The sequence below is a fragment of the Salvelinus alpinus genome, chromosome 12 (genome assembly GCF_045679555.1).
Source record: "Salvelinus alpinus chromosome 12, SLU_Salpinus.1, whole genome shotgun sequence".
In the NCBI taxonomy this organism is placed as follows: Eukaryota; Metazoa; Chordata; class Actinopteri; order Salmoniformes; family Salmonidae; genus Salvelinus; species Salvelinus alpinus.
Genome location: NC_092097.1, coordinates 20,278,692 through 20,350,780, shown reverse-complemented (window position 1 = coordinate 20,350,780; position 72,089 = coordinate 20,278,692). Strand labels below are relative to the sequence as shown.

At 43.2% G+C, this 72,089-nt stretch overlaps 1 protein-coding gene across 1 annotated transcript; it reads left to right on the top strand.

The window, feature by feature from the left end:
* The first annotated feature begins 15,684 nt into the window (after positions 1 to 15,684).
* LOC139535653 (uncharacterized) lies at positions 15,685 to 40,156 on the top strand. Its single transcript, XM_071335282.1, has 2 exons — positions 15,685 to 16,093; positions 39,269 to 40,156. The coding sequence occupies exon 2, from the start codon at positions 39,314 to 39,316 to the stop codon at positions 40,061 to 40,063; it is 750 nt and encodes a 249-aa protein (XP_071191383.1). The 5' UTR covers positions 15,685 to 16,093; positions 39,269 to 39,313; the 3' UTR covers positions 40,064 to 40,156.
* Positions 40,157 to 72,089: the final 31,933 nt, after the last annotated feature.

Here is a 72,089-nt window from a genome sequence, read left to right as displayed (position 1 = left end):
TGGGGACTGGAGTGTAGCTGCGATGTTCAGTAAGTCCAATTTGACAATAACTGCGGATGAGGCTAAGGGACCGATAATTACTGTACTAGGGGGCAGATGCAGTGGTCGAAAAAGTAACCAATACTTGTCATACTTGTCATTTTTTGGGGGGCAGAGGCAGTGATGGAAAAAAATATGAATAGTAAAGTAAAGTACAGACTGCAAAAAAAAGAATGAAGTAGTATTTTAAAGCATTATTACCTAAGTACTTTACACCACTGGGCAGGGAGGAAGGTAGTATGTTTTTTCCCCAATTTTCATTCGCCGTTTTACAGCTTTCCCTATATAATTTGTTCCATTCTAGCCAACTAATTTCATCTGCTTGAATGTGCCTCCCCTATTAATTAAACCTGTGGTTCAACCAATAGTGGCACACTGTCACGACTTCCACCGAAGTCGGTTCCTCTCCTTGTTCGGGTGGCATTTGGGCGGTCGGCGTTGCCGGTCTTCTAGCCATCGTCGATCCACTTTTCATTTTCCATTTGTTTTGTCTTGTTTTCCTACACACCTGGTTCTCATTTCCATCATTAAGTGTGTATTTAACCCTCTGTTCCCCCCATGTCTTTGTGTGGAATTGTTTGTTGTAAGTGCTTGTGCATATGGTTACCGGTGCGCGTCGAGTTTTTTACCCATGTTGGTATTTTCTTTATGCCATTGGTTTTGAAATTAACTTGTTATGGCTGCAGGGGTCGTATTGAAAAACTGGAAAATATGTGCAAATTTTCAAACGGCCTCTTAATCAATTTTTGTTCTTACAATATGCATATTATTATTACTATTGGATAGAAAACAGTCTCTAGTTTCTTAAACCGTTTTAATTATTTCTCTAAGTGGAACAGAACAATTTTTACAGCCCATTTCCTATCCGAAAGTGAGATTTCCAAAATCGATGTCGCTTTTCAAGCCCTTGTCTATAAAAGGGCATGTCACTTAGGACTGTAGAAACACGTCATACGCCTTCCTCTGGGTTTCATGCGGAAGTGAGAGAAGAAATCACTTGATTATCTCGGTCAGGGATTGTATACAACCTCTTGGAGTGAGAAGTGCGCACTTTATTTTTTTTGGAAGGCGCGAAGTTGGATCTGGAGTAGCCTCCTGGAAAACCGTCGTTATAGGTGAATATGATCTCTGGCTTCGATTTTATTTGATACATGTCACAATATCATCCTAAAGTATGTTTTTTCAATATACTTTAATTATATTATTGAAATGTATTCTGGACTTTAGACGTGATGCGACGCAATAATTTTTTCAAGATGGAGAGGTTAGCGTCGCACTGCCAGTGTGCTTGCTAATTCAAGAGGGAAATTGTTCGTTCTGGATCGAAATAAAGACATTTCTGAACAAAGGACCCCTTGGAGAACATTCTGATGGAAGATCAACAAAGATAAGGACCCAATTTGGGATGCTTTTTCATATATCTGTCGAACTGTGCTATGCTACCGTTTGACTAGAATCAATGCTGCTGTGTGCTAGCTATTGTAGTAAGCTAATATAACGATATATTGTGTTTTCGCTGTAAAACACTTGAAAAATCGGAAATATTGGCTCTATTCACAAGATCTTTGTCTTTCATTAGCTATCCACCATATATTGTTCTGAAATGTTTTATGATGTGTAATTAGTAGTTGACGTTGGTGTCTGTATTTTCTCTGGCTACTCCCGTGCGATTTCTGACTGTAGCTATGATGGTAGCAGTAATGTAAAACTGATTTATAGCTAAAATATGCAAATTGTTTGAACAAAACGTAGATTTATTGTGTAACATGTTATAGGACTGTCATCTGAGGTAGTTTTTTCTAGGTTATTTAGGTTGGTTCTAGGTTAGTTAGGTTGGCTTGTGCATGCTACTTGCATCCTACTTGTGCTGTGAAAAATGTCTGTCCTCTTTTTTATTTGGTGGTGAGCCAACATAAATATATGTGGTGTTTTCTCTGTAAAACATTTTAAAAATCGGACATATTGGCTGGATTGACAAGATGTTTATCTTTCAAATGCTGTATTGGACTTGTTAATGTGTGAAAGTTAAATATTAAAAAAAAATAGATTTTGAATTTCGCGCCGTGCACTTGAGCTGGATGTTGTCATAGGTGTACCGGCGTCGGGCTGCAGCCATAACAGGTTAAACTGCTCCGGCCATTACCTAGTTCTGCTCTCCTGCATCTGACTTTACTGCCACCAGTTACGCACCCCTTTACAGAATTCCACACCTCACCATGGAGTCAGCTGGAGCAGGTACCCCGGTTATAGGAGTCGAGGAGCGCGTCAGAGAACACGCGGTGATGCTACAACATCTTGGCGTTGCGATGGACCGCGTCGTTCAGACCACGGACCGCTGGGAGAGACAGGGAGTCCCTCCAGCACTTCCACCAGCACAACAGGGGTTCCTACTACTCGTCCCTCCTGTACCCGGTCCCAATGGGATGCGTCTCGCCCTTCCCAGGGAGTTTGATGGGACGGCGGCACAGTGCCAGGGGTTCCTACTACAGCTGGACCTATACCTGGGCACCGTTTACCCGGCTCCCTCGGGAAGGGAGAGGGTGTCCGCCCTCGTCTCGTGCCTCTCAGGGAGAGCTCTGGAGTGGGCTAACGCCGTGTGGGGAGAAGGAGATGCGGCGTTGGACGACTTCACGGAGTTCACCCGCCGCTTCCGGGCAGTCTTCGACCACCCGCCCGAGGGTAGAGCGGCGAGTGAACGTCTTTTCCACCTGATGCAGGGGACGAGGAGCGCCCAGGAGTTCGCCCTGGAATTTCACACCCTGTCTGCCGGAGCGGGATGGAACGACATCGACCACTACCGTTGCAGCCTGCGCAAGGATGTCCTTCGGGAGTTGGCCTGCAGGGATACCACCCTCACCTTCGACCAGCTGGTGGACCTGTCCATTCGGTTGGATAACTTGCTGGTCACCCGCGGACATCCAGAGAGGGCTCTGTCGATTCCCTCTCCCAGCACCACCGCTCCGGTGCCTATGGAGCTGGGAGGTGGTGCGCTCAGGGAGGCCGGATGAGGGGCTTTCACGTGTACCATCTGTGGCCGCAGAGGTCACACTGCTGGTCGGTGCCGGGTTGGTTCTTCTAGGGGTCGAGGCAGCAGGCAGAGCACTCTGGCATCGCCCCAGGTGAGCATGCACCACTCTCATCCAGAGCCCTCTGTTGTACACCTGTTTGTGCATGTTTACTTTCCTGAGTTTTCCCAACATTCCCAGCATAAGGCACTCGTCGATTCAGGCGCGGCTGGGAATTTTATCGACAGAGCATTCGCCCATAGGTTAGGGATCCCTATTGTTCCAGTGGTTAGGCCTTTCCCAGTTCACGCTCTGGACAGTCGACCATTTGGGTCCGGGGTAATTAGGGAAGCTACCATCCCCCTGGGCATGGTGATGCAGGGGGGTCACGAGGAGAGAATCAGTCTCTTCCTCATTGACTCTCCTGCGTTTCCCGTGATACAAGGCCTTCCCTGGTTAGCTCGTCATGACCCCACCATTTCATGGCAACAGAGGGCTCTCACGGGGTGGTCGCGAGAGTGCTCAGGGAGGTGTTTAGGGATTTCCGTTGGTGCTACTACAGTGGAAAGACCAGACCAGGTCTCCACTGTGCGCATTCCCCCCTAATATGCCGATTTGGCTCTCGCCTTCTCCAAAAAGGCGGCGACTCAATTACCACCCCATCGACGGGGGGATTGTGCGATAAATCTCCTGGTAGACGCTGCACTTCCCAGGAGTCACGTGTATCCCCTGTCACAAGCGGAGACGGAGGCTATGGAAACATATGTGTCCGAATCCCTGAGTCAGAGGTACATTCGGTCCTCCACTTCACCCGCCTCCTCGAGTTTTTTTTTGTGAAGAAGGAGGGAGGTCTGCGCCCGTGTATTGACTAACGAGGCCTAAATCAGATCACGGTGAGGTAAAGCTACCTCTTATCGCCATGGCGATTGACTCAATGCAAGGGGCACGCTTCTTCACCAAACTAGATCTCAGGAGCGCGTACAACCTGGTGCGTTTCCGGAACGGAGACGAGTGGAAGATGGCGTTCAGTACGACCTCAGGGCATTATGAATACCTCGTCATGCCGTACGGGTTGATGAATGCTCCATCAGTCTTCCAAGCCTTTGTAGACAAGATTTTCAGTGACCTGCATAGGCAGGGTGTAGTGGTGTATATTATGACATTCTGATATACTCCGCTACACGCGCCGAGCATGTGTCCCTGGTGCGCAGGGTGCTTGGTCGACTGTTGGAGCATGACCTGTACGTCAAGGCTGAGAAATCCAAAAGTCCGTCTCCTTCCTAGGGTACCGCATTTACACCTCAGGGGTGGAGATGGAGATTGACCGCATTTCAGCCGTGCGTAATTGGCCGACTCCCACCACGGAAAAGGAGGTGAAGCGGTTTCTTAGGTTTGCCAATTACTACCGGAGGTTTATCCGGTGTTTTGGTCAGGTAGCGGTTCCCATTACCTCACTGCTGAAGGGAGGACCGGTACGTTTGCAGTGGTCGGCTTAAGCGGACAGGGCTTTTGGTCACCTGAGGGCTCTGTTTACCTCGGCTCCCGTGCTGGCCCATCCGGATCCCTCTTTGGCGTTCATAGAGGAGGTGGACGTGTCCGAGGCTGGGATAGGAGCTGTACTCTTTCAGCGCTCGGGTACTCCACCGAAGCTCCTCCCCTGTGCCTTCTTCTCGAGGAAGCTCAGCCCGGCGTAGTGGGGGACCGGGAGCTGTTGGCTGTTGTCAAGGCTCGGAAGGCGTGGAGACATTGGCTTGAGGGGGCTAAACACCCTTTTCTCATCTGGACTGACCACCACAATCTGGAGTACCCCCGGGCAGCGAGGAGACTGAACCCTCGCCAGGCAAGGTGGGCCATGTTTTTCACCCGTTTTGTTTTCACACTTTCTTACAGACCAGGTTCCCAGAACGTGAAGGCAGACACACTGTCCTGGCTGTATGACACAGAGGAGCGGCCCATGGATCCCACCCCCATACTCCCGGCCTCCTGCCTGGTGGCACCAGTAGTGTGGGAGCTGAACGCGGACATTGAGTAGGCGTTATGTGCAGAGCCCGCTCCCCTCCAGTGTCCCGCTGGGCGTCTGTACATTCCGTCTGCTGTCCATGATTGGCTGATCTATTGGGCCCACACGTCACCTTCCTCTGGTCATCCAAGCATCGGTCGAACAGTGGGAAGTGGGAAGGACTGGTGGCCTACTTTGGCCAAGGACGTGAGGGTTTATGTTTCCTCTTTCTCGGTGTGTGCTCAGTTTAAGGCTCCTAGGCACCTGCCCAGAGGTAAGCTTACCTTACCCGTTCCACAACGGCCATGGTCGCACCTGTCGATCGATTTTCTGACCAATCTCCCCCCATCACAGGGAAACCACACTATCCTGGTTGTTGGGGATCGTTTCTCTAAGTCCTGCTGTCTCCTTCCTCTGCCCGGTCTCCCTACGGCCCTACAGACTGCGGAGGCCTTGTTTACGCACGTTTTCCGGCACTACGGGCTGCCTGAGGATATAGTGTCTGATCGGGGTCCCCAGTTCACTTCGAGGGTCTGGAGGGCGTTCATGGAACGTCTGGGGGTCTCGATCAGCCTTACCTCGGGTTTTCACCCCAAGAGTAACAGGCAGGTGGAGAGAGTTAACCAGGATGTGGGTAGGTTTCTGTGGTCGTATCGCCATAGTTCTGCTCTCCTGCGTCTGACTTTACTGCCACCAGTTACGCACCCCTTTACAGACATGTTCTGCTACTGACAGGCCGCAATGTAACAATTCATCACCACCAACCAATGTGATAACGTCACACAAGAGCTACCCACCATTCAAACTTCCCCGCCAGTTCATTGCCAACGACGTAGCCTATTTATATTAATCAGGCAAAAGTTATTCTTTACCTTGAATATTGTAAAAAAAAAAAAATGCTCATAATAAGTGATCAAACTATAGGCCTATTGCTAGATAGTTTGTCCTGGGAGATAAACATTGGGTTGTTATTTTACCTGATGTCACGAGTCCCGCCGAAGATGGTGCCTCTTCCTGTTCGGGCGGCGCTCGGCGGTCGTCGTCACCGGCCTACTAGCTGCCATCGATTTCTTTTCTTTTTGTTTCTGTTAGTTTGGGCTGATTGGGTGCACCTGTTTTGAGTTTAGTTTTGTGGGTTGGTTATTTAAGGGAAGTAAGCCCGCTGGGTTTTGTGCGGGCTTGTTATTCTGTTGTATGGTGGTGATTTTCCTATGTAGTGGATTCAGTTTTTTTTATGTTGGACTGTAATTTTGACGCGCCCTGTGTTGTGTGGCGTAGCCTTCTCATTAGAGTATTTCTGGGTGAAATAAATATTTCCACTTGCAAAGGAACTACCCTGCTCTCTGCACTTGACTCCTTCATTTCACCATTGAAGTTGTAACACCTGACATGCATATGGCCCTCTTTTTAGCTGTTTCTTTGTAGATTTTTCACCCGGAGTCATACAAGATCACGTGTTTCTCTACTCTGGGAGAGGCAGGACTTGCAGCTCGTTGAGCAACTCAAATAGAACCACATTCTGTTTCCATTGCCACTGCCTTCTCAAAAGCAAAAGAATGACCGCAGCAGCAGCATTTGTTACATGATGCAAATATTTCAGAAAAGTGTGTGTGTGGGGGGGGGGGGGGCATCGGAGATTATGTGAAAAGGCATTTACTGTGATCGTAATCATTATTGTGAATTATTTCAATGAAGGGTTAGGGTAGTGCAATTTTTTTCAAGTAAAGGGAAGGGTCATTTGAAAACGTTAGGAAGGTGGCTAAAACTTTTTTTTTTATTACACCTCGTGTTGGACCCCCCCATCCCCCTGTCGCCCAGTAATTATCAAATGGTCCCTAAGAATGCTCTTTTTAATCACAATGTCATTTTTGATAACATCCCTATTGGATTCCCCAGAGCTGAGAAGAACAGATGGATTAGTAGCTGAAATTGAGGAAATTAAGTGTGTGTGTGTGTGTGTGTGTGTGTGTGTGTGTGTGTGTGTGTGTGTGTGTGTACAACGCCAAGGCAGTTAATACATTTATCCAACCTTCCAAATTTGCCATAATGTGTGATTTAGATTGCCAGTATAATAGTGAAATGTAGATAACAAGAAGAGAAAATCCATTAAACTTATCTTGGTCTAGAGCTGCATCACAATATCTAGACTCGAAGAAAGTGATGCAAAATGAGACCATACACATTATAGATGAGTAATGTTCCCATTGGCTACTCAAACAGCCACCGCCATCACCCTGCCAGTCTCCCAAACACACACAGCTGCCGCTCCCCAGCCCCACAAAAGAGAAGGAAAACATCCACCACCACTAGTGATTCCATGATGGTGTTGCCATCTGCCACAGCTACAAATAGAGTGTGAGTTCTCTTTGACCGCAAGCAAGATGCTCTGCATTCACCTCCAGTGCCAGAACTCGTTAGAAAAACCATTGGCGATCACACGGACATAGAGCCTTCGCCTGTGATCTCTATCATAATGGGCATACAGCTCACCCTCACATTCAGCATCTGCATCTAGGACAGAACATATGGGCAGGGTTGGGGAGTAACTGATTACAGTGCTTTCAGAAAATATTCACACCACTTGACTTTTTCCACATGTTGCTGTGTTACAAAGTGTTATTTAAAACTTCTTGTCAATAGGGGGGTGTTATTTTCACTTTGGAAAAAATTGTGCCCAATTTAAACGGCCTCGTACTCTATTCTAGATCATACAATATGCATATTATTATTACTATTGGATAGAAAACACTCAAGTTTCTAAAACTGTTTGAATTATATCTGTGAGTAAAACAGAACTCATTTGGCAGCAAACCTCCAGACAGGAAGTGAAAATTCTGAAAATGGGGCTCTGTTTCAGGGCCTGCCTATTCAACTGGCTTATATTTATCGATATACATGCACTTCATACGCCTTCCACTAGATGTCAACAGGCAGTGGAAGGTGGAATGGGGTGTCTAGCTTGATCTGAGGTTGAACAAGAGCTTTTGGAGTGGCAGGTCAGGAATTTCCTTTCTCTACCAAGGCGCGAGGCGGAGCTCGACATTGGCTTCTGAAAAGCTTTCGGTTTACATGGCGAATATCTCCGGCTCTGATTTTATTTGATACATGTAATAAAAACATCGTAAAGTATGTTTTTTCAACCGAGTTTTATCAGATTATTCAACGTTTATTGGGACTTTTGGAGTTTTCCGTTCTTTGCGTCGAGAGAAAATGGGAACGTCATCAACATTGGCTAGCATTGTGGCGCGAATTCGACAGGAGAAAAGGACATTCTAAAACCAAACAACGATTTATTCTGGACCTAGGACTCCTTGTACAAGATTCTGATGGAAGCTCAACAAAAGTAAGAACAATTTATGATGTTATTTCTTATTTCTGTGGAAAATGTTGATTCCTATTCTCTGCCGTTTTGGCGAGCGCTGTCTCGCAATAACCCAAGCTGTTTGTTATGGTAAAGATATTTTTAAAAATCTAACACGTCGGTTGCATTAAGAACCAGTGTATCTTTCATTTGCCATACAACAAGTATTTTTTATGTAAAGTTTATGATGAGTTCTTTGGTCAGATTAGGTGAGTGTCCAAAATAGCTCCGGACATTCTGGTGAATCGATGCTACATATTCACAATGTATAACCACGGTTTGCAGCTCTAAATATGCACATTTTCGAACAAAACATAAGTGTATTGTATAACCTGATGTTATAAGACTGTCATCTGATGAAGTTGGTCAAGGTTAGTGATTAATTGTATATCTTTTGCTGGTTTTTGCGATAGCTACCTTTTGCGGTGAATAAATGCATTTGTGTGTTTGGCTATTGTGGTAAGCTAATATAATTCTATATTGTGTTTTCGCTGTAAAACACTTAAAAAATCGGAAATATTGGCTGGATTCACAAGATGTTTATCTTTCATTTGCTGTACACCATGTATTTTTCATAAATGTTTTATGATGAGTATTTATGTATTTCACGTTGCTCTCTGTAATTATTCTGGCTGCTTCGGTGCTATTTGTGATGGTAGCTGCAATGTAAAACTATGATTTATACCTCAAATATGCACATTTTTCGAACAAAACATGAAAGTATTGTATAACATGTTATAAGACTGTCATCTGATGAAGTTGTTTCTTGGTTAGTGACTAATTATATCTCCATTTGGTCGGTTTTGTGATAGCTACCTATGCGGTAGAAACATGGTGAAAATATGCGGTTGAGTCTTTGGCTATTGTGGTTAGCTAATAGAAATACATATTGTGTTTTCGCTGTAAAACTTAAAAAAAAATCAGAAATGATGGCTGGATTCACAAGATGTTTATCTTTCATTTGCTGTATTGGACTTGTGATTTCATGAAAATTATATTATATGATATCCCTGTCCCGTTAGGCTAGGCTATGCTAGTCAGCTTTTTTGATGAGGAGGATCCCGGATCCGGGATGGATATTAAGTAAAGGTTAAATGGATCTATACAAAATACTCTGCAATGTAAAAGTGGAACACAAATTCTAATATTTGTATGAAAAATAAATTAAAAAAGATGAAAAATACAACACTAATATAACACTAACACTATTTAACCTCCTTAGTTAATACATGTTAGAATAGCCATTACAGCGATTACAGCTGTGAGTCTTTCTGGGTAAGACTCAAAGAGCTGCTGTGAGTCTTTCTGGGTAAGTCTGTAAAAGCTATTCTCATCTAGATTCTGCATCATTTGCCCATTTATCCTTTTGAAAAACCTTCAAATTGGTTGTTGATTATTGGTTAACAACCATTTTAAGGTCTTGACATAGATTTTCAAGCAGTTTAGTCAAAACTGTAACTTAGCCACTCTGTTCTCTGTTTTCTAGTGTAGATTTGGCCTTGTGTTTTAGGTTATTGTCCTGCTGAAAGATAAATTCATCTCCCAGTGTCTAGTGGAAAGCAGACTGAACCAGGTTTTCCTCTAGGATTTTGCCTGTGCTTAGCTCCATTGCATTTTTTTTATCCTGAAAAACTCCCCAGTTCTTAACGATTAGAAGCATACCCATTAGGGACGAATCAAAATGTACATAATTGGTACCAGGAGGAAAATGGAGGAGGGTCATTATTTTTCAATTTCAGTCAATTTCAGTCAAGGGGAGGGTTTAGTATTGGTATGGTATTGGTATGGTATCAAATATATCAAACAGATGGTTTCCATGTGTTTGATGCCATTCTATTCGCTCTGTTCAAGCTATAATTATGAGCCGTCCTCCCCTCACCAGCCTCCACTGGCGTTTATAGGCTATTTAGTGGGGTCTCAATCAAATGATCCATAGCCTATAGGCTACGAAGTGCATGCTCGTAGAAACACAGATTAAAGTTATATTTCTAAGATGCTGGGATGGTGTACATAAAACTAGGCTGCATTGCACACTGCAATGGATATTCCAACCCTGAGCCCCGCCTGCGCCGATCTTGTGTGCTGCCTAACCAATGGCTGTGCCGGCCTACGGTGGCAGTTCAATATGAGAGTCAAAGGCTTCTTCTGAAAATGATTAGGCCTATTCTAAAAAAATGTACTATCTTGCGCACAGACTAACCTATAGCCTATGTTCTGTTCAGTTTGAGAAGGAGAGCGCAAAGATGAGAAAGAGGACCGGAGATCAACTTTGATAGATTGCTACAACTATAATTGATTTTATTTAAAACAATATGTTTCTTGTACAATATGTATTTATCAGAGTTATTGACCTGGTGCTGAAACTTGAAGCCGCACCGCATGGTGCTGAAAGTAGGTAAATTAGAGTAGTTATAATTTATTTTAACAACATCTGCATCTTTTCCCCATACTTTCTTAATTTTTTATTTATTAATTTGTTTTCTATTAAAAATCCAATGATTGCGGGGAAGTGTAATGGGAAGGTTGCAGCACTTCAGCGGAGCATTGCTGTATGCCAAAATGTGAGGCATGAGCGAAGTTCAACTGTGTGTTGAGCTTCCACACTTTTCCAACATTATAAGAGGCATGGAAGAGGTGGATAATACATTTTCTACGTGACAAGTTCACAGTGACAAATCACACCAGGGTCTGCAGCTGTTATTTCCAAGCTGAGGACTTGATCGAGCCTTTGACCAGCACTGGGCGCAGATTATTAAAGAAGGGAGCTCTGCCTGGCCTCTTCCAGTGGAAGGGCTACTCAATCCAAGCATTACGTCCTGCAGTATGTCATAGGAGATAGCGACCATCCTAGGTAGAGGATATTGAGGACGTTGCAGATGATGTGCCCATGGCGATGGAGCATGACTACTGTTCAGCCCCCGAACCCTCAGCCCTTGATATGTCACTGGGGAAAAACGAAGATCTCCACAAGGAGATACAGCGACTGAGGAGACATGTGGAAGAGTTGTCTGTCCACCAGCATTTCTGTTTGGAGAGATTTGCAGCCTCTGACAACAACATATGGTTCTACGCAAGGTAGGTTAATACCATACTATTAGGCATACACTTTATATACTTTTACAATGAGCATGGCAACTGCAGTTTACGTAAGTGACCTGACACAGGTTCCTTAGTTTTGTGTGTGTGTTACACTAATATTACAACTGTTGCCAGGGCCTTCAGTCTCTGTGGAAAGGACCAGAATGGAACACATGCAGGCCCTGATGTGGGCTTGTTTTTATCCATCTGTCCATCTCTCTCTCCCATTCTCTTTCTATCTTTCTCTCTTTCACTCGCTGGCTCTCTCTCTCTCCTCACTCTCTCTCTGTGTAGTCTCTCTCCCCTCTACCCCCCATTCTGCATCTCTCTCAATTCAATATTGTCCCATACAATAATATGTACTCTTAAGGCGCATGGTGCTGTGGTGCTGCATGGAGATCACAAGCTTTTCAACTGGGAAGCGGTGTCGGGATGGAGGGAATAGCCTATACAGAGACTACCTAAAACCACTGCAACAGAGTTATTGTAAAGTGTGGGAATAAGCTTATGCCAGACTTAGCCTACGTTTAACCTCTTCCTCGTTCATTTCAAAGTCATATAAATGCTTCTACACCTGCATTGCTTGCTGTTTGGGGTTTTAGGCTGGGTGTCTGTACAGCACTTCGAGATATTAGCTGATGTACGAAGGGCTATATAAAATAAACTTGATTTGATTTGATTTGATAAATCAAGTCAAATTATTTTAAATTCATATTTACCCCTCCTACATAATATGATTTGGCAAGATTTTGAGTGAAGAAATTGTGTTTTTATGCTGTACAATGTTTTATTTTTATTTGTTTGTTTGTGGAAAAAATAAAAAAATAAATACAACTTTAATAACAAAAAATATATAAAAACATATTATATAAAACATATTTTGAGTGGCAGACTCCAGTGGTCATACATCATTCAAAGATTCACCAAGCATCTATTATTATTCTATATTTCATTATTCCTGGTAGATACTACAGGTTATGATTCATTATTCCTGGTAGATACAACTGGTTATGATTCATTTTTCCTGGTAGATACTACTGGTTATGATTGCAGACACAGCCCAGAGAATGGGATGATGCAGTATTGAATTGGTCATATTTTGATAAGGTGCATGCATGGGGATGTCCATGTCACCCAGAGAAATGGCCATGCTGTAGAGATATACCTAGTGGACTGAAACTTCACTGTTGTAGGCATAATACAGCTAGTGCTATCTAGACTTGCGCTGGCAAACACATCCATTATATTAGCTACCTAAATGTGAAGTAAACTCAACTGTAATAGAGAATGTAGACTTTTAACTTGAAAATGTGCAGGATACCTCTTTCCTGTTTCCCTGACTTCCGTATTTTTTACACTGTGTTGTGCTTGTTTGCAAACCACTCCACACAGGCCGTTTTGTTGTACGTTTAAAAAAACAATTTGGTGAGATGCTGCCAAAACTCTCAAAGGTATTATTGTACGTCAGAATTGCAACACAAGATTTGTTCAAGCCTAAAATGTTAGTCCGTAATCGTAACATGGTGTTTATGTCCGCAGATGAAATTTCACATTTTCGTTTCATGTTTCATGCATGGCTTTTCTTATGATCCTAACAAATAATTAAAGAGCAGTGGTAAAAGTAATTAAAGAGCAGTGGTAAAAATAATTAAAGAGCAGTCTCCACCAGCTACACAGAGAGAGTAGATGCTGTATCTCTGTGCTGTGTCCTTCGCCTCAGGATTTCTGTTCACTTTAACCATATCTACATGTAAATACTACCTCAATCAGCCTGACTAACCGGTGTCTGTATGTAGCCTCGCTCACTTTTATAGCCTCGCTACTGTATATAGTTCCGGAGTTCCAAATTAAGCAGCAGCAGCTGAAAAGATGAGCTCCTACAAATATTGAAATTTAAATGTTTTTTTAGAGTAAAGTACATCGAAAAAAATCAAAAGAAAACTGCAAACTGAATAGGAGACCAAACAAGCAGCAAACAAAGAAGAAAGGCTTTTGAAAAAGTAAAAATTTTTCATAAAATTATACCGTTTTCTTAGCTAGCTAAGTTGTTTACCTGTTGCTAGGCAGTTGCTAGGGACATTCCTGGAAGAAGCTAGCTAGCTAACAAGGAGTGTCTAGTTGGCAGAAGAGAAGAAGGGACAAAGAAGGGACAAAGTGGGACAAAATAAGGACAGAAGAAAAGGGAAAGGGGACATTAAGGTGAAGCAGTCCTCTAAAGACACGAAAGACAATAATACAAGAAACAACACTTCTATTGCCTCTCCCTCTACGATACGTACTTCCGGGTTGGAGCGAGTAGTTGCATTCCGCTTTGCTCCACAGGTAGTATTACATTTCATTTCATTACAGTACAACAGTTTGATTTGTTTGATCTTAGCTGGCTACATAGCCGTCTTTGTATCCAAGATAATTGTGTAGTCTAGAGTAATTGTCGAGGTTACCTAGCCAGTTAGAGGTTACCTAGCCAGCTACACTTTCAAACAAAGTCAACAACGCAGCCACTGCTAGCTAGCCTATTTCACCAGCCAGCAGTACTATATCATTTTAGTCAATAAGATTTTTTGCAACGTAAGCTTAACTTTCTGAACATTCGAGACGTGTAGTCCACTTGTCATTCCAATCTCCTTTGCATTAGCGTAGCCTCTTCTGTAGCCTGTCAACTATGTGTCTGTCTATCCCTGTTCTCTCCTCTCTGCACAGACCATACAAACGCTTCACACCGCGTGGCCGCTGCTACTCTAACCTGGTGGTCCCAGCGCGCACGACCCACGTGGAGTTCCAGGTCTCAGGCAGCCTCTGGAACTGCCGATCTGCGGCCAACAAGGCAGAGTTCATCTCAGCCTATGCTTCCCTCCAGTCCCTCGACTTCTTGGCACTGACGGAAACATGGATTACCACTGATAACACTGCTACTCCTACTGCTCTCTCCTCGTCTGCCCACGTGTTCTCGCACACCCCGAGAGCTTCTGGTCAGCGGGGTGGTGGCACTGGGATCCTCATCTCTCCCAAGTGGACATTCTCTCTTTCTCCCCTGACCCATCTGTCTATCGCCTCCTTTGAATTCCATGCTGTCACAGTTACCAGCCCTTTCAAGCTTAACATCCTTATCATTTATCGCCCTCCAGGTTCCCTTGGAGAGTTCATCAATGAGCTTGACGCCCTGATAAGTTGCTTTCCTGAGGATGGCTCACCTCTCACAGTTCTGGGTGACTTTAACCTCCCCACGTCTACCTTTGACTCATTCCTCTCTGCCTCCTTCTTTCCACTCCTCTCCTCTTTTGACCTCACCCTCTCACCTTCCCCCCCTACTCACAAGGCAGGCAATACGCTTGACCTCATCTTTACTAGATGCTGTTCTTCCACTAATCTCATTGCAACTCCCCTCCAAGTCTCCGACCACTACCTTGTATCCTTTTCCCTCTCGCTCTCATCCAACACTTCCCACACTGCCCCTACTCGTATGGTATCGCGCCGTCCCAACCTTCGCTCTCTCTCCCCCGCTACTCTCTCCTCTTCCATCCTATCATCTCTTCCCTCTGCTCAAACCTTCTCCAACCTATCTCCTGATTCTGCCTCCTCAACCCTCCTCTCCTCCCTTTCTGCATCCTTTGACTCTCTATGTCCCCTATCCTCCAGGCCGGGTCGGTCCTCCCCTCCTGCTCCGTGGCTCGACGACTCATTGCGAGCTCACAGAACAGGGCTCCGGGCAGCCGAGCGGAAATGGAGGAAAACTCGCCTCCCTGCGGACCGGGCATCCTTTCACTCCCTCCTCTCTACATTCTCCTCTTCTGTCTCTGCTGCTAAAGCCACTTTCTACCACTCTAAATTCCAAGCATCTGCCTCTAACCCTAGGAAGCTCTTTGCCACCTTCTCCTCCCTCCTGAATCCTCCTCCCCCTCCCCCCCCTCCTCCCTCTCTGCGGATGACTTCGTCAACCATTTTGAAAAGAAGGTCGACGACATCCGATCATCGTTTGCTAAGTCAAACGACACCGCTGGTTCTGCTCACACTGCCCTACCCTGTGCTTTGACCTCTTTCTCCCCTCTCTCTCCAGATGAAATCTCGCGTCTTGTGACGGCCGGCCGCCCAACAACCTGCCCGCTTGACCCTATCCCCTCCTCTCTTCTCCAGACCATTTCCGGAGACCTTCTCCCTTACCTCACCTCGCTCATCAACTCATCCTTGACCGCTGGCTATGTCCCTTCCGTCTTCAAGAGAGCGAGAGTTGCACCCCTTCTGAAAAAACCTACACTCGATCCCTCCGATGTCAACAACTACAGACCAGTATCCCTTCTTTCTTTTCTCTCCAAAACTCTTGAACGTGCCGTCCTTGGCCAGCTCTCCTGCTATCTCTCTCAGAATGACCTTCTTGATCCAAATCAGTCAGGTTTCAAGACTAGTCATTCAACTGAGACTGCTCTTCTCTGTGTCACGGAGGCGCTCCGCACTGCTAAAGCTAACTCTCTCTCCTCTGCTCTCATCCTTCTAGACCTATCGGCTGCCTTTGATACTGTGAACCATCAGATCCTCCTCTCCACCCTCTCCGAGCTGGGCATCTCCGGCGCGGCCCACGCTTGGATTGCGTCCTACCTGACAGGTCGCTCCTACCAGGTGGCGTGGCGAGAATCTGTCTCCGCACCACGTGCTCTCACCACTGGTGTCCCCCAGGGCTCTGTTCTAGGCCCTCTCCTATTCTCGCTATACACCAAGTCACTTGGCTCTGTCATATCCTCACATGGTCTCTCCTATCATTGCTATGCAGACGACACACAATTAATCTTCTCCTTTCCCCCCTCTGATAACCAGGTGGTGAATCGCATCTCTGCATGTCTGGCAGACATATCAGTGTGGATGACGGATCACCACCTCAAGCTGAACCTCGGCAAGACGGAGCTGCTCTTCCTCCCGGGGAAGGACTGCCCGTTCCATGATCTCGCCATCACGGTTGACAACTCCATTGTGTCCTCCTCCCAGAGTGCTAAGAACCTTGGCGTGATCCTGGACAACACCCTGTCGTTCTCAACTAACATCAAGGCGGTGACCCGTTCCTGTAGGTTCATGCTCTACAACATTCGCAGAGTACGACCCTGCCTCACGCAGGAAGCGGCGCAGGTCCTAATCCAGGCACTTGTCATCTCCCGTCTGGATTACTGCAACTCGCTGTTGGCTGGGCTCCCTGCCTGTGCCATTAAACCCCTACAACTCATCCAGAACGCCGCAGCCCGTCTGGTGTTCAACTTTCCCAAGTTCTCTCACGTCACCCCGCTCCTCCGCTCTCTCCACTGGCTTCCAGTTGAAGCTCGCATCCGCTACAAGACCATGGTGCTTGCCTACGGAGCTGTGAGGGGAACGGCACCTCCGTACCTTCAGGCTCTGATCAGGCCCTACACCCAAACAAGGGCACTGCGTTCATCCACCTCTGGCCTGCTCGCCTCCCTACCTCTGAGGAAGTACAGTTCCCGCTCAGCCCAGTCAAAACTGTTCGCTGCTCTGGCACCCCAATGGTGGAACAAACTCCCTCACGACGCCAGGTCAGCGGAGTCAATCACCACCTTCCGGAGACACCTGAAACCCCACCTCTTTAAGGAATACCTAGGATAGGATAAAGTAATCCTTCTAACCCCCCCCCCTTAAAAGAGTTAGATGCACTATTGTAAAGTGGTTGTTCCACTGGATATCATAAGGTGAATGCACCAATTTGTAAGTCGCTCTGGATAAGAGCGTCTGCTAAATGACTTAAATGTAAATGTAATGTAAATGTAAAATAACAATAGCAAGGCTATATACAGGGGTTACCGGTACAGAGTCATTTGCCGGGGGCACCGGTTTGTCAACGTAATTGAGGTAATATGTACATAAAGTATATTGAATTAGTTATATTTTGTTGTGGAAAAAGTACCCAATTCTCATACTTGAGTAAAACTACTTACTTAAAAAAGTACTTGTTAAGTACTTACCTTTCCAAAGAGCCATGGACCTCTTGCCGAGAGGCAAGAAGGATGACCAAAACATTGTTGAATCCCAAGATAATGATAATGTCACAGCTAGCAAGATTAGCATTATCCCTGATAACTCAGATGGCAGTTCCAGACTGTTGCTCTCAGCAGCCTCTTCTGAGTCTTCCGGCATGCTTGCTACTCTCCTCCGGGAATTTCAAGATGGTAACAAAGGTCTTTCACTGAAAATTTACAAGAAATCAGCTGAACTCAATTCTTCCATTAACAACCTTAAATCCTCCCTGAATGATCTCCTTTCGAGAACGACTGAGGCTGAGTTGCGCATTAGCACAGTTGAAGATATCGTCACTCGACATGCCCAGGTTATGAAACAGCTGGAGTAGGACAATGCCTATCTGAAAAACAAGGTAGTCCAGATAGAGAACAGAGCAGACGTAGCAATATCCGTTTGGTGACATTGAAGGAGGACAGCGAGGGCCGTGGCCCCGTCCATTTCTTCACTCAATGGATCCATGATGTCCTAGGCATAACCAACTTCACCAAGACGCTGGAAATCGAACGCGCCCACAGAACCTCAACACCGAAACCCTTGCCAGATGAGCCTTTATGGGATGTCCTGATCAGGTTCCTCCGTTTCCAGGACAGAGAGAAGATACTGTGACTTGCAAGAGGGTCAGCCTTTTCCCGGATATGAGCGCGGATCTTGCCAGACGTCGCAAGCAGTTCAAACCAGCTGCCAAAGCCCTGAAGGAGAAGAACATCACCTCATTCACCCTGCGTCGATGAAAGTTCAGTACAATGGCCAACACAATCTCTTCAACACACCAGGAGAAGCGTTCACTTTTCTCAAAGAACTGAACCGCGTTTGATTCACAAAGGTCTATCTGTGGGATATGATGGAGTTTTTTTCTTTCTTGTTTGTGCTGTCCTGGGACTGAACAACTGATGTCTACTTGGAATTTTGATCTGTTTACCCCGCGATTCGGTCGCTATAGTTGATTTGGACCTTTTCAACTAACAGTTATTTTTCCCGTGGTGAGTTCTATTACATTTACAGGAGAGTATATCTTGGTTTTGTGAATATTCACTGGGCGAAGCAAATTAGTAGGCTTAGGCCCATTGCTTTTTCCCCCATTTATGTGTCTCTTTTCTCCTGAAAAGAGACTCAAGCAGCCCTTTTTGTTGACAGTAAATATTCAGCCATAAATGTCTATTCACAATGTTTGTTTTCAACATAGAGAGCTCGTAGGTTTTAGTTTATGCCAAGGTTTAGCTAGTAAGAGCAAGATGTAAAGCGAGCCACAACGTATCTCTACACGTGTTTTCAAATTAGATTTTTGGGTTTGGGGTTTTAGTCCGACAATCAGGGTGAGTGCGGTTTATGTTTTTTTTACGTTTAAAAACATGAGTTCGATCCCGAGCTGAATCACAACCGGCCGTGAGGAGTCCCATAAGGCGGAGCACAATTGGCTCAGCGCCGTCCGGGTTAGGGTAGGGTTTGGCTGGGGTAGGCCGTCATTGTAAATAATAATTTGTTCTTAACTGACTTGCCTAGTTAAATAAAGTTTAAATAAACAATTATGTTGTGTCCTTCCTAAAGAGACACATAGATCACTTCAGTGTTCAAACTAAAGTTGAAACATTACCTGACTATTTACATATGAGGGATTACCATTCAGTAACGTATTTGAAACCCAACCCATGCTTAATCCACTAAAATATGTACAATTCTACGTAAAGGGTCATAACAGCCCGGTTAAGAGGAAAATAGTCTATACTTACCTTAAGAAATTAAAGGCTGACATTGTGTTTTTACAAGAAACACATCTGACAGCCAGTGAACACAAGAAATTAAAGAGGGAATGGGTAGGACAAGTTTTTGTGTCATCTTTTAACTCCAAAGCAAGATGAACTGCAATTTTGATAAATTGACACATCCCCTTCTGTAGCTCTGTAAAAAATAAAAAATAAATAAAAAGGAGGTAAGGAAAACTAACATCTATAAAGAATAGCAACATTGACTATTTTAGTAATGGATGACTTGTGGAAACAAAAACAGTTAAAATGTTCATACAGATGGAAACTAGGATTAAATCTGCATTGTTGGTGCAGGGGCATATGTATTCGGAGTCTTGGACTACATTGAATATTTATGCTCCTAAATTCGATGACCATATGTTTAATCAGAATGTCTACCTTCAGGTTGCTCAAGCATCACCATGATGGCTACTGGCTGGAGGAGATTTCCATTTTTCTTTAGATACAGTTCTTGATAGGTCCTCTGATGCACCCTCCCCTCTTACCAAAGCCGCCAAGCTAAATATGTCACTCATGAAGGATCTCAATTTACTAGACATCTGGAGACAGATACACCCACAGGATAGGGACTACTCTTTTTCTTCACACTCACAACACACACACACACACACACACACACATACGCATATATAACCTTTTTCCTATCAACCCAACTGTTTCATAGTGTTAGATACGATTATCTCCCCAGATTGCTTAGTGACCATTCTCCTCTGGTATTATCAATTTACCAAGGTAAATGGAGCAATAACTGTAGATCGAAACTAAATGCCACACTCCTGAAGCAACATGAATTTTGTGCATTCATCAAAGAGCAGATCAATATTTTTCGACTCCTGACAGCTTCATTCTTTGGGATACATTGAAAGCCTATCTGAGGAGACAGATCATTGCCTATACTAAAGGGTTGAAGAGAAAACATGGTGCCTAACTGTGTCACGGCCGTCGTCTAGGTGGAAATGACCGGACCAAGGTGCAGCTCTGTGAGCGTACATTTTCTTTTATTTAGAATGTCGCCAACAAAACAAGAAACAAAGAAATGACCGTGAAGCTTACTAGGGATATAGTGCCACTAACAAAGATAACTACCCACCAACACCAAAGGAAAAAAGGCTGCCTAAGTATGATTCCCAATCAGAGACAACGATAGACAGCTGTCCCTGATTGAGAACCATACCCGGCCAAAACATAGAAATACAAAACATAGAAATATAGAAACTAGAATGCCCACCCTAGTCACACCCTGGCCTAACCAAAATAGAGAATAAAAGCCTCTCTATGGCCAGGGCGTGACAAACTGAATGTCTTTGAATCTGAAATATCTGAGCTTGAGAAAACCTACCAAACAGGCCTGACTAAAGACCTATACAGGCTTTTGGTAAATAAAAAACAGAAATATAATACTCTGAACACGTATCAAGCTAAATCAAAATAGCGTTACTACGAACTTGGAGAGAAAGCACACAAATGGTTGGCATGGCAGCTGAAAGCAGAGGAAAGTAAGAGGACAATTAATGCTATAGAAACTCTTACTAATGATATCTTTCGACCCTACTGAAATTAATGATACATTTAAGACATATCACAAGGATCTCTATACTTCCCAATCAAGCAATGATCTATCAGAGATCGACTCTTTTCTCTCCTCTCTCAACCTCCCTGCCTGTCAGAGGAAGACAGAGAGCACCTGAGTGAACAGTTCTCAGTCCCTGAATTGACGGACATTAAATCTTTACCTTCTAATTAATCTCCTGGGCAGGATGGCTTCCCTCCAGAGTTCTATAAAGAATTTAAGGAGCTGTTGGTCCCCTACCTTATGGAGGTACTTAAAAAAGCCGGGGAGGACAACTGCTTTCCAGAGTCTTTCTCTCAAACTGTGATTACAGTAATTCACAAGAAAGGGAAAACCCGCTAAAGTATGCATCTTTTTGACCAATCTCTCTCCTTAATACAGATTGTAAACTGTTCTCCAAGATGCTATCTAAGAGACTGGAGTCATGCCTCCCCCTGTTGGTCAACCCTGATCAGACTGGCTTCATAATGAATAGATTGTCCTCCAATAATCTCAGATGGTTCTTTGATATAATTTACCTGGCTAACGAAAACAAAATACCTACTGTCGCAGTCTCCCTCGACGCCAAAAAGGCCTTTGATAGGGTCGAATTGCCATATCTCTTTTGCGTCTTGGAAAAGTTTGGTTTAAGCACTGTGTTTGTACATTTGATAAAATCACTATATAGATCTGCTAAAGCTACGATTGCTACCAATGAGCTTACTTCCTCCTCTTTCTCTCTCTATAGGGCGAACAGACAAGGTTTCCCTATTAGCCCCCACCTCTTCGCCTTCGCCATCGAACCGTTGGCTGAGGCCATTAGAAACTACCCTGACATACATGGCTTTGAGGTGGGCAAACAACGATAAGTTATCACTTTTTGTGGACGACCTTATCTCATTTCTAACGTACCCAGAACATCCCCTCTCTCACTTACAGAACCTATTACAGTATTATAGATATTTCTCTGGATATAAGGTCAATTCTGATAAAGCGAATTCTTACCATTGTCTGTCTTTGACCATCATACCATCAAGCATAAGATTCCTTTAAGAATGCCGCCTATGGGCTTCACACATTTGGGCATAATGGTGGATGGTAACCTGAACAACCTCTATAAACTCAATCTGTCCAGCTTGTTGCAAAAGGTGGAGGGTGACCTGTGTAAATAGATGGACTTGACTCTCACTCTACTGATTAGACTGAATGTAATTAAAATGAATGTTGTGCCCAGATTTTTATATTTGTTTAAATCTCTCCCCATCTCTGTGCCCTCAGCATTCTTTTCCTCTCGACAAGCTGACCATACCCCCTAGGGTTAGCCTGGACAAACAGACCCTTGATTACGGTTAAGGGGGCTTAAACCTCCCCAATTTCAGAATGTATTACTGGGCTGCGCAGTCTAGATTTCTGGCTCCAATGTTTAACAATGGTCCTTCTCCCTCATGGTTGAACATTGAAAAGTTAGAGGTACATGAGGACACTGGGCAGAAAGGTTTTACAAATGGGACATGAAATCTATAAAAACTATCACAGACAACCCTTTAATCCAGGCTGTATCACAACCGGATGTGATTGGGAGTCCCATAGGGCGGCGCACAATTGGCCCAGCGTTGTCCGGGTCAGAACGGTGTAGCCCGTTATTGTAAATAAGAATTTGTTCTTAACTGACTTGCCTAGTTAAATAAAAATTAATATTATACATTCTGTCCTGGCATGGTGCAAACTGCATGAACTGTTGAGACGAGAAGGATTTCTTTCCCCTAAAACCCCTCTATGGAACAATAGATTGATTCCTATGTTTTTCCAGATGACACTTGTGGTGTAGTGGCATCGCACGATATTGTGCTTGATCTTAGAATACTCCTAGTAGTTAATGCTCACTACTGTCTCTTGCTTCTGCTGCCAGCCAAGACAGTCCTTCTACTTCTTCTTCATCTTCTTCTGTGAATTTTGAAGTTGAAGTCGAAAGTTTACATACACTTAGGTTGGAGTCATTAAAACTAGTTTTTCATCCACCCCACAAATTTCTTGTTAACAAACTATAGTTTTGGCAAGTCGCTTAGGACATCTACTTTGTGCATGACGCAAGTAATTTTTCCAAAAATTGTTTACAGACAGATTATTTCACTTATAATTCATCGTATCACAATTCCAGTGGGTCAGAAGTTTACATACACTAAATTGACAGCTTTGAAAATTCCAGAAAATTATGTAACGGCTTTAGAAGCTTCTGATAGGCTAATTGACATCATTTGAGTCAATTGGAGGTGTACCTGTGGTGAATTTCAAGGCCTACCTTCAAACTCAGTACCTCTTTGCTAGACATCATGGGAAAATCAAAAGAAATCAGCCAAGACATCAGAAAGAAAATTGTAGACCTCCACAAGTCTGGTTCATCCTTGGGAGAAATTTCCAAACGCCTGAAGGTATCACTTTCATCTGTACAAACAATAGTACGCAAGTATAAACACCATGGGACCACGCAGCCATCATACCGCTCAGGAAGGAGACGAGTTCTGTCTCCTAGAGATGAACGTACATTTACATTACATTTAAGTCATTTAGCAGACGCTCTTATCCAGAGCGACTCATATGGCAGGCAAAAACCTGAGAAAAAATCCAACCAGGAAGTGGGAAATCTGAGTTTGGTCGTTTTTCAACTCATTCCCTATTGAAGATACAGTGGGATATTGGTCATGTTGCACTTCTTAAGGCTTCCACTGGATGTCAACAGTCTGCAGAACCTTGTTTGATGCTTCTCCTGTGAAGGAGGGCCGAATGAGAGGGGAATGAGTCAGAGGTCTGCCAGAGAGCCACGAGCTGGCCACACTCGTTCACGTGAGAGCGAGCTCTGTTCCATTGCAATTCTGAAGAATTCTCCGGTTGGAACATTATTGAAGATGTATGTTAAAAACATCCTAAAGATTGATTCTGTACTTCGTTTGACATGTTTCTACGGACTGTAACGGAACTTTTTGACTTTCCGTCTGCTCCTAGTGAACGCGCTTCGTGAGTTTGGATTTGTTTATCAAACGCGCTAACAAAAGGAGCTATTTGGACATAAATGGTGGACATTATCGAAACAAAACAAACATGTATTGTGGTAATGGGATTCCTGGGAGTGCATTCTGATGAAGATCATCAAAGGTAAGTGAATATTTATAATGTTATTTCTGACTTCTGTTGACTGCACAATATGGCGGATATCTTTTTGGCTTGTTTGGGCTCTGAGCGCTGTACTCAGATTATTGCATGGTTTGCTTTTTCCGTAAAGCTTTTTGAAATCTGACACAGCGGTTGCATTAACTTCTTGCAACTATAGGGGGTGCTGTTCCGCATTAGCATTTTTTGGTCTCCAAATTAAACTGCCTCGTGCTCAATTCTTGATCGTACAATATGCATATTATTGTTATTATTGGATAGAAAACACTTTCTAGTTTCTATAGCTGTTGGAATTTTGTCTCTGAGTGGTACAGAACTACTTCTACAGCACTTTTCCTGACAGGGAGTCAGATTTCAGAAATTTTTACCCCTGATCTGGGGTCGGTTTTAAGGTGCCAGTAGATGCTATGGAGAAACCGACACTGCCTACGTCTTCCTCTGGGTGTCAGTACGTCATCACGCTTTGAATGGATTCGATTGCGCAATCAGAGCCACTATAAAACACGAAAACGTGGAAATACCGACCTCTTCCTGCATGCGTCTTGCGCAAGATGGACATCAGACCTGCCTCCTTCCAAATGGTTGTTTAGCCAGTGATATTTCTTCGGTCATGTTTTTAGTCGTTATAGTTGTTAAAAACATCATAATGTAGTTAATTTGAACCGTTTTATAGTAATTTATATCCGTTTAGTGCGATTTTGAGGAATTTCTTTGTCGTGCACTCTGAAACTTTGGGCACGTTTCGGGGTCCCGTTCGATCGTTAGTGGATATTTCGAAGGACAGAGGACATCTATCGACCAAAAGAAGGTTAGACCCAAGAAAGGATACATTGCCCAAGAATCTGATGGAAAATCACCTCATAGTAAGAAATATTTAATATGATAAATCGTTGTTCTGTCGAAATATTTTAAACGCATATTACGCCATTTTGTTTGTTATAGCTTCTCTTGGCGAACGCTGTATAAGAAAGTAAGGATAATTTTTGAAATGTAAATCAGCGATTGCATTAAGAACTAATTTGTCTTTCGATTCCTGTCAACCCTGTATTTTTTAGTCAAGTATATGATTAGCTTTCGATTAAACTAGATCACTCTGAAAGATGACGTCCGACATTTTGAGGCTTGATTTCCTACTATTTTCATTGTGTAACCACGGTTTTGTATGGCTAAATATGCACATTTTCGAACAAACTGTATATGTATGTTGTAAAATGATGTTACAGGAGTGTCATCGGAAGAATTCTGAGAAGGTTAGTGAAAAAATTAATATATTTTGGCGATGATTACGTTATAGCTCTCTTTGGCTTGAATCGATGCTCTGGTAACGTTTGCACATGTGGTATGCTAACTTATCGATTTATTGTGTTTTCGCTGTAAAACGCTTAGAAAATCTGAAATATTGTCTGGAATCACAAGATCTGGGTCTTTCCATTGCTATGCTTTGTCTATTCTTATGAAATGTTTTATGATGAGTAAATTGGTCATACACGTTGCTCTCTATAGTAATTCTAGTCGTGTTGTGATGGTCGGTGCAATTGTAAACTGTGATTTCTACCTGAAATATGCACTTTTTTCTAACAAAACCTATCCTATACCATAAATATGTTATCAGACTGTCATCTGATGAGGTTTTTTATTGGTTATTGGCTATCAATATCTTAGTTTAGCCGAATTGGTGATAGCTACTGGTGGAGAGAAAAAATGGTGGACAAAGAAATTGTGTATTTTGCTAACGTGTTTAGCTAATAGATTTACATATTTTGTCTTCCCTGTAAAACATTTTAAAAATCTGAAATGGTGGCTTTATTCACAAGATCTGTATCTTTCATCTGGTGTCTTGGACTTGTGATTTAATGATATTTAGATGCTACTATCTACTTGTGAAGCTATGCTAGCTATGCTAATCAGTGTGTGGGGGGGTGGGGGGTGATCCCGGACCCGGGGTAGAGGCTCATGAAAGGTTAAGGAGAAGTGTATCTAAAGTTCCATGTATAACACTTGTATTTTCATCAACATTTGAGATGAGTATTTCTTTAAATTGATGTGGCTCTCTGCAAAATCACAAGATGTTTTTGGAACTACTGAACATAACGCGCCAATGTATACTGAGATTTTTTGATATAAATATGAACTTTATCAAATAAACCATACATGTATTGTGTAACATTAAGTCCTATGAGTGTCATCTGATGAAGATCATCAAAGGTTAGTGATTAATTCTATCTCTATTTCTGATTTTTTTGACTCCTCTCTTTGGCTGGAAAAATGGCTGTGTTTTTCTGTGACTTGGCTCTGACCTAACATAATCGTTTGCTGTGCTTTCGCCGAAAAGCCTATTTGAAATCGGACACTGTGGTGGGATAAACAAGAAGTGTATCTTTAAAATGGTGTGAAATACTTGTATGTTTGAGGAATTTTAATTATGAGATTTCTGTTGTTTGAATTTGGCGCCCTGCACTTTCACTGGTTGTTGTCATATCGATCCCGTTAGCGGGATCTCAGCCCTAAGAAGTTTTTAAGAGCGGCTGCACCTAAAAACCAAATAATCAATTTAAAAATGGCCTGTGACATCGATATGATAATAGTCCAAAACATTTATTCTAGTGTCGAAACTGACAACAAAGTGTAAATAGGATAATTTTGGTCATAGAGTCAATCTCGTCTAAAATGGAGTTTGGAACCTGAGTGCGTCACAACGAGTAAATTAAGGTTGGGTTTTGATTACAATTATGTCAACAATTCATGCCCCCTTTTGCCAAGCTCCACGTTAAAATCCCCCCATCCACCTACTTCACTTCACTGAATGGGGCTCCGTTGTTTCATCCCCCCAACGCGTTCAAATGATCACTACCGTTTGAGACTGCAAAGGCCCTGTATGGATTGACCACGCCTCTCCGGTTTGACAATGCATGCTTCCAGCAGGATGCACAGCCAACTATGGTTTGCATTCCCTGCCGTGGTTGGAGATCGTTGGTCCCCAGTGGTTGTAAGTTTACCCTTAGGTAGACCATAGACTGCTGGTTATGTATCTGGTTAGGTATATTTTGATAATCATTATCACTATCATCACTAGCTGGTTAACGTTAGCCTACCTCAGTACAACTCGTATTTGACTTGAAAACACAATAGCATTTAAAAAGAAGGCAAATAATTAGTAGGAAAACCTCGTGTGATGATTGTGATGTCGCCAGATTGACTTTAGATGCATGCAGTATAACTTTATCCAGATAGCTAACTAAGATTGAGGGTACCACCGTATTTTAGCTTGCTAACATTAGTAATGCTAGCTATTTTTTACGAATTTTGCTAGTAACAGTACTGGCAGCATTGTCATCTCCCTAAATTAATTTTGACGACATACTCATTTCGCAAATGTGTTTCCTACTATTTATTTGCCTACTTTAGCAATGTCATCGTATTTCCATGTTACTGTTAGTGTAAATTGGACTAAACGGACTCCGAGAGGCAACCCATGTCTAGGGCACAGATAAATATTGGATGCAGCTACCTTGGAATTAGCTAACTCATGGCTGACTACAACTGTGTACTAACTAGCAGGAACAAACCCACACCAACCCAGGGCCATAACAAAACATGTCACAGTTCGTTGCATACTGTAACGGCATCACCGGTCTGAATATAATCCGATCTGGGGCCAGTAAGTCAATATCTATAAAGCATAGAATTAGCTTCACAACAAGATTAGGTTATTTCTCTAGCTATGTTTATAATGGAGGAATGATGACAATCATTGACCCTGTTTTTCTGTTAAACAAAGTGCACAGTTAGGTGCCAGACTGATCCCCTGGTCATGAACAAATGCCGGGACCTACCACAAAGAACAAAGGTGGGTTTCATAACATGTCCAGCAATGTGATTGCAATGGTTTAGCTTGTCAGGCAAGACTTTAGAATAAAAGTGTGTCATGTGTCATGAGTAGTCTTGTGACACCTCCTCCATTGTTGCTAGTCTACCTCGACTCCTATGAAAAGGACGCGCCATCATGAGGCTACTGATAGTGACGACACAGACGGCTTCATCAACAACGACAGGTAATGTGTGTTATGTGAAAAGTTGCATTTAAAAATCCCATCTTTAAAAACTAATAGGTTAATTCCCAAGCTAAGTAGATACAAGTAGTAAAGTAGTTTTAGTTGTTAAGTGCATTAGCAAAAAGCTTTGTCCTTTCTTTAGGCCAAAACGCTATTTGCCACTTGACTGTCTATTATATCACCCCGTCACAGGCTCTCCCTGTCAACATCACCTCATAAGATTGCCTGCTGCAGTTGTTCGAGAGATTTCCAGTTTGCAGCCAAACATACAGCATAGAGAAGACCAGCAAGGGGAGCCTCATCAGCATCAAGTAGACATTCCCTCGCTGTGAGTATTCCTTTGAATGGAACAGTCATCTACATGTTGGCAAGTATGCGGCCAGCAGCCTTCACCTGTCAGCGGCAACAGCTTTCACAGACTCATCATTTGTACAAATACAGAAGGTAAACCACTTCATTACCTTGATACATTTCATAACCCAATTGTGAAACATAATTTATGAAATTATTTGTTGTAAATCGTCTACTTCTGAGATGCATTACATTGCCAGGGCATAACCTAGCCTGATGGAACCAGCCTGATCACTGTGTTCACAATTCTATTTACTTCACATTTTTTGATATATGAAGTAAAATAGAAATGTGAATGCAGAGATGAGGTTAGTTCCACCAGGCTAATCATAACCACCATTGATAATGTAATCTGTTTGTGTGTGTGTGACCGACCAGTATCTTTGATGAGGGGCCAGGAGCTGATTTAGATTTGCTATGTCCTTCAATGTGGCTCTGGCAAAGACTTCACCTCCAGCCGCACCTCTTGCCTGCTCACCAACCGTCGTCGATGGGGAGAAAAATAATTAGGTAGCTTTAGTCTGATCAAACTTACATAGTAGATGTTTGTTGGTCAGATATCACCTATCTATTTTTTTTCTTCAGATATCACACATCCTAACTGCCATTGGTAATAGAACAGTGAGTCTGTGTATGTTTTCACAGATGCATCTATGGAGCCAGAACTTGGAGACTTGCAAGATGATCTGATGGAGTCCTGACCGACAGACAGGCTTGATACTCAACACATCCACAATGTGGGATGGAAGGTGATTACTAATAATACAGTACTGTAGAAATGTACAGTATTTGGAACACCCGTTTCATTCCATGTGTCATTGATGACCTCTGCCACAACTCTGCCTATTTCTACAGATGGAGAGGCAGGACTCTATTTGAACACTTTTCATTGGTAGCACTGGTTAGGAGCACAAAAACATGAGATTTTCTTTTATTGATTGAGATACAGCCTATATTGGGCCAATATGAATTCTAGGTAATTTAAGCACATGTTGATGAATATGAATATGATGAAGAAAAAAAACATGTCTGTGAAGAATACATTACAACAACAACAAAGGACTCCAGAAAGAAAATTTCTTGGCAGGTAGAAAACACATTTGAATAAATGTTGGTTTTGAAACTCTTATGTAGGTGTCATAACCAGCCATAAAATAACGAAATATATGTCACAATAGGTGTAAATGTATGGGTCATGACAGTGTTATGACCATATTATGAGAGGTTATGACAAGTTATGTCGGCTGTTTTGACATATTATGACACAGTTATGACCGTGTCATAATGTGTTATGACGCTCGGTGTCAAGTAAAGCGTTACCCAAAACATTTAGTTGAGAATATCTAGAGAAATTCAGCAATTGCATTGTTCTCATATTACTCTGTAGGTTACTGACCTATTCAAAGCTTCCTGCAGAATCTCACCATACATCTGCCTGTAATTATTGAACTCAACCTGTAGGAGGTTTGTTTGCTGTGATTGAGTGGGGAGAAACAGCTGCGGGCAAGGTGTTGGTGGTGACAAGGACACACTCAGTAAACACCAACATTAAACCACACCCCCAAGCCAACTCACGTTTGGCTTCTGTCATGGCCACCACCATTTCTTGAGGAGCAAGTGAAAAACGAGGCCAAATCAGTGGGTACAGTTCCCTTTAACAACTACTGCTGCAGAATGTAGCAATTACTCTGATATGTTACTCTGCATTATGTCATTGTGTCATTTGCCCTGTTTCATTAAAGAGAAGAAGAGGACGTTTGGCAAACAGAGAGAAAACGGATTCCCACAGCTATACCTTAGTTATTTATGGGAAAGGTACCCAGGATGAATAATACAGTCATTCTAGCACTGCTTTGCTGAACACACACACACACCTGTTGATTGTCTGATGATAATTGGAAGAATGCAATGGCAGAGGCTAACAACCCATTGGTAAGCAGATGACCTGAAAATCCTGTACTGCCTAAAATAATGAGATATCCGTATGAGGCAAATGTACTGTGATAATGGCAATTTGCCACAGCCTGTTTGTATTATTAGACCCAGGGTCTCAGTGAATATAAATCCTCTTTCATTATTATTAGGTGTGTTATGCTAATGGCACAGGACCCAGTTAAAGGAACTAATTTACATACAAATCCACTCACTGTGACTAGTGTCTATTTTTTTTGTTGGCAAAGGTTGGGTAAGTGTTCAACAGCTGTCGGGATGGATAAATATCCACAAATAAAAAGGACTTGAAGTGGAAAGCAAAATATTTATTTGGGATGTATATTGAACTTTCAAAGTATTAATTAACACTGAACAAAAATATAAACGCAACATGCAAAGTGTTGGTCCCATTTTTATGAGCTGAAATTTTTGTGCACAAATTTGTTTACATCACTGTCAGTGTGCATTTCTCCTTTGTGTGGGCGAGTGGTTTGCTGATGTCAATGTTGTGAACAGAGTGCCCCATGGTGGCTGTGAGGTTATGTTATGGGCAGGCATAAGCTACGGACAACGAACACAATTGCATTTTATCGATGGCAATTTGAATGCACAGAGATGCAGTGACGAGATCCTTAGGCCCATTGTATTGCCATACAGCCACCGCCATCACCTCATGTTTCAGCATTATAATCCACGGCCCCATGTCGCAAGGATCTGTACACATTTTCTGGAAGCTGAAAAGGTCCCAGTTCTTGGAGACACCAGTTCCCCATTGATGCTCTGGATCGGCATGTGTGTGATAGCGGATTCCAGTTCCCACAATTTGGCACAGCCATTGAAGAGAAGTGGGACAACATTCCACAGGCCACAATCAACAGCCTGATCAACTATGCGAAGGAGGAAAATGGTGGTCACAACAGATACTGACTGGTTTTATGATCTATGCCTCTACCTTTTTATTAAGGTATCTATGACCAACAGATGCATGTCTGTATTCCCAGTCATATGAAATCCATAGACTAGGGCCTAATGATTTTATTTCAATTGTCTGAGGAAGGGCTGAAAGATTGTCAAGCACTCAGCCAATGACTGTTCACTCACCATCTGGCAAGCGGTATCGGAGTATTGGGTCTCAGACAAACAGGCTCCAAGACAGCTTCTACCACCAGGCCATCAGACTGCTGAAAAACTAAACCTAGCTGTCTCCCTGCACAGACCTGCACCGTAGACTATTTTACACGGTAGAGACTTTATGCACCATAGAAATATTTTTTATTGACTAGCCACACATACAACCCTTAAACACAAACGTACAAAAACACACTCTCAGAACTTACACACACATTAACCCCATGGGGGATGATGATGTAGTTCTCATCCATCCTGGAGAACACAAAGAGACGGGATGAAATGCATTGCTTTTGAATTCCACACACACATGCACACGTACACACAAACACACACAGTCAACGCTGTAAATGCAGTGTAAATACAGTCCATTATTACTATGCGTACTACAGTACTTCTTCTATTAATTCTACAACTTGTTATTTTGACTTGACCTGTTTCACTGTTATTATTGATTCATGTACTGCATTGTTGAGGGAGCTAACAAATAATCATTTCGCTGCATAACCTTTTATACCTGCTGTAAACTGTGAATTGACCTACCTTAAAAAGACACTCAGGATGCTTAGATTAACCTGTGGATCTACACTGTATCAGTTCATGTGTGTTTCACTGACTAAACTCAGGCTCTCACAGACAACGATTAACCAAAGCTCAGGTCCCCTTCATTTGTGTTGTCTAGGCAACACACAAAATCCATCATCCTTTCCAAAGGATTTGTGTGTGTGTGTGTGTGTCCAGGAGTTGAACAAATGCTCACTTAAGAAACTGACAGAAAACTCCACAGTTACAAAATGTTATTATTTTAAATGATGCTGGTGAGAAACCCTGAATAATGGTGGTGGATGATGGTACCCATGGTGAAACTGGCTGTTTTCATTCTGGCAAAAGTCCTCTCAGGTGTGATGGACTACAGACAGCCCCTCTGGCTCTGTAGAAGAGCTTTATATGGGACCCACGCTGACAGCTGAAACACTCTCACACTGCTTTCACCGCACTTCATCCAACACTGTGCCTGCTTTCAGCTGGGGAACCAAAACATAAGGCCTGCACATCATTAGCACCCTTTACAGAATGATGCCCTGCGAGGATAAGAGGGGGGGAAAAGCTGCCAACCTGCTCCCATCTGCTTCCTAATAATACCAGACCATTTCAGTCAGTCACTTTAGTAGGCTGTGGGCAGCTGTGTGTTAGAAAACCCACAAATTACACCCCAAAAAGATGATAGAGCAGAAAAGGTACTTTTTGAAGGTGAAGCCTGGCTATATGTATTTTTGCAGAGGGCACTTGTGCTTTGAGTTGACATGAGTGCCTCTGGAAGTTGTTTCATTTGCTGAACGGCCAAGAAGGGAGAGGGAGGAAGGGGATGATGGCTACCTTGTGCGAGAGCGGCCAATTTTCCAATCAGTCCATTTCCCACTTGGGCTGGGGCTAAAAGTGGTCCAGCCCTCCTGTTCCCAGGAGGCCAACTATGCTATTTTTGTCAACTTTTTTTTTATCTGAGCCATGTTGCAGTGTGAGTAGCATTACTGACAGTGTTAAATGTAATGACAGTTGTAGGTACAGAAAAGTTTCCCAAATTGAGACAAAATTCACAAAATCTTTGACACAACTGCTTGACATTAAGAACATGCATGGCTGCTTGATATTAAGAACATGCCTATCTGCTTGACATTGTCTCTCCCGGGTGGCGCAGTGGTCTAGGGCACTGCATCGCAGTGCTAGCTGCGCCACCAGAGTCTCTGGGTTCGCGCCCAGGCTGGGCTGGGTTCGCGCCCAGGCTCTGTCGCAGCCGGCCGCAACCGGGAGATCCGTGGGGCGATGCACAATTGGCATAGCGTCGTCCGGGTTAGGGAGGGTTTGGCCGGTAGGGAGGGTTTGGCCGGTAGGGATATCCTTGTCTCAGTATGTAAAAATGTAATAAAATGTATGCACTCTACTGTTAGTCGCTCTGGATAAGAGCGTCTGCTCTTGGCCGGTAGGGATATCCTTGTCTCAGTATGTAAAAATGTATGCACTCTACTGTAAGTCGCTCTGGATAAGAGCGTCTGCTAAATGACTAAAAAATGTAAAAAAAGAACATGCATGGCTGCTTGACATTAAGAACATGCATGGCTGCTTGACATTAAGAACATGCATGGCTGCTTGACATTAAGAACATGCATGGCTGCTTGACATTAAGAACATGCATGGCTGCTTGACATTAAGAACATGCACGGCTTCAAGCTGCTTAGGCAGATGTTGTTGGAATCCTGAGAGTTCAATAAGGGTCTGCAGCCACATACTAGTCTGGTAATCCATTCAAATTGAGTCAATGGACCCCATCTCACAGAGGTTAAGGCCCAAGTAATTAACACAACACACTGTTATCACGCCTCCAGTCTTGCATTGACTTTCCCTCCACCGCTAATGTAAAAATGATAAGATGTCTGGAGAAAGGTGTGAAATGTCCAAGCACTGCAATTATTTCTGCATTCATTTCTCCCAACATAGTGTTTTTTTGTGATTTTTGGGAATAGACAGCCCGTCATTAAAAAACACTCATAAGCCATGTGTTGGCAATCACCTTTCAGCTCTGGAGCAGTGGAGGCTCCTTAGAGGAGGAAGGGGAGGGCCATCCTCCTCAGTGAATTTAATCAAATTTTAAAAAAGTGAAACAAAAAAAAGTTCGCCTTTTTAGATAAAACTATACTAAATATATTCAAGTCACCAAATAATTGATTAATACACACTGCTTTGCAATGAAGGTCTACAGAAACCTCAACAGCACTCTGTGGTGTAGCACCATGGTGTTTGCCTGGAGGACAGCTAGTTTCGGTCCTCCTCTGGCTACATTGACTTCAATATAAAACCTAGGAGGCTCATAGTTCTCACCCCCTTCCATAGACGTCCTCCAACCTATCAGAGCTCTTGCAGCATTAACTAACATGTTGTCCACCCAATCAAAGGATCAGAGAATGAATCTAGTACTGAAAGCTATATTTTGTTTGATTTATTTCACTTTCACTTAGCTAGCGAATGCAGCTATCTAGTTTAGCCTAATCGAACACCCGGCTCAAACAAAGAGGGATGCTATGTTAGCTAGCTGGTTATGGCTAACAACACAAAGTAATTTATTGCCACCGGGGCCTGCCGGTGTAACTGCTAGCTGTCTATACACTCTACTGCATGATTGTAGTGGGTTAATAAATGCGTTATCTCTAGTAGCATTGTTGACTATGACGTTAGCTAATATGGTGACAACTATATAGCCTGTGTGTAGCAGTAGGCGCTTATGATATAAAGGTTTGGTTTTAAACTTTTTGGGGGCCTAGTCACAGACAGTCATTGTGTTGTGCACTGAAGTCCACGAGCGAAGGGAAAAGTTGAGGAGGAGAGCGCATAGATGCGAGAAAGAATTATACAATGAGCAAAATGATCATGCTGTTTGTATGTGGCTGCAATAAACGGGACCTGTGTTTGCGTGTGATCAGGGGTGTATTCATTCCGCTGATTCTGTTAAAATGTTTCTTAAACGGAAGCAAACAGAATGAAATGGGGATAAACATACCTGAATTTGTCGAATAGAAACTCTCGTTTGCAACTGTTGGACTAATGACTACACCCTAGATCAGCTAGATTCAGGTAAGATTGTGCAAGGCGGTATTGAATGTATCACTATCTGTCACCTTGATTACTCAAATTTTTCTCTTGACCTGTGCACCTACGTTATAAACTTTCATTAATAGGCTAGGTTGTAGCAACCTCATGATGGGTGTAGGGAAAATCCGAGTATCATGTAGTTGCCTAAACCTATTGATGTTACATTGAGCTGGGTGAATTGAATATGAATGACAGCCATCCATTATGCTGTAATAGAAATAAGGCCAGGCTCCTTAAAAAAACAATAGTCCTCCTTCATCTTAAACGTCACTGACCTCCACTGATCTGGAGATTGATCATTTTTTATCGAAGTGTGAGATAATGCACACAATTTGAACAGGCATTAAAGCTAGAATCCTTAGTTGCTACATCAATTTCTGGACTTATAAATTCATGATATACACTGAGTGTACAAAACATGACATAGACTGACCAGGTGAATCCAGGTGAACACTATGATCCCTTATTGATGTCACAGGAGAAAGTTGAAATAATTTTTTAAAGCCTAGAGACAATTGAGAAATAGATTGTATATATGTGCCATTCAGACGGAGAATGGACAAGACAAAATATTTAAGTGCCTTTTGAATGGGGATGGTAGTAGGTGCAAGGCACACTGGTTTGAGTGAGTCAAGAACTGCAACGCTGCTGGGTTTTTCATCTCAACAGTTTCCTATGTGTATCAAGAAGGGTCCACCACCAAAAGGACATCCAGCCAACTTCACACAACTGTGGAAAGCATTGGAGTCAACATGGGTCAGCATCCCTGTGGAACGCTTTCGACACCTTGTAGAGTCCATGCCCCAACGAATTGAGGCTGTTCTGAGGGCAAAAGTGGATGTAACTCAATATTGATTCTTGAAGAATATAACTTACAAATGCCCTCATGAGCTAAGTTCAATTGTCGTACTCCATCAGAACCCCAAAATATAATCTTGTTATACTCCAAATGTTTATAAACAATGTAAATGTAAACAGAGACTGCATATTCTCAAAACATCAATGTTTAGTCCTTGCAGCCATAGCTCTATTACTTTGAGAGTGGTTTCATTTTTCCAGCCCTACCACTCAGCTTTTTACCAAAACAGAGGCGGGGTGTCCACTTTGTTATTGTTTAAGGACTCTAACTTTAAACCCCCCTCACACAGGTAAGGGTAATGCATGGTCATGCATTTACATCTCCCACACACTTTCTCTGTTGCTCGCTTTCTCCTTTTTTTCCTTCCGCTCATCTATCCCTCTCCCCATAAGATATACATTGACACCCACAAAGCAAAGAAGAAAAGAAGTTGAATACTGGGAGGCCACATAATACTAAAGCACCCGGGTTGACAGAATCAGTATTGGCATGTATGACAAAGACAGAGGGTCTCCAAAGAGAACTGATATATTGAATATGGTGCTAAAAATGACAAGTGACAACGTAGGGTCTGTCTAGAGCTGACAGACAAGCTAACGACCAGAGACCTCCATGACAGATGCTCTCAAACACGTCAAGGAAAGAGAGGACGCTGGGGAGCATCACTATAGGACCTACCAGTAGATTAATTCTCTCCTAAATAACAATGACTCACCGGAAAAATGGAAACTCCCGATTTTACCTTCTGACATAGCATTCAGAGAACAAAGACCCTCTGCTCTTTATTTCACTGGTCTCTCTCGCTGTAATATGTGATTGCACAATTTTTATAAAACCATGAAATTTCAAGGGGTCCATACTTGCGAGCGTTTAAGTTAGAACTTTTTTATCTATCTCAAAATGTGCACCAGCCAATTAAAATCGTTGACGTAGCTGCACGTCATAAAACACTACATTAGATGTTTCCATTTGATATGTCACGATGTATCAGAAGAAGGTAAGACCCAGATGCAGACTGTGTTGAAGTAACAATGTTTATTACAGCAACAGAGGCACAGGTACAGGACGGAAGGCAGGCTCAGGGTCAGGTCAGGCATAGGTCGGAAATCCAGATGGGGCAAAGGTACAGGACGGCAGGCAGGGTCAGGGGCAGTCAGTGGTCAGGTTGGCGGGTTCAGGGTCAGGATAGGCGAGGGTGAGAAAAAGAGAGGCTGGGAAAAGACAGGAGCTGACAGGACAAACGTTGGTAAGCTTGAGAAACAAGTTGAACTGGCAACAGACAAACAGTAAACACAGGTATAAGTACACAGGGGATAATGGGGAAGTTGGGCGACACCTGGAGGGGGGTGGAGACAAGCACAAAGAAAAGGTGAAACAGATCAGGGCGTGACAGTACCCCCCCCCCCCCCCCACCCCCCAGGGGCGCCACCTGGGCGCATACCTGGCTGACCAGGGTGCCGGCAGTGGAAGTCGGTGATGAGGGCTGGGTCCAGGAAGTCTCTAGCAGGGACCCAGCACCTCTCCCTGGGGCTGATGCCTCAGGGAACACTTGAAGGGAGATAGGCCCGTGGCAGAGCAGGTAAGGGTTTTATTCTATATATATTACATATATTCGACCCACACAATTCGACCCACACAAGCTCCAGGTGGTGGGGTTGGCGGAGATCAGGCAGCGCAGGCTGGTCTCAAGGTCCTGGTTGGCATGATTCGACTGGCCGTTGGACTGGGGGTAAAACCCGGACAACAAGCTGGCCGACGACCCGTGCAGAACGCCTTCCAGAACTAGGACGAGAGCTGAGGACCCCGGTCGGAGACCATGTCCACGGGCAGTCCATGGATCCGGAAGACGTGCTGCACCATGAGCTGGGCCGTCTCTATTCTGTGCACAAACTGTGCAAGCGGCGATGAATGCGGACACGTCCGGGACCATGGGAGGCCACCAAAAGCGCTGTTGCACAAAGTTCAGGGTGGCAGGCCAGTCTGGAGGAGTGGGCCCACTCCAAGACCGCGGAGTGGACGGTGTCGGGAACAAACATCCAGATTTCAGGGTCCCCCCGGGTTTGGCTGGGAACGCTGCGTTTCACAGATCTGCTTCCCTATTCCTCAGCTGAGTGCCGTCGCCAGGCATAAGGTGGGAAGGATGGTCTCGGGTTCCAGGGTAGTAGTCGTTGGGCTATAGCGGCGGGACAGCGCATCCGGCTTGACATTCTTGGATCCCGGCCGGTGCGAGAGGGAGAAGTTGAACCGTGTGAACAGCAGGGCCCATCTGGCTTGCCTGGAGTTGAGGTGCTTGGTGGTGGGGAGATACTCCAGGTTCTTGTGGTCAGTCCACACGATGAACGGATGTTCCGCCCCCTCCAGCCAGTGCCTCCATTCCTCCAATGTCATCTTCACCACGAGAAGCTCCCGATTCCCCTCATTGTAGTTCCTTTCCGTGGCGTTGAGGCGATGTGGGAGAAGAAGGTGCAGGAATGTAGCTTGAGGTCAAGGGCAGAACGCTGGGACAGGACAGCCCCTACTCCGATGTCCGAAGCATCGGCCTCCACCACAAACTGACAAGATGGATCCGGATGAACCAGGATGGGAGCCATGGTGAAGCGATGTTTGAAGTCCCGGAATGCCCGGTCAGCAGCTGGGGCCCACGTGAACGGAACCTTGGGCGAGGTGAACGCTGACAGGGGGGAGATAGGGTACTGTACCCCTGGATAAAGCGGCGATAGAAAATGGCAAACCCCAGGACACGTTGCAGCTGCACCCTGGACGTAGGCTGAGGCCAATCCATCACTGCTCTCACCCTCCCCGGTAGTCAATGCACGGGCGCAAGGTCTTGTCCTTCTTATTCACAAAGAAGAGCCCTGCACCGGCAGGAGAAGAAGAAGGTCAGATGAATCCTGCAGCTAAGGAGTCCCCAATGTCAGTCTCCATCGCCTTGGTCTCTGGTTTCCGACAGAGAGTACAGTTGTCCCCGGGGCAGAGTCGTTCTAGGGAGAAGGTCAATCCCGCAGTCATAAGTTCGGTGTGGTGGAAGCGAAGTGGCCCGGGCCTTGTTGAACACCTTCTGGAGGGCCTGGTACTCCGTGGGAATGGCGGAGAGGTCCGTGGTGACTTTCGAGCCCCCAGGAAGACGTCCGGGGGCAGGTTGTGCTGACTTCAGACAATGGGCATGGCAGAACGGGCTCAAGCCCATGATGTCACCAGTAGACCAGGTAATGAGGGGATTGCGTCACTGGAGCCAGGAGAATCCCAATACCACGGGATTCTGAGGAGACTTAATGAGCAGGAATTGGATAGCCTCGCTGTGGTTCCCTGACACAAGTAGGTCGCTCCTACCAGGTGGCGAATCGCATCTCTGCATGTCTGGCAGACATATCAGTGTGGATGACGGATCACCACCTCAAGCTGAACCTCGGCAAGACGGAGCTGCTCTTCCTCCCGGGGAAGGACTGCCCGTTCCATGATCTCGCCATCACGGTTGACAACTCCATTGTGTCCTCCTCCCAGAGCGCTAAGAACCTTGGCGTGATCCTGGACAACACCCTGTCGTTCTCAACTAACATCAAGGCGGTGGCCCGTTCCTGTAGGTTCATGCTCTACAACATCCGCAGAGTACGACCCTGCCTCACACAGGAAGCGGCGCAGGTCCTAATCCAGGCACTTGTCATCTCCCGTCTGGATTACTGCAACTCGCTGTTGGCTGGGCTCCCTGCCTGTGCCATTAAACCCCTACAACTCATCCAGAACGCCGCAGCCCGTCTGGTGTTCAACCTTCCCAAGTTCTCTCACGTCACCCCGCTCCTCCGCTCTCTCCACTGGCTTCCAGTTGAAGCTCGCATCCGCTACAAGACCATGGTGCTTGCCTACGGAGCTGTGAGGGGAACGGCACCCCAGTACCTCCAGGCTCTGATCAGGCCCTACACCCAAACAAGGGCACTGCGTTCATCCACCTCTGGCCTGCTCGCCTCCCTACCACTGAGGAAGTACAGTTCCCGCTCAGCCCAGTCAAAACTGTTCGCTGCTCTGGCCCCCCAATGGTGGAACAAACTCCCTCACGACGCCAGGACAGCGGAGTCAATCACCACCTTCCGGAGACACCTGAAACCCCACCTCTTTAAGGAATACCTAGGATAGGATAAAGTAATCCTTCTCACCCCCCCCCCCCCCCTTAAAAGATTTAGATGCACTATTGTAAAGTGGCTGTTCCACTGGATGTCATAAGGTGAATGCACCTATTTGTAAGTCGCTCTGGATAAGAGCGTCTGCTAAATGACTTAAATGTAAATGTAAATGTTGATGGGAGTGGTTTTGTGGGTGACCCGCCTATAGAGCGCCCATCCAGCTCTCTAACGTCCATGGGAATGGAGAGGGGCTGAGTGGGGATACCCAGCTCAGAAGCCAGGGTAGAGTCCATAAAGCTCTCATCGGCCCCAGAGTCAATGAGGACCCGGTGCGATCTCGACTGGTTCCCCCACGGCAAAATGGCATGAAAGAGGTGCGAGTAAGGGAATAAGAAAAGTTCCCCATATGTCCCACCAGAGTACTCGCTCCTGCCGGTGAGTCTGGTTTTAGTGGACAGGTGGACACAAAATTACCACGAGTCCCGCAATACAGACAACTCTTGTATAGCCGTTCAGCTGGAGACAACCCAGTTCTGCCTAGTTCCATATGCTCGGGAAGAGGTGGATCGGCAGTCTTCGGTGACTCTTGGGGGAACTCGGGTAGCCTCGGGTTCTCTCGGCAACGTGGCTGTCGGGGACTTCCGCGATGCCTCAGAGGAAATGTAAAATCCTTGGACGGACGAGTGCAATTGAATCTCCTCTCCCTCCTTTGTTCCCGTAGTCACCCATCGATCCTGACGGTCAAGGCGATGAGGGAATTGAAATCCGTCAGTAGTTCCCGAGCTGCAAGCTCGTCTTTCACTTCCTTCGATACTCCGAGCAGGAACTTGTCGAACAGGCTTCCGTGTTCCAGTCACTCTCCGCTGCCAACGTGTGGAAATCCACCTCATAATCTGCAACATTGCGGGATTCCTGCCGAAGCTGGAGTAGCTTCTGGGTAGCCTCTCTCCTGGACAATGGGGCATTGAAAACCTTCTTGACCTCCACCACGAACTCCTCCAGACTGAAGCACATTGTCAGCTGTTGTTCCCATACTGCAGTAGCCCAGGCGAGAACCCTCCCGGATATCAGCGTGATGAGGTATGCTATCTTAGAGCCATCCGAGGGGAAGGAGGAGGGCTGAAGCTCGACGATGAGGGCACACTCAGCGAGAAACGCCCTACAGGTGCCCGGCTCTCCATCCAAGCATTCCGAGGGAGGTAAGCGAGGTTCCCGGGAAAACTGGGATGACCCGTGAGGCGGCGCCACTAACAACTGGGCTACTGTGGGGCTGTGAGATTACCGTCATGGTAGGCTGTCTCCCAGACAACCCATGGAATTGCTCCAGCAATGAGTTCAACGCTTGATCATGGCGTTCGGCCAAGGTCTGGACCCCCCCACAAGGCCACGAAGCAACTCCTCATGCCTACCAATGGTGGCTCCTTGGGAGGAGATGGTGTCGCGAAGCTGGTCCGAGTCTGCTGGGTCAGTCATGGCCAGTTCGTACTGTCACGTTTTAAGATAAGACCCAGATGCAGACAACGTTGAAGTAACAACAGCTTAGTAAGCCAACAGGGGCAGGCAAAAAGACAGGTCAAGGGCAGTCAGGGGTCAGTAATCCAGATAGGTGGTGCGAAGGTACAGGATGGCAGGCAGGGTCACGGTAGGCATACGTCAGTAATCCAGATAGGTGGGGCAAAGGTACAGGACGGCAGGCAGGCTCAGGGTCAGGGCAGACAGAAATGGTCAACACTGGGAAAACTAGTAAACAGGAACAATCGTGAGATAGGAACAGAGGGAAAAATGCTGGCAGACTTGACGAAACAAAACGAACTGGCAACAGACAAACAGAGAACACAGGTATAAATACACAGGGGACAATAAGGAAGCTGGACGACATCTGGAGGGGGGTGAAGACAATCACAAAGACCGGTGAAACAGATCACGGTGTGACAGTACTTTGATCCATTCATCTTTGCCTCGATTCTGACTAGTTCCCTGCCACTGAAAAACATCCCCACAGCATGATGCTGCCACCCCCATGCCTCACCGTAGGGATGGTGCCAGGTTTCCTCCAGACGTAATGCTTGGCATTCAGGCCAAAGAGTTCAAGCTTGGTTTCATCAGACCAGATAATCTTGTTTGTCATGGTCTGAGAGACTTTAGGTGCCTTTTGTCAAACTACAAGCGAGCTGTCATGTGCCTTTTACTCAGAAGTGGCTTCCGTCTGGTCACTCTACCATAAAGGCCTGATTGGTGGATTGCTGCAGAGATGGTTGTCCTTCTGGAAGGTTCTCCCATCTCCACAGAGGAACTCTAGAGCTCTGTCATAGTGACCATCAAGGTCTTGGTCACCTTCCTGACCAAGGCCCTTCTCCCCCGATTGCTCAGTTTGGCCGGGCGTCCAGCTCTATGAAGAATCTTGGTGGTTCCAAACTTCTTCCATTTAAGAATGATGGAGGCCACTATTGTTCTTGGGGACCTTCAAAGCTGCAGCCATTTTTGTTACCCTTCCCCAGAACTGTGCCTCAACACAATTCTGTCTCGGAGCTCTACGGACAGTTTCTTCGACCTCATGGCTTGGTTTTTGCTCTGACAGGCACTGTCAACTGTGAGACCTTGTATAGACAGGTTTGTGCCTTTCCAAATCATGTCCAATCAGTTGAATTCACCACAGGTGGACTCCAATAACGTTTTATAAACATCTCAAGGATGCTTAATGGAAACAGGATGCACCTGAGCTCAATTTCGAGGCTCATAGCAAAGGGTCTGAATAATTCTGTTTTTAATTTTAATACATTTTCAAAAAAGGTTTGCTTTGTCATTATGGGGTATTGTGTGTAGATTGCTGAGGAAAATTGTTTATTTAATCAATTTTAGAATAAGGCTGTAACATAACAAAATGTGGAAAATGTCAAGGGGTCTGACTACTTTCTGAAGACACTGTAGCTAGCTATCTATGATACTGTGATGTAACAAGCTAAATACATAGCATCTCCCTAATGTGTATTGTGATTTAATGTCATAGAGAGGAGGATTTGCATAGCTTAAGTTGCACATGATGATAATGTTTGATAGGATGTAACGTTTGCCAGCTTGCTATCAATAATGTTTCAACTCGAGCTAGCTAGATAAAAAGATCCCTGCTAGCTAAAGTTAGCTAGCTAGCCAATTCATTTAAACTCGGACAAAGATATTGATAACTAACACGGATTTGCAAGTTAGGTAGCTAGTTACTTTTATGAGAACAGGCATGTTGTTTGGGTTAGCACTTGCTCTCGATAACTCAGGTATTCTGCCTTTACTGTAATGGAACTAGGACTAGGTTAGTTAGCAGTACTAGCTAGCATTCGGGGGCTTTGTCTGCTTTAGTGCCAAAACAACATGCCTGTCCTCATAAAAGTATTTTGTGGGCCTCCCGAGTGGAGCAGTGGTCTAAGGCTTCATTTCCCAGGCTGTGCCACAACTGTCCGTGTCCAGGAGTCCCATAGGATGGCACACAATTGGCCTAGCATCATCTGGGTTAGGGAAGGATTTGGCCGGTGGGGCTTTACTTGGCTCATCACGCTCTAGCGATTCCTTGTGGTGGGCTGGGTGCTTGCGGCCTGTCGCCAGTTGAATGGTGTTTCCTCCGACACATTGTTGCGGCTGGCTTCCAGGTTTAGCTGGTGGGTGTAAAAGAGCGAAGTTAGGAGGGTCATGTTTCGGAGGACGGATGACTACTCCTTCGCCAAGCCCTTGGGGAGTTGCAGTGATGAGAAAACATTGAAAAAATTGGGAAGAAAAATACACTATATTATTTAGGCTAAAAATAAATGAAGGATGTTACTTGTCTTGTCTGAGTACCAGTCTTTTTAGCTAACATGACCCTCTGTGTTTTTTAACCTGTTATGGCTGCAGGCGGCGTATTGAAAAACTGGAAAAAGGTGCCCATTTTCAAACGGCCTCTTACTCAATTTTTGCTCGTACAATATGCATATTATTATTACTATTGGATAGAAAACAGTCTCTAGTTTCTAAAACCGTTTGAATTATTTCTCTAAGTGGAACAGAACTCTTTTTACAGCCCATTTCCTATCCGGAAGTGAGATTTCCAAAAGCGATGTCTCTCTTCAAGAGCTTGTCTATAAAAGGGCATGTCACTTAGGACTGTAGAAACACGTCATACGCCTTCCCCTGGGTGTCATGCGGAAGTGAGAGCAGAAATGATTTGATTATCTCGTCCTGGGATTGAACACAACCTCTTGGAGTGAGATGTGCGCACTTTATTTTTTTTCCTGGGCGCGAAGTTGGACCTGGACTCGGCTCCTGGAAAACCCTTGTTAAAGGTGAATATGATCTCCGGCTTCGATTTTATTTGATACATGTCACAATATCATCCTAAAGTATGTTTTTTCAATAAAGTTTAATTATATTATTGAAATTTATTCTGGACTTTAGACGTGATGCGACGCAAGAATTTTGTCAAGAAGGAGAGGTTAGCGCCGCACGGCCAGTGTGCTTGCTAATTCAAGAGGGAAATCGTTCGTTCTGGATCCAAATTTTTTTTTTTTTTTTTTTTTTTTTTTTTACCGTTATTTTACCAGGTAAGTTGACTGAGAACACGTTCTCATTTGCAGCAACGACCTGGGGAATAGTTACAGGGGAGAGGAGGGGGATGAATGAGCCAATTGTAAACTGGGGATTATTAGGTGACCGTGATGGTTGAAGGCCAGATTGGGAATAAAGACGGTTCTGAACAAAGGACCCCTTGGAGAACATTCTGATGGAAGATCAACAAAGATAAGGACCCAATTTGGGATGCTTTTTCATATATCTGTCGAACTGTGCTATCGCTACCGTTTGACTAGAATCAATGCTGCTGTGTGCTTTATTGTAGTAAGCTAATATAACGATATATTGTGTTTTCGCTGTAAAACACTTCAAAAATCGGAAATATTGGCTGTATTCACAAGATCTTTGTCTTTCATTAGCTATCCACCATATATTTTTCTGAAATGTTTTATGATGTGTAATTAGTAGTTGCCGTTGGTGTCTGTATTTTCTCTGGCTACTCCCGTGCGATTTCTGACTGTAGCTATGATGGTAGCAGTAATGTAAAACTGATTTATAGCTAAAATATGCAAATTTTTTGAACAAAACATAGATTTATTGTGTAACATGTTATAGGACTGTCATCTGAGGTAGTTTTTTCTAGGTTATTTAGGTTGGTTCTAGGTTAGTTAGGTTGGCTTGTGCATGCTACTTGCATCCTACTTGTGCTGTGAAAAATGTCTGTCCTCTTTTTTATTTGGTGGTGAGCTAACATAAATATATGTGGTGTTTTCTCTGTAAAACATTTAAAAAATCGGACATGTTGGCTGGATTCACAAGATGTTTATCTTTCAAATGCTGTATTGGACTTGTTAATGTGTGAAAGTTAAATATTTAAAAAAAAATAGATTTTGAATTTCGCGCCCTGCACTTGAGCTGGATGTTGTCATAGGTGTACCGGTGTCGGGCTGCAGCCATAACAGGTTTTAAACATGTCAGGGAACTTTTTTTATATGGGACACCATTCAAATGGATGATGACTAACATGTACCACGGGACAAAATGCTGATAGGCACAGTATCTGTATTGGCTGTGAATGACAATAGAAGATGAATGATACATGTACTATTTGCAAAACACGTATTATGTGAAGGGTTGTTAATTCTACATGTAACTGTTTCACTTAAAATGTATCAAAACACTTTGTTAAGTTCAGAATTTGCAATGATTCAAAGGAAGAGGAAGCTTGGTCAGTAGCTGCAAAGCGGTATGTGAAGTGCCGTCTTCCTGCATCTTACATCTGCCTGTATATATTGAACTCTGCCTGCTGAACCCATGGGTAGAGGTAAACTCTATGCAGGACGGAGTGTGGTGCACTCCACCCCTCCTGCCACCTGACTGCACCTGTCCATAACCTGCAATAGATTACATAGATAGAAGGGACTTCATCAACCACTTGACTTGAAGACTGAACCTCACCCAGAGAGCTGTGCATGTCAGTGTGTGTTAGACAGCAAAATCCTTAACATAGACCATAGAAATAGAATGGAATGTCATGCTAATTATTGGACAGCTGAAGTTCTACCAAATATTTTTTTTATGGGGGGGGGTAAATGTATCTACACTCAAGCCATGTTTGTGCAATGTCCACATGTAGCCAACACCTGTAGGTATATTAGTTCTGGGATTTGTCCCCAGGGAAAGATCTAACAGCAGAGAGACAAGACTAATATTGTGTAAGGAGAGACGAGACAGTGAAAGAATATTATGTTGATAGCTGAGCTGACTGAAGACCGGGCATTCAACTCACAGTTGTTGATATCATTTCCAACATACATGTCTTTACATTAAGTGATAAAACGTTGAAAGCTACTTTTGTAGCCTGGTGTTCTAAAACGAGTGTCTCATGAAACATTCCAGACATGGGTACTTCTTGCTATCTTGGCATACCTGTGATTTGACAGAGAAATATCAGCTAGGTACTGTAGATAGACTAGCCAGCTGTAGCTATCCCCAAGCTACGTTAGCTAGCTAGCTGCTGTCAGGTTGGTTAAATACAAGGTCAGTGCAGGCTTTAGCCTAAACATTGAACTGAATTAGCAGATCATCTTGAGATGGCGAGTCAGTCAGGAGGGGAGATGTCCTCAAAACTTCTCTTCATAGCAAAGCTATCTTAGCTTACCTCGCTGTAACATCCACGCATTAAAACACAGCTTTGTCCATCCTGAGTATGACAATTTAGTCTTTAACTTTAAATACAAAGCACAGTTTGACTGTAAATACTAAAGTAAAATAAGATATCCTTTAGTAATAGACAGCTTGTAGCAATTTCTTCAGGTCATGAACTGCTCAAATGATGAACAGAATTAAACGTGGTACATAAGCAGCTCAAGCAGGTGACCAAAGTAATCATAGAATGGGAATGGTGGTATTCACAGAATACCCTCTATATGCATGTTAAATTCTATTTCGAGGTATACATTTGATCTCAAGCATCACTGTAGCGCCAGTGATATTACCATAAGAGACAGGACAATGTGTTTCCAAAGACAGACAATGGTATATGAACACACTCAATCTCTATGTAGGGCCTTAGTGCGTTAACTACTATGTAATGGGGTTACAAAGAGGTTACACTAGACATTGTATTGGCGATAGATATCTTAAGGGTCACCTCAATTTTTTATCCTTACGGGTATGAATCAATGACTTTAGTCAACATTATGCACAGCAGCTTTTACAAATACATAAATGTGTTCTATTTAGGAAAAATAGATCTGACTATCAGGTTGCTGATGAATAAGGAAAAGGATTTTTCTCTCACCAGATGGAAAGATGGAGGTCAGAGAGACGGCACATAGAAAATTCACTTAGTATGCTGATTTATCAGAGCCCTCTCCACCAGGCTCTAACAGCCTCCCTTCCTTCCAAAAAAGGAATTTAATTCCTGGGAAGAGAAATGCCGGGGGCCTGCAATAATCATGGTGGCTCTGGACCCCTTCAGCTCATGTTATGATGAAGGCAAACTATCAACCACTAAATACAGATGTAGGGTTTTAATTTGAGCCAGTTTGCTACAGCAGGAAAATCATCCTGCAGCAAAAGGAAATGTGAATTATTATGTGTATTATAATTAATGGGCATTTTTGTAGGGGTTGATACATTTTTCATAAGGGAAAATCAAGCCTGAAATTTCAAAGTGGAAATTACAAGTTTCAGAAGCCTTTTTAATCCTCAAATACACTACACATTTAATATTTTCTACAGTGGAGGAAAGTTATCCTACAACAGGGTGATCAAATTAAGATCCTACATCTGTAGAAATACATGATGCTCTTTCTCTCCAGGAAATGCACCTAACATTCCTTATAGTTTGCATGCATATACAGGTACATTGCGTGGTGATCGGGTCATGGTGTAGCACTAGCAAGGTTTCCCCTCTCTCTCCCTCAAGCCACTGGGAAAAGGGGATTTAAGTACAACCGTTTTAGCCTGAAGGGCAACTCTTGCCATTTCAAATCTCACTGGATGGGTTTCAAATGGAGATGAAGTTAGAGAAGGAAAGAGAGAGAGAGAGACTTGGCTTCTGTGAAAAAGCATTTCACTGACACAGCCAAGTCAACTGTTAATAATATAATTTGGAGCTGCAAGACAACAGTGTTTGGAACGCACCCTGCTACGCAAGCACTGCACTACAAGCCCCTAATGAACTTCAGAAAAACACTGGATAGTCAATGGTGCATTTCAACTCTTAATTAGAGTAAAGTACACTCTTCTAATTAGTCTAATTTCCCCAGCATTAAATTGAGAGGATCATTATAGCTCTGCCGAGAAATCTCCATCAAAAGTCAGTAGAAATGCCTTATGTAGTTTCAGCACTAAGTGGTGACACATTATTTAAGTCTATCGTTTCTTTTTTACAGAAGCTAAGCTATTTGTAACTGTTTCCCCGACTGCCAAGCCACAGGCTAGCCAAAAAGCATTACATCATGAAACAAAACCACCTCTCTTGCCCAGGGCCAGCTCTTGGCATAAGCGACATAAACGGTCGCTTAGGGCCCCGGTCGCTAGGCCCCCCCCCCCCTCCAATTGTTTTTAAAATAATATATATATTTTTTTACAAGTTTAAGACCCCAGCTGAGTAAACAAAAAATATTATAAAAAAAAATATATTGTTTAGGGCCCCCAAAAGCTTGAGCTGGCCCTGCTTTAGCCCCTTTATCGTCCCCATCCTTCACAGTGACTTAAATACACAACCGAACAAAACAGTAATTATGGAGGACAGAGCGACCATATACTCTAGATATGTTTCCCGATCTGTCCTGGTGTTTTAAGTGTCTCTGCCCACTGCATGGCTGTCAGCATGGCATACACTGTAATTAGCTCTATTAGCAGAGCTCACCTGTTCCCATCGCTATGCCAGACATAGTTAGGGCTCAGGGACAGGTGGAGATTGGGTTGTTGTGCCAAGTAGAGGAAGGTAGGAGGTTTAGGAAGAGATCCATTTGTAGATAGGTACTGTAGGTAAGTAGGTACAGTAGGTAGGTAGGAGGTGGTGGTGTGCCATGCTGTTATATTTTAACCAAGACTGACTTTGAGGAGTTGCTGGTGGAATTTGAAATGAAAGGACAAATGAATGTGTCAAAATAGTCTATGTGCGTATACATCCTGGATTACATATGGGCCCTCAGCCACATGGGATCCTATCTGACAGCCCCCAATTATTGTTAATGCCAAAATATTCAATATTCATAATGTCATCAGTGAACAACAATGAACTCTGAATCAAACCTAAAGAGAAAACATCATCAAGATACTGGAACTTCAGCTTTGCAAAAAGGCATCTAGGTAATTAGGCAATCAGATTGCAGTGTAACTAATCAATGTAAATCATTAGGAAAATAACCTGTATTCCATTATTCCAAAAGTTTGAACAGCATTAAGATAGATAGCAGTGTGTTCAGCCTGGCCTCAGAGCCATGCAAAACATCCTTTATGTATTTCTGAGCATTTCCATGTATGTATGATGTATGATACCTACAAATGGTCTAGTTACTTTAGACAGAAACAAAGTAAAGAGGTTGGACGGGGAGGTTGGGTGAGCGACCGTCTTGCAATCCAAAGGTTACCGTGTTCGAGTCGCGTCCGGAACAGCTATAGCATTTTAGCTAACCCTTCCCCTAACCCTTATTCTAAACTTAACCCAATTCACCTAACCTGCTACATAAATTCACCTAACCCTTGTCATTTTAGTTCCACTAACCTTTCACATAAATGATCATAACCTTTGTCGTTTGTTCACCTAACCACAAATGTTAATTCTCCTTTGTTGTTACACGCAACAAGCAACATCTTCCAAGATCTATGAGAAGTCATCCATTTCGTATGCTGTTTTACGACCTGGTAAGACGAATGATACTATACATCCTAATTTGTAAGATATTTTAAGACCTGCTATTCCATTCATAATGTAACCTAACGTAACATAACATATCATACTAAACACAGGCAGCCGTTGGCACCTCAAATGGGGAGGAAGGGCTCATAGAAATGGCTGAAACGGAATTTAGAATGGTATTGAACACATCAAACACATGGTTTCCATTTGTTGGATACCATTCCATTCACTCCATTCCAGCCATTATTATGAGCCATCCTCCCCTCAGCAGCCTCCTGTGATACTAAATAATAAAATAATAGAAATTGTCCCGAGACGACGTTGGTTTGTTGAATGAACCTCAATGAAACTGTAACGTTCTTCGTCGGGCGAAAGAGAGGAGGACCAAAATGCAGCGTGATGATTATCCATTTTAATAGAATACTTTAAACAACGAACCAAAACAATAAACCGACAAAATGAACGAAGACGAAACAGTCCCGTAACGTGAACACAGAAACACAGAAACACAGTAACAGGAACAATCACCCACAACCCACAATACAAAACAGGCTACCTAAATATGGTTCCCAATCAGAGACAACGACAAACACCTGCCTCTGATTGAGAACCATATCAGGCCAAACACATAGAAACAGACAAACTAGACATACAACATAGAATGCCCACTCAGATCACACCCTGACCAAACAAAACATAGAAACATACAAAGCAAACTATGGTCAGGGCGTGACAGAAACTGAGACATTGTTAGACAGAATGGATGACACATTCATCTGCAATACGCAATTGTCTTTTTTCAACTTTGTGACGTCAATACGGATTATTCAGTAATTATTCAGCTTCAAGCAGAAAAGCCACAGTTAGCCACAGTGACGTAGACTTTGGGCAGGAAGGTTTACCATTTTACATGACACTGCCTGTAAAAATCTCTCAGGAAATTACAGACAGGAAATTAGTGTTCTCTATTCTTCCCAGACTTCCAAAATAAACTAGAGCAATTCAGCGTTCAAGCTGGTTAAAAAATAGTAATGTCACACCTTAGGACATGTTTGTATAACAGTTGTAGCTCTGTTAGAAACTCACCACACAATGTCATCCAGGCAGGAAGGCATAAACAAATACAGAGATTAATAGAAATAAATTGAGGAAGCCTTATGTCAACATGCAGCATCATGCACTTCTGAAAATGTGAGCACTTCAAATACAAAAGTACTTTCAGAGAGGAAAAATAGGCATGGGAGACACACAATGTATCACACAGGATATATTGCCATGGTACAGGCTGAGGGAAGTATGACACAATATTCATTATGACTGCAAAGAACAGACTTTGAATACAATCATCCGTCTACACGTTCTATTCTGGTGGTGACATTCGGCAGCACAATGAAGTTATTGCATTTTTCCGAGTTGATTCTTCAAATGAATGATCATAAAACTCGGATGGGATTATTCAGTTTTGTTGAGCAAAAATCGACAGATATAAATAAGAGAATTCTGAGTTTGTGCCCTTATCTTAAGGCACAGGACAAATGCAACTCGAACCTGGAGGAGTTGCACAACTAGAAAATATTATTTTATCAGGCTTTTTAATGCTGGAAAAAGATAGCTACTGTACATAGGTTATTCATTACAGTGCTTTTCTAAGTTCTATAAGAGGAACATACACTCAAAACATGAAACATAGTACATTGTATTGTTGTTGTGCACTCGTTGTGTTGGCATGTGATACATATTATAAGGGGTGGAAGGTAGCCTAGCGGTTAAAAGCGTTGAGCCAGTCATGGGAAGGTTGCTGGTTCAAATCTGTCAATGTGCCATTGAGCAAGGCACTTAACTCTAATTGCTCTGGATAAGAGCATCTGCTAAATGAGTATTATTATTCATTTTTTCAAATAAGCCCTTATCACTTACATTCATGATTTGACCTGCAACAGAAAAACAGACTATTTCATATTCCATTTGTGAATTTTGATATTTACTCACATTTACATTAGCGAATGGCCAACACAGGTCCTGGAGGGCTACATTCTGCAAAGTTTTATCCAAGCCCACACTGACGCACTTGATTCAAATAACCAACTAATCCTGGTCATCAATCAAGATGACAATTAGTCTATTTAAGTGTTGGGTTGGAACAAAAGCATACCCAGACTTTGTTGCCATCTCTACTGTGCACAAAATATGGATTTTCACTAATGCGACTTCGTGCATCTAATGGCAATGTCGGCAACACGGTTAAAGTCGGGAGCCTCTTGTGGATTTGACAGCTCCAATGCAGTTACACCTCCGACACTGCCTAAACAAAAGCAATGATAAGCTATGTGTTTGTTGGTTAGCGCAGATTACCACTGATCTGATTGAATCCTGTCCGATATGTATTTCCTGTGAATCAGCCTTATGTTATTTGTTTGGGCTGGGTCTTTGTAGCTGTCCATCTTCATGACCAGCAAAGAGCATGTTCCAACAACTTGAACTTTAAAGCCGTATCTTGTTGTTTCTGACCTTATAACCCAAATGTTGCAAGACCTACAACAGCAAAGTGTTTAATCAATAAATGTGTCATGTTATGATGCCACACAGGTAGGTGGCAATAGAAAGCTTGTCAGGAAAAAGGTATGTCTGCACACTGTTAGAAAAAAGACCAACATTCAAAAAGATGCTTGATACTGTAAATGTATATATTTACAATGAAAGAAAGAAATGAACGTGTGCAGTGCAGTACCTGCAAATATTCAGCTCATGCTATTTGTGTTTGTTTGATATGCAATGCTTAACAAACAATATACTCTACAATGCTGACAGAAAGGGAGTGGATGATCAATTAACAATTTATAAATCAACAGTTGCATTTTCATTGTGATCAGTAGACTAGGTGACACATATATTTTAATATAACGTACCCATATGCTATGCAACTAGAATCTGTGTGCCATTTCATTGCGATTTTGGCTGGAAAGTCACTCTGAGGGAATATCAAAGATACATCTTGCACGGTCCCTATTGCTCTTGCATCATAACCAAAATATAAATTATTCAAAAGATATACTGCATTCACCCAACATCCCCGTCATCCCCTCGAAAGTTAGGATTGAGGGACAAGGGATAGATGGAGGAATTTGACATAAAGTAAACACATGTCACATGCATGCACAAACATGCAGGCATTTTATTTTGCACACACACACACACACACACACACACACACACACACACACACACACACACACACACACACACACACACACACACACACACACACACACACACACACACACACACACACACACACACAGGGGAGACCCAGGCAATACCTCAGGGCCTCCTCTGAGACTTCTGGACAACTCATCTGTGACATCCTGACCTAAATCTGTCCCCAGTTGTCTCATCACAGGACTGTGAGCCAGTTTTGATGGTGCCTGCGGTCATCCTTATTTACCTGTCTGCTCTGTGGTCACTCTGAGCACCTGTGATAACACTCTCCTTCAACTTCCCTTTTTAGATGGATAGGAGGTTAAATAAAAAGCTTGACAACATTTTCCCTTTGTCCTGGATGGTAGCCTTAGGAGATTCATCTTTGTCCTTCATAACTAATGCCACTTACATGGGCCTGCAGTTTGGCCTAGGTTATCTGCATGACAGGGTAGTATTTTACTGCTAAATAAGTGCTTATTGTAAATTTGTACATTTGCATCATGATTTGATGTACAGATACAGTGAGGTAGAACATGAAAATAAAGTGTTGGTAATGTTTTATCTACAGGATGGTGAAACAACTTTTAACCTAAGAGGAACAATGATTAGCCTAAGAGGAACAATGATTACCATCTCGGAAATGAAGTAACGTTAAACCCGGTATATGACCCGGTCTTTCTTGTTTTTCATGTTTTTATCATTTATGTTTCCGCCGAGCTACAATAACAAATCAATTTTCTGCCACATCAAAGCACTATCTGCTGTTATCCTTTCATACTGAGAGGTCTTTCTCTTTTCAAGAGTGGTTGAAGTCACTCATTAGAGGGGAAATACATTTGGACTGTCCCACATCCTAAGATTGAAATAACAGGTTCAACCATCCTTCCGCCTGAAATATCACAATTACTTTTCTTTTTCAAGTAGAATTTAATAACTCTCCCCTTTTAAACCATTTTACAAGCACACTCGTATGTGCACATGCAGACACACAAAAACACACACACGCACATGACTCGCCAAAACACATTTTTTCCGTGGTTATTTTTCTTGCTCAAAATCTTGACGATCACATAGGGTGACATGTATTGTAGGTGTGAAGTGTTGGCAGTACAGATTCATACATCCTCCATCTGAGAATTCATAATCAGTCAAAATTACTTTGTCAAAGCCTACTCAAAGAGAGGTTCCTCTCCCTGTTGCACACGTCCCCAAAATAAAGTGCCCTGTCATGAACACTATCTTTCTGATCCCAAAGTAAAGTGCTTCTTGCTCCTTTTCAAACTAAAACATGGGCCTGTCTGTCTACGTGTGGTAAATGGAGACGTTGTTCATGTTTCTGGGAACCCCTGGGAGATGATGGATGGTGTCTGAATAATGTCTTATTTGTTGATCAGAGGTAGTTTTAATAACATCTCCATCTGTAAAAGACAACCAGACAGGGAGAAATGTACCATGAAACCTAATGCTCAGCCACCAGGAACAGGAGTGATCTCTCTCTCTCTCTCTCTCTCTCTCTCTCTCTCTCTCTCTCTCTCTCTCTCTCTCTCTCTCTCTCTCTCTCTCTCTCTCTCTCTCTCTCTCTCTCTCTCTCTCTCTCTCTCTCTCTCTCTCTCTCTCTCTCTCTCTCTCTCTCTCTCTCTCTCTCTCTCTCTCTCTCTCTCTCTCTCTCTCTCTCTCTCTCTCTCTCTCTCTCTCTCTCTCTCTCTCTCTCTCTCTCTCTCTCTCTCTCTCTCTCTCGCTCTCTCTCTCTCGCTCTCTCTAAATATATCTTTATCACACACTCTCTGATGCTCTCCCTCTCTCCATCTCTCTTTCTCAAGTTCTCCTTTCTGTAAATGAAGTTGTGTTATTTTACACCAGCTTTACTAAGTCATTCAATATGTTGGCCAATATTGACTGGCATTATGCTGGAAACATTAAAAGTGCTTAGTGAAGTAACTTGTGAATCTTACTTGCGGGACGCTAACATCATATACAGAGTAACCGTCAGAAGAATAAAACGGGCTGTCTAAAAGTGACAATCTAACTTACTAATAAATCATGTATCCCCGGAGCTATGACTTAAAATAGTTATTTCCAATATCACCGATATAGCTACATTATCTGTAAGACCTTAAAATAAATCATGTTATTTTTAATTAACATCAGATTTTTTTTGTGTGTAATGACATCATAGTAATTTAAATCACAGGCAACACTGTTAAGTTCCTCCATCCATTTTTGTCATTGTTTAATTAAACATTTACACAGCCTGGACCTCCGAGGTCAGCTCCTTCGGGGAATGGAATTTTCTCAAGCACATTCTTCTCACAGTCACTGTACAAGTTCACAGTTTCCTATGATATGAAAAATGGAGTGTAAAATAGTTTGTACCTAATTAAAGTTCCTAATGAAAAACTGAAATTACTGATCTTTTTTCAGGAGCCAAATCAGCGGCGATTTGCAGATATGGTGAAAGAAAATGTCAGTGGCTCTATCGTGATCTGGGTTAGGAGGGATTAGGATGACATGTATGGGCTATAATGTCATTGCGCTGGCTAGAATTGAGTGAAGTACCAGCGTTAGCCTACATTGCTACCATCATGACGCCCAAAGTTAAAGAAGGTTTATGTAACGGAGAGGGCAGTGTTTTGCTATCACAGGTGCGTGATATTTTAAATCATCAAACATTGGTCTACAAGAAATTGTTATAGCAACAGGAAAAAAGCTTCAAGAGCTTTGGCCAAATACTGGTGGACTCAACTAACAAAAGAATGGACGATCTGACCAGAGAGGTCCAAAACCTTAAGAACAGTTTGCAGTTCTCCCAGGGAGAGGTGGATGTCCTGAAAGAGACTTGCAGCAAGATGACATCAGTGCTGTCCGTGGATCATTATTACAGATGACTGAGAAAACAAACATCTAAAGGGACAATCCAGGAGTATTAACATTGAGTCTCCACATGAGACCTGGACAGAGACTGAGGAGAAAGAGGGGAAAAACTATCACTGAAAAGCTGCAGATGGATCATAGGAACATTGAGGTGGAGTGCGCCCACATGTCTGTAAAACCTGTTACCAGCCCAGGTGACCCAGTCCGACAGTGGACAAGTTCCTAAGGTTCAAGGACAAGATGGCTGTTCTGGAGAGAGCAAAGAACTTGAGAGGAACCAAAATCTTCATCAATGAGGACTTCTCTGAAGCTGTGCGCCATAGTCGGAAAGAACTTATCCCAGCGATGAAAGCTGCCAGAGACCAAGGGGACATTGCTTACATCCGCTATGACAAGCTCATTGCCAACCTCCCTCCCAAAATCCTGGGAGGTGTGAGAGAGCCAAGCTTCAGGGTCAGTAGCTTCAGCCCAACAACACACACACGCGCATACACACACACACCAACTGACACTCACAAGTGCCTGATTGACTGACTCTATTACCTAAACAATGTATATACTTTTTTCTCTACATTTTATGTCTATCTCTGATAAGCTACCCATGAAAGGGCTAAGAATAGCCGTACAAACATATGTAGCCTTACAAATAAGGTTAATGAAATCAAGAACTTCAAACATTTGATAATCTTCATATATTGGCCATCTCTGAAAGTCACTTAGATAATTCGTTAAGAAGCTGAGAATAAAAATGGGCTTCTACTATTAAAATATGTCCTGCTTCTCGCTAAATAGCATATTATTCAGTCGATGTTCCTATCGGTCCTTAGACTATGGCGACATTTTCTATATGAACGCAGCTGCCACTTCATTAAAGCCGTTAGATGCAGTTTATCATAGCGCACTGCGCTTTATTACGTGCGACAATTTTTGAACTCATCACTGCATTCTCTACCAGAAAGTTGGTTGGTCCTCTTTGATGTCACGTAGGTTGATACATTGCTAAGTTTTCATTTATAAAGCCCTTTTACAAAGAGTCCCACTGTACCTACTGTAACATCATTACTACACTTTCGGCATATAAGTTAACACACCCGGTCTCAGGGATGGCTAACTCTGGAAATTCCTTTGGTCTCTACTGTTAGGTAAATCAGCTTTTAGTTTTCTTGCACCTTATTTGTGGAACTATACTTCAACATTTTCTTAAATGTAATGTTTTGGTGCCTCTAAGGAAATTCAGAAAGCTGATCGATGTAACGTTCGTCGTCTGAAGATGAGGAATCTTCAGACCAAAGCGCAGCGTGGTAAGTGTTCATGTTAATTTATTAAAAACAGAACACTAAACAAAATAACAAAGAGAATGAAACGAAACAAAACAGTCCTGTCTGGTACAGACACTAAGACAGAAAACAACTACCCACAAACACAGGTGGGAAAAGGCTACCTAAGTATGGTTCTCAATCAGAGACAACAATAGACAGCTGCCTCTGATTGAGAACCACACCCGGCCAAACACACAGAAATAGAAAACATAGAACACAAAACATAGAATGGCCACCCCAACTCACGCCCTGACCAAACCAAAATAGAGACATAAAAAAGGAACTAAGGTCAGGGCGTGACATTTGAGGACCTTATCACTGATGAATGTGTTTTTCTTTCTGCTTGCATTTCGTATTTATTATTGATGTGTGTATTTTCTGTAATTTATGTCATTCAGGGCTCATCTGTAAAAGAGACCTTGGTCTCAGTATTACTCCCTGATAAAATAAAGGTTAAATGAATACAATAAAATAATTCCTTTGATGCAGCAGTAGCAATACAAAGATCTAACATTTTCCAAAAAGACAGGAATGCCTATGTGGAAGGTGTAGCTGTATAAGTTCAGAACCATATTCCTGTAAAGCTTAGAGAGGTTCTCAAGTCAAATGGTGTTGAACTGTTGTGGTTGCAAGTTCACCTGCCTCATCCAAAGCTTATTTTGGGGTGCTGCTATAGGCCACCATGTGCTAACAGTCAGTATTTGGATAATATGTGTGCAATGCTTGATAGTGTGTGTGATGTTAACAGAGAGGTCTATTTTCTAGATGAACAGAACATTGACTGGTTAGAAATTAGCTGTTCTCTCAAGAGGAAGCTTCTATCTGTGACTAACGCCTGTAATATCACCCAGGTTATCGCTCAACCAGCTAGAGTGCATACCAACAGTTTTGGATCTGTGACTTGTATTGATCATATCTTCACTAATGCTGCAGAGCTTTTCTCCAAAGCAATATTGGTTCCCATTGGCTGTAGTGACCATAACATTGTGGCATTAACAAGGAAAGCCAAAGTGCCAAAGGTTGGGCCCAAAGTACACGAACCAAAAGTATGTGGACACCCCTTAAAATGTGTGGATTCGGCAATTTCAGATTCGGCTACCTGTTGCTGAAGCACGTAGTACGTAAAAATCGTCTGTCCTCGGTTGCGACACTCACTACTGAGTTCCAAACTGTTTCTGGAAGCAACATCGTCAGCTGAACTGTTTGTTGGGAGCTTCATGAAATGGGTTTCCATAGCCGAGCAGTCGCACACAAGCCTGAGATCACCATGCGCAATGCTAAGCGTCGGCTGGAATGGTGTAAAGCTTGCCGCCATTGGACTCCGGAGCAGTGGAAACGCACTCTCTGGAGTGATGAATTACGCTTCACTATCTGGCAGTCCGACAGAAGAATCTGTGTTTGGCGCTTGCCAGGAGAACGCTACATGCCCTAATGCGTAGTGCCAACTGTAAGGTTTGGTGGAGGAGGAATAATGGTCTGGGGCTGTTTTTCATGGTTCAGGCTAGGGCCCTTAGTTCCAGTGAAGGGAAATCTTAATAAGAGGATAGGTGGAGCTGTTTTGTTTGATTTCAGTGCAGCCTTTGATGCTATTGATCATACATTGTTATTGAAGAAACTCACTTGGTATGGCTTTATATCACCTGTACATTGTGGTATCCCTCAGGGCAGTTGCAAGGGGCCATTACTCTTCTCTATTTTTGCAAATTATTTGCCACTGCTAAATAATGTATTGAGTCACTTTTATTGCAAATAAGAATATAATATGTTTCTTAACACTTCTACATTAATGTGGATGCTACCATGATTATGGATAGTCCTGCATAAATCATGAATAATGATGAGTGAGAAAGTTACAGATAAACAAATATCCTACCCCCAAGACATGCTGACCTCTGACCATTACAATAATAGTGGAGGTTAGCATTTTTGGGGGGATATCATTATTCCCAATTAATTGAAGATTATCCGTAATCAATAATGTAGAAGTGTTTCGAAACATATTATATGCTTATTTAGTGTCACTGTCTGTTCCGTGGATGTCACCTGATGGTCTCAAAGAAACGTTCTCCCTTCCCCCAGATTGTCATGCAAATATAAAAAAATCTGCATAAAACAATACACATTTTCCCACCAGTGATGTTGTTCCATCAAACTGAGCTTTTGCACATAAAAGGCTGTGCACGATGACATTAAAATGACTTTTGAAAAATATGTTAAATGGGTTCAATCGCATTTTTAACTAAACTGCGCAAAACCTGTTGTGCTACAGAGGGTAGTGCGATCAACCCAGTACATCAATGGGGCTAAGCTTCCTGCCATCCATGACCTATATACTAGGTGGTGTCAAAGGAAGGTCCAAAAAATTGTCATAGACTCCAGTCACCCACGTCATAGACTGTTCTCTCTGGTACCGCACGGCAAGCGGTATCGGAGCGCCAAGTCTAGGTCCAAAAGGCTTAACAGCTTCTACCCCCAAGCCATAAGACTGCTGAACAATTAATCAAATGGCCACCCCCCCATTGTTTTTACACTGCTGCTACTCGCTGTTTATTTTCTATGCATAGTCCCTTTACCCCTACATGTACCTATAGTACATTAACAAATTACCTGTGACAAATAACATTTGATTTGATTTGTTATATAGCAAATGTGCCCACTCTTGGCACATACGCTCTATCCAACAGCTCACAGATACAGTGAGTGTCGGCTACCAACATATTGAGATTATTATGGATAAGAGCGATATTATTTGTACTTTTCAAGTGGCAGCCAAGTATCGATCATCATGTCACCAGAATAAGACCCCCAATATTTATTGTAAAGGAGCACCAAGCTCATCACATTGCACATTCACCACCCTTTGAAGTTCATCATCATTTATTTCATCTGTAGCCAAATAAACGGAATGCTTTCCCGAGTCGTAGTGGGAGGAACACACAACATATTGCGTGACTCCAAGTTTACTTTGATATGATGATTATTAGATCAATATTTGTGCAAGTTTCCACCACCATTTCTCACATAATTTATTTTATTGACACAAAATGATCCCACCATGTCAAACGAACAAATTGTCTGTTGGCATTTATGAAATTGTACCGGAATTTCATGTTTCCATCAGCCTGGTCGTCAGTTTTTTCATGCGTCAGATAATTCATCCGCATGAAATGGTTGGATGGAAATATGGTTAGTGTTTATGTTTATTCATACAGTAATTCTTATAGTATTCATTTGAAATTACAACCTCTTGGTTCATGCATTTCCGTTTTTTACTGCTACTCCACCATGTCTGTATCAATGACTGATTTCAACTGTATTCCTACACTTTGCACTTCAAAGTAAATCTCCGCTCTGTTAAAAATACACTCAAGGAACACAATTCAATTTATCATAGAGATTCAGGAGGAACATTAAAATATTCCCCACCCACATTAGGCAACTAACTATACTGAAAACCTAAACTCAAATTTCTGAAATAAAATCAATGAGAGAATAGTCAGATTAAAAGAAATAACAGTGCAGATGGCACTATTTTGCTAAGTGCAGAGATGTATTTGTAACGACTCTCCTCCTCCTCTTCATCCGAAGAGGAGGAGCAGGGATTAAACCAAGGTGCAGCGGGTTGTGAATACATATAGATTTATTTGCTGACGAAGACGAACACAAAAACTTATACTTGCATAAACTACAAAACAACAAACGACGTTAAACAGACCTGAACTGGTGAACATAAAAAACAATGCACTCATGAACAGGAAAGAACGAATGAGAGACGAGACAGTACCGTGTGGTGCAATAAACACAGACACAGCGACAACCACCCACCACAAACAATGTGAAACAACCTCCCTATGTATGTCTCTCAATCAGAGGAAAACGAAAACACCTGCCTCTGATTGAGAGCCATACAAGGTCAATTAAACCTGACACTTAACATAGAACAAACACAGACTGCCCACCCATCTCACGTCCTGACCCACTAAACACAACAATACAAAAGGAAAACAAGGTCAGGAACGTGACAGTATTAAAGATAATGAACGTGTAGGGGACTTGTGAAATGCTACAGTCGTTTCTACGCTCTTTTAGCTGAACAGCGAGCGTGCCACTTACCTTAAATCCCCCATACCATTTCATTACATATAATGGCTTCAGACACCTGGGACCATGAAGTGACAAAAACCTCCAGGGGACCTTGACACAACGTCCCAAGAACATCCTAAACATTTTCTCGGGTACGTCCCTGGGACAAACCGAGAACTAGAAAAACTTTCCAGGGGACCATGATACAACGTCCTGACCACTTTAGGCGGCCCTTTTGTGACAATCTGGGAATGTTCTAAGGACACATTTTTGTTTGTAGAGTTGTTCCCTTCACAGAACTTCCCAATGACTAATAAACCAGACATTTTCCATACGCACACAAAAAGTGTATTTTTCTCAAATTTGCATAAATCCTTCTTAAGTGAGCATTTCTATTTTGCCAAGATAATCCATCAACCTGACAGTCATGGCATTTTAAAAGGCTGATTAAACAGCATGAGTCGTCTCCAATGTTGTTTTAGAGAATTTGAACATGTTGTGAACAGAGTGCCCCATGATGGCTGTGGGGTTATGGTATTGGCAGGCATAAGCTATGAACAATGAACACAATTGTATTTTATCAATGGCAATTTCAATGCACAGAGATACCGTGACGAGATCCTGAGGCCCATTGTCGTGCCATTCATCCGCTGCCATCACCTCATGTTTCAGCATGATAATGCACTGCCCCATGTCATAAGGATCTGTACAAAATTCCTGGATGGTGAAAATATCCCAGTTCTTCCATGGCCTGCATACTCACCAGAGATGTCACCCGTTGAGCAGGTTTGGGATGCTCTGGATCGACATGTACAACAGCATGTTCCAGTTCCCGCCAATATCCAGCAACTTTGCACAGCCATTGAAGAGTAGTGGGACAACATTCCACAGGCCAGAATCAACAGCCTGATCAACTCTATGCGAATGAGATGTGTCGCGCTGCATGGAGGCAAATGGTGGTCAAACCAGATACTGACTCTTTTTCTGATCCACTTTCCTAACTATGACCAACAGATGCGTATCTTTATTCCCAGTCATGTGAAATCCACAGATTAGGGCGTAATGAATTTATTTCAATTGTCTTATTTCCTTATATTAACTGTAACTCAGTAAAATCTTTGAAATCGTTGTATGTTGCATTTATATTTTTGTTCAGTGTAGTTCTGTCCTTTTGTGTGGACCCCAGGAAGAAAAGCTGCAGCTTTAGCAGTAGCTAATGGGGATCCTAATAAAATACTATAAACGACTAGTAAAATGAAAGCCCTGAGAACATCCTAAACAGGTCCTGACATGGTCCTCAGTGACGTCCAGGTAACTTACAGGGAACTAGACAAAGATTCCCCTGAGAATGTTTTCTTGGGACCATCATGCAACCTCCATTTGACCATCATGAAGCGTCCCCTTGTGGTCATTGAATGTCCCATAGAATGTCCCACGTCCTATTAGAACCAAATAGGAACCTTTTCATAACGTTCCCTAATGGGCATTAAAATGTCTTATTATAATGTTATACTGTGACCAAACCAGGACTTGTACTTAACTTCCTCTTTGCGTCCCTAGGTTAACATCATGTTTAATGTTCCTAGAATGTTCTCAGAATGTCAGTGGGATAACGCCTCGCCAAAACCCTTAAAGGGACCTAATGGGAACGACGGCAAATGTTCTTAGGACGTCCGCTCTTTGCTGGAGTCCTTGTTTATCAGTATTTTGGTACTTGCGTTTTTAATGGACACCAGAAAGAGTAGCTGCTGCTTCTGCTTAAGCTAATGGGGATCCAAATAAACAAATAAACTCATAAAAGAATATGTGGGGCCCACAATGTTTCTGGTAGGTTAGGAGAAAATAAATTCCTCTATAGTTTTATATCTAGTTTTTCTCCAATGGGACTTGGAGAAAAACAAATGTTTTTCAAATCAAATGTTATTTGTCACATGCTTTGTAAACATCAGGTGTAATATAACAGTGAAATGCTTGCTTATGGGTCCTTTATCAGCAATGCAGAGTTAAAGATAAAAAATCTAATAAATAGTGACACAAGGAATAATTACACAGTGAATAATGAATAACAATGACGAGTAAAAATAACATGGCTATATACAGGGTGTACCAGTACCAAGGTAATTGAGGTAGCTACAATATGTACATACACTGTAGGTAAGGTTAAAGTTACTAGGGAACAGAATAGATAATAGACAGTAGCAGCTATTTAGCAGTCTTGTTTATCAGTCTTATGGCTTGGGGGCTGTTCAGGGTCCTGTTGGATCCAGACTTGGTGCACTTGTACTGCTTGCCATGCAGTAGCAGAGAGAACGGACTATGGCTTTGGTGGCTGGGAGTCTTTGACAATTTTTTGGGCCTTCCTCTGACACCGCCTGGTGTAGAGGTCCTGGACGGCAGGGAGCTTGGCCCCAGTGATGTACTGGGCCATACTCACCACACTCCGTAGCGCTTTGCGGTCGGGTGCCTTGGAGTTGCCGTACCGATTTGTACACAGCCATGCAGTCGTAAGCGGACTAAGCACACATCCTTGAGGAGGCCCTTGTCGATTGTCAGCGTGGTGGATGTATTGTTGCCTACACTTACCCCCTGGGAGCGGCCCATCAGGAAGTCCAGGATCCAGTTGCAGAGGGAGGTGTTCAGTCCCAGTGTCCTGAGCATGGTGATGAGCGTGGAGGGGAATATGGTATTGAATGCTGAGCTGTGGTCAATGAACAGTATTCTTACATAGGTACTCCTTTTGTCCAAGTGGGTGAGGGCAGTGTGGAGTGCAATAGAGATTGCGTCATCTGTGGATCTGTTGGGGTTCTTGGGCACGGGGACTATGGTGGTCTGCTTGAAACAAGTTAGTATTACAGATCAATAAAAATGTAGAAAATGTCAGTGAAGGCACTTGCAAGGTGGTCAGTGCATGCTCTGAGAACGCGTCCTGGTAGTCCATCTGGCCTCGCTGTCTTGCGAATGTTAACCTGTTTAAGGACTTACTCACATCAGCTACTGAGAGTGAGTTCAAACAGTCGTCCAGAACAGCTGGTGCTCTCATGCATGGCTCAGTGTTGCTTCCCTAAAAGCACGCATAGAAGGCATTTAGCTCGTCTGGTAGGCTTGCATTGCTGGGTTTCCCTGTGACAATTTGCAAGCCCTGTCTGTCGAGCGTCAGACTCAGTCTTAGTGCTGTACTGATACATTGTCTGTTTGATGGCTTGTCGAAGGTCGCATCGGGATTTCTTATCAGGATTAATGTCCCGCTCCTTGAAAGCGGCAGCTCTAGCCTTTAGCTCAGTGTGGATGTTGCCTGTAATCCATGGCTTCTGGTGTGAGTACTTACGGTCACTGTGGGGACAACATCGTCGACGCACTTATTAATTAAACTGGTGACCGATGTGGTAAACATATTCCAATCTGTGCAAGCAAAACTGTCCTGTGGTTTATCATCTGCTTCATCGGACCACTTCCGTATTGAGCGCATCACTAGTATTTCCTGTTTGAGTTTTTGCTTGTAAGCAGGAAGCAGGAGGATAGTGTTATAGGTTATAATCCATGGCAATCATATGAACTTGTTTCCTTATAGTCCAATCACATTTCCTGTTAAAAATAAAGGGAAAGGAAAATATGAATCAAGAATTACATTTTTTACCTATTCCAACCTCTATCTTTATGCTGTGTATATATTTAGCAGTAATATTTCATGGAAACAGTCCTACAAAACAAATCCAAAGGGAGAGAATCCAAATGCGTTGCTTTTTGGAGCAAGAGAGGCAGATATGAATGAGACCCTTTTCAGTTGATACCTACATGAATCTATCATGTTGAATGGAAAAATATTGCTCCAGCAAACATGCTTTTGCACCTTCGTAAGGGATAAAAAAAAAAATGAAGACATAAAACTATTTTCCACAGCATTGATTTGATTTGACAGACTTGCATACTACACACGGTCTCAAAGTTCTGCATATTATGTGAAGAAATTTGCATGTGAGGTTCTCAGTAATTTGATCAACATCATCACAAAATGATACATGGCTAATTAATTCAATGATACATGGCTAATAAAATTACTTAGGTAAAAACCAAAGTAATTTTAGAGTAGCAAAAATTAGTGTTAAAACAATAGCTTTCACCCAGACGCCTGCACTGTCAGAGAAAAATAAATGTAGTAATTCTAATTTTGTCTAACAATTAGACATCAAGGTTACCAGAGGATTATTACAATATAACATATTTTGGTTTAAAGTTTTTCTTCAGGTTTTGTGAAAGCATTCAGAGATAAACCTTTAACCTACATTGATTTGATTTGACATACTGTAGTTTTGGTTTGCTCTCATCAGACTTCACCATATAATTACATATAAAACCAAAAGAGACAGCATATTAGTGTGAAAATCATACAAATAGTTCAGTGCTACAATATAATGTGAGTACGGTTAGGATGCATGCATAGACTGATACTGGTGTAAGAAAAAATCTGCTAATTTCTCAATAGTATTAAATATTGAAGTGTCCTCTATTCAGTAGACATCAAGTGGGAGGAGCCAAAGCAAGCCCACAGTGACCCTATGTTTTAAGGACAGGTACACCATGCCTGCACCATAGAAGCCCCCTATTGGTATAATCAGTTACACATTCACAAACAGGCTATACTATGAGCATCTGTTTGTAGTGGGAAAGAAGACAAGGAAAGGAAATCATTTCAGTGGACTTTCTTGAATTTGTCTAATTCTTTCAGGTCAGTCTGGATAAAGGCAATGAAATTACGAAAGGACTGTTGACACGCAGTACTTTAGTTTCCCACTCTTCATTGAAAGGGACAATCACAGGTGACTTGGGCTTCGCCAGTCGTACAGGGGAAACACTTTAGTCTCTCTGCCGCTCTCATCGGCAGTCTTTCCCGGCCCAGCACCTCCAGATCATCCCCCTGGCCTCCCCTCTTCATTCTACAGTACATGTCCTCGTAGAGGAACTGTAAAGAGAGGAGGAAATTACTCCTTTATGATCTCTGCTGCCTTGCTGATCGGGAGAAATTCATTAATCAAAAAGTGACACATACTTTGTTCTCATTAGGCTCAAACCAAAATAATCTAATTCCTTTTGTACCATTGGTAATCCCTAAAGGTCAGTTTCTTTATTCCATCCAGCAGCACTGGGGCTAGGGAGGCCTTGACAGCCGAAAGTAACTACAACGCGCCTTAATAAATACATTTCACGGACAATGCACAGTCCTCTAGGAGTCCTTAAGTAACAATAGCCTACTAGTCAGCCCTCTTGATAATATATTTCCACTGAGCTCAATACAGTGTTACTCTCAATTTACAAGGGGAATTAAAGCTTTAACTCATATTGATTGTGCTGCTCTACTGAAACAAACACACTGGAAATCAGAAGTGACATGGTGTGTGCTGTTGCTACCGTGACGGCGCCCGTTTGAGACTGATAACGGCAGGCTTGCTCCTCCTCTGCCCCATGCTGGGAAAAAACATCAGGCAAATGGAAGATGTCAACATAAAGTTCTATTTGGAAGATATCCTCATCTATTTAAGATATTACATTCACTCTGGCATTCTAACTCCAGGCCATCAAACAATAAACGAATAGAAAATAGCTATGAATGATGTTGTTGTACAGTACCAATAAATGTATTACCCATTGAATGATACATCAATGAGCGATAGCTGGAATATACAGATGATTAAGATGCTTAGCAATGCAGAGAGTGCTCATGCCCAGTAGGACTTTTCAGCTGGAAGGGGGCTTGGAGTACAGTAGGCAAAAGGACTTCAATTTAGAGGAGAAAAAAACGTCCCATTTTGAAGTGCATGACCATGTTTACAAGCACACCAATATCACATTATTATTCGGTATACTTAAGTATTCTGTTTTTGAGTTGATGCATATAAACCTCATATCCCGTTTACAATAACCTGAAAAAGATTGTATTCCGGTTATGAGAAACCAGGATAAGATGCCTGGGATATGCTGGTCTAAGATGGGATACTGTGGCATGTAAACATCCTATCCTGTTTACTATTGGTTTTGCGGCCTGCACATGCTCAGTTTCACATATGGGTGTTGTGTGATGATGTTTTCATCTGATTGTCAAACAAATTACTGCAAAAAGTAGGTTACCTGCACAGTTGATCCTCCATAATAATTTTGCCTACTGTAATGAATTTACTATAATTTACTACTGGCTACGTCCACCCCTAATTCAGCCTCTGAAATGTAATGGCAAAAATTTAGATTTCCGCCTAAACAGTAATTGCTTTTAGTGAGCAGTTATATGATAAGGACACAACGTAAAACCATCGGAAAGAAAACACCTGGGAGATTATAAGGAAATGGTCAGAACATAGATAGGAATGGCACAGTTCAGATCAAGCACACATAAACTAACCATTTTTTACTTTAAATAACTTTTAAGTAATCTTTTATGGACAAGCTATAAGTCAATTATTGATGAATAGAGCTGGAAACACATCAGCTGGCTTCCAAAACGACTCAAAAACGTCTGGGGGAAAAATTGGATTGATAGACAACAGCTAAAACTTTCAGATGTTTTAGTAAGGTGCGGTCAAGGATCATCACTATAAAAACAATTTCTACAATATCAACCTCTCTCAAACAGTTTGGTGGTGTCAGGGGATATCCAGGAGACATCCAAGTGTCCTTTCAACCCCTCCAAAGTGTCCGAATGGGGTAATTCCACATTGAATAAGCCTAACGTTGTTGGTCACGATAAAAACACAGTTTCTACAATATCAATGGGGAAGGCCCTAAAAATTGCCAGAATACAGCCACCCTAATCATAGACTGTTATCTCTGTTACTGCATGGCAAGCGGTAACGGAGCGTCATGTCTAGATCCTAAAGACTTCTTAACTCTTAAGGATGCGCCCCTTTTTAAAAAAAATTGCCTAAAATGACATACCCAAATCTAACTGCCTGTAGCTCAGGACCTGAAGCAAGGATATGCATATTCTTTATACCATTTGAAAGGAAACACTTTGAAGTTTGTGTAAATGAGAAATTAATGTAGGAGAATATAACACATTAGATCTGGTAAAAGATATAACAAAGAAAAGAAAATTGCTTTTTTGTATTTTTTTCTACCATCATCTTTGCAATGCAAGAGAAAGGCCATAATGTATTATTCCAGCCCAAGTGCAATTTAGACTTTGCCGACTAGATGGCAGCAGTGTATGTGCAAAGTGTGCCTAATTGGTTTATTCATACATTTTCAGGTTCATAATTGTGCACTTTCCTCAAACAATAGCATGGTATTTTTTCACTGTAATAGCTACTGTAAATTGGACAGTGCAGTTAGATTAACAAGATTTAAGATTTCAGCCCATATCAGATATGTCTTTGTCCTGGGATTGTTTTTGTTTCTTACAACCTCATGCAAATCACATTAGCCTACGTTAGCTTTTTACTCTGCTGCTACTCTCTGTTTATTATCTATGCATAGTCACTTTACCTACATGTAAGGTACCAGACAAAAAGTTTGGACACACTTACTCATTCCAGATTTTTTCTTTATTTTTACTATTTCTACATTGTAGAATAATTTGGAATACATCAAAACTATGAAATAACACATATCGAATCATATAGGAACCAAAAAAGTGTTAAACAAATCAAAATATATTTTATATTTGAGATACTTCAACGTAGCCACCCTTTGCCTTGAAGACAGCTTTGCACACTCTTGGCATTCTCTCAACCAGCTTCATGAGGTAGTCACCTGGAATGTGTTTCAATTAACAGGTGTGCCTTGTTAATAGTTAATTTGTGGAATTTCTTTCCTTAATGCGTTTGAGCCAATCAGTTGTGTTGTGACAATGTAAGGGTTGTATACAGAAGATAGCCCTATTTGGTAAAATACCAAGTCCATATTATGGCAAGAACAGCTCAAATAATCAAAGAGAAACGACAGTCAATCATTACTTTAAGACATGAATGTCAGTCAATGTGGAAAATTCCATGAACTTTGAAAGTTTCTTAAAGTGAAGTCACAAAAACAATCAAGCGCTATGATGAAACTGGCTTGGGCCAAGAAACATGAGCAATGGACATTAGAGCGGAGGAAATCTGTCCTTTGTTCTGATGAGTCCAAATTTGAGATTTTGGATTCCAACCTCTATGTCTTTGTGAGACGCAGAGTAGGTGAACTGATGATCTCTGCATGTGTAGTTCCCACTGTGAAGCATGGAGGAGGAGGTGTGATGGAACAGGGCTCCGGGCAGCCGAGCGGAAATGGAGGAAAACTCGCCTCCCTGCGGACCTGGCATCCTTTCACTCCCTCCTCTCTACATTCTCCTCTTCTGTCTCTGCTGCTAAAGCCACTTTCTACCACTCTAAATTCCAAGCATCTGCCTCTAACCCTAGGAAGCTCTTTGCCACCTTCTCCTCCCTCCTGAATCCTCCTCCCCCTCCCCCCCCTCCTCCCTCTCTGCGGATGACTTCGTCAACCATTTTGAAAAGAAGGTCGACGACATCCGATCATCGTTTGCTAAGTCAAACGACACCGCTGGTTCTGCTCACACTGCCCTACCCTGTGCTTTGACCTCTTTCTCCCCTCTCTCTCCAGATGAAATCTCGCGTCTTGTGACGGCCGGCCGCCCAACAACCTGCCCTCTTGACCCTATCCCCTCCTCTCTTCTCCAGACCATTTCCGGAGACCTTCTCCCCTACCTCACCTCGCTCATCAACTCATCCTTGACCGCTGGCTATGTCCCTTCCGCCTTCAAGAGAGCGAGAGTTGCACCCCTTCTGAAAAAACCTACACTCGATCCCTCTGATGTCAACAACTACAGACCAGTATCCCTTCTTTCTTTTCTCTCCAAAACTCTTGAACGTGCCGTCCTTGGCCAGCTCTCCTGCTATCTCTCTCAGAATGACCTTCTTGATCCAAATCAGTCAGGTTTCAAGACTAGTCATTCAACTGAGACTGCTCTTCTCTGTGTCACGGAGGCGCTCCGCACTGCTAAAGCTAACTCTCTCTCCTCTGCTCTCATCCTTCTAGACCTATCGGCTGCCTTTGATACTGTGAACCATCAGATCCTCCTCTCCACCCTCTCCGAGTTGGGCATCTCCGGCGCGGCCCACGCTTGGATTGCGTCCTACCTGACAGGTCGCTCCTACCAGGTGGCGTGGCGAGAATCTGTCTCCGCACCACGTGCTCTCACCACTGGTGTCCCCCAGGGCTCTGTTCTAGGCCCTCTCCTATTCTCGCTATACACCAAGTCACTTGGCTCTGTCATATCCTCACATGGTCTCTCCTATCATTGCTATGCAGACGACACACAATTAATCTTCTCCTTTCCCCCTTCTGATAACCAGGTGGCGAATCGCATCTCTGCATGTCTGGCAGACATATCAGTGTGGATGACGGATCACCACCTCAAGCTGAACCTCGGCAAGACGGAGCTGCTCTTCCTCCCGGGGAAGGACTGCCCGTTCCATGATCTTGCCATCACGGTTGACAACTCCATTGTGTCCTCCTCCCAGAGCGCTAAGAACCTTGGCGTGATCCTGGACAACACCCTGTCGTTCTCAACCAACATCAAGGCGGTGACCCGTTCCTGTAGGTTCATGCTCTACAACATTCGCAGAGTACGACCCTGCCTCACACAGGAAGCGGCGCAGGTCCTAATCCAGGCACTTGTCATCTCCCGTCTGGATTACTGCAACTCGCTGTTGGCTGGGCTCCCTGCCTGTGCGATTAAACCCCTACAACTCATCCAGAACGCCGCAGCCCGTCTGGTGTTCAACCTTCCCAAGTTCTCTCACGTCACCCCGCTCCTCCGCTCTCTCCACTGGCTTCCAGTTGAAGCTCGCATCCGCTACAAGACCATGGTGCTTGCCTACGGAGCTGTGAGGGGAACGGCACCTCCGTACCTTCAGGCTCTGATCAGGCCCTACACCCAAACAAGGGCACTGCGTTCATCCACCTCTGGCCTGCTCGCCTCCCTACCTCTGAGGAAGTACAGCTCCCGCTCAGCCCAGTCAAAACTGTTCGCTGCTCTGGCACCCCAATTGTGGAACAAACTCCCCCACGACGCCAGGTCAGCGGAATCAATCACCACCTTCCGGAGACACCTGAAACCCCACCTCTTTAAGGAATACCTAGGATAGGATAAAGTAATCCTTCTAACCCCCCCCCCCCCCCCCCTTAGAGTTAGATGCACTATTGTAAAGTGGTTGTTCCACTGGACATCATAAGGTGAATGCACCAACTTGTAAGTCGCTCTGGATAAGAGCGTCTGCTAAATGACTTAAATGTAAATGTAAATGGTGCTTTGCTGGTGACACTGTCAGTGATTTATTTAGAATTCAAGGCAAACTTAACCAGCATGTCTACCACAGCATTCTGAAGCAAAACGCCAGTCCATCTGGTTTGTGCTTAGTGGGACTATAATTAGTTTTTTTCAACACGACAATGACCCAATGCACTTCATGGCTGTGTAAGGGCTATTTGACCAAGAAGGAGAGTCATGGAGTGCTGCATAAGATGACCTGGCCTCCACAATCACCCAACCTCAACCAAATTGAGATGGTTTGGGATGAGTTTGACCGCAGAGTGAAGGAAAAGCAGCAAACAAGTGCTCAGCATATGTGAGAACTCCTTCAAGACTGTTGGAAAAGCATTCCAGGTGAATGCCA

Excerpts from the sequence above, each read along its gene's own strand:
- LOC139535653 (XM_071335282.1), top strand. The coding sequence starts at position 39,314 with ATGACGGATCACCACCTCAAGCTGAACCTCGGCAAGACGGAGCTGCTC.